This window comes from Rhopalosiphum maidis, chromosome 3 (assembly GCF_003676215.2).
Source record: "Rhopalosiphum maidis isolate BTI-1 chromosome 3, ASM367621v3, whole genome shotgun sequence".
Lineage (NCBI taxonomy): Eukaryota > Metazoa > Arthropoda > Insecta > Hemiptera > Aphididae > Rhopalosiphum > Rhopalosiphum maidis.
In genome coordinates this window covers 10,237,509-10,298,456 of record NC_040879.1, presented here as the reverse complement: position 1 = coordinate 10,298,456, position 60,948 = coordinate 10,237,509, and the positions used below count along the sequence as shown (strand labels likewise).

Genomic DNA, 60,948 nt, shown 5'->3' with positions numbered 1-60,948 from the left:
CAACACCCATCAGTTTCTGCTATATTATATCCGATTTTTTATTTGTTCATAATTAGACCAACATATAATGTAATTAACCTCGTATTCGGTTCCTACGAATGTTAGGCTAAAATTGAATATTTTATAAATAGAAATCGTGAAAAATTATCGTTCATAAAATCGCAAAAATAGTTCAAATTTTAATAGAATTTTAAACATAAAGTTTTAATACTCATAATACGTCTGTATATGTAGTGAGTTTTCTAGTGTCTATGGAGATAATAATATAGAGCATCTTCATAATATACCGCTGCGTACCTACTATATATGAGTAAACTGCAGGTGCGTCTTCGTATTTCGATAGAAATATGGATTTTTGTTAACGGATAAAGTCTTTTTTTTCATTTATCGAATATCGGTTTTTACCTATCTGCAGTCCTGCCTATATATATCGTATGGATAAAGAAATAGATGTATTTATATAATTACCACACGCGACAGCCGCGTGCAGCAGCAGCCATTAACGCGATATTATTAGCGGACAGAGAAATTTCCGGGAAAAAAAAAATACCGCGAGTGAGAGAAAGATCGCGACGACCGCCGCCGACTATAGGTGGTGGGAATTTCGACGGCGGTGGTCACAATATCATAAGATAATATATATAATAATAACATTATATTATTGTATCCGTTTTCGCGCGTACATCCGTTGTCGTGTGGCGCGGATAATGACGATGACGGCGATGATAATAATATTACTACACATTTCTCTCGTATAACATTGGGTAGGTATATACGCGCGATAACCACCACCGCCGCCGCCGCCGCCGCGGTCTTTCTCACCGATCCGCGGCCACCGTCGCCGCCGCCGCCGCCGCCACCACACCGCGGAGGAGGAATCTCGATCGCCGCCGCGGTCGCTTTCTTCGTCCCGACACCGCCGACATTCGGTAGTATACGACCGTAACGCGGAGTAACCGGCCGCACCAGCAGCACCGAAGACACACACTTGGTACATATTATCGCGCGATGACCGGCGCCGCCGCCTCTCGATTTTTCACGGTCCAATAACATACGCGCGTCACATCGGTCGGTCTTGTCACACGTCGCCCGTCGTCGCCATATTTTCGCAGTCGCTGCAGACCACCCGACGTCACTGCCAGTCGTATCCACATTATCATATTTTTCTGCGAGCCGACGTTTATCGTTTACCGTTCTCGTCGCCGCAACACGACGTACGGGTCGTCGCACATCAGCTCTAACCTGACGGGAACGAGATCAATAAACGCGCGCAGTCCCGCGATGGCCATCGCCGCAGCCGCAGGACAGCGGTGCCGGCGGCCGCGGATGACGAACAGGACGACGCGGACGATGGCGACCGTCGTCGCGCTGGCGGCCGTCGTCTGCGCCGCCGTTACAGGCGCGTCGGCCATAACGACGAAACCGTCTCCGACGGCCGTCATCAAGACCACTTTGCAGATATCGCCGATTGCGGACGACGAGACCGCCGCGAAGTCGGGAGACCGCCAACAACCGCACCAGCCGTCATTTGCCGCGCGCTATTGGGTAAGTGATAACGCGTCGGTCAAAATTTTGTAAATAGTACATATTATACGCGTATTTATATGAGTCTGCGGCGAATACGAGCAGGAATCGCATTCGTACATTCAAACGGAAATTTTTTGTGAATTTTTCGATTTGTCGGCTGCCCAGATTTCAGAAATCGTTAACAATAATTTAGTGTGCAAATCAGAAATAGATTGTAAAAAAAAAAAAAAAAACACTTTTTTTCAAGTCTGCGTCATATTAATTTTTTCGAGATTATAAACCATCCTGATCGTTGATATTGCAACTACAATATAAGTAGATAAACCTTTTAAACCGTATATGATATTGGTATAATATGACAATAAAAATTCGAATTCAATGATATTATTGTACCTGTTATTTTTGATAGATAAATCAAAGTCACACGTCTACTACCTAAACGACGTATTCCGTCTATTCGTAGTCGCATATTATAATAATATACAGATCATAAAATTAAAACACGTACGACGTACTTACGACTGCGTTCTATCAATTAATACTGTACATATAGCATTGGATCACTGCACTTCCTCTCTTCCCTCGTTTACTACTATATCTATGCGTATTTATAATAAGTATAATAAAATATGTAGGACAAACCGTGTTATTATTCGAATTTGTCGAATTTTCTTTGTTGCGATGTCGTTGCGGATCGTGTGATCCAACACAATTACATCGTCGACATTTGCAACGTCACGAAATATTTGCAATGGGTAACGCTCTTAAATGCTAACGCGACAGCACAGCACGCACACCGCGGCTGATGATGATGATGACAAGTATGAGAAAAATTGCGTATGACGACTACATTGGTGATGAATAGTATTTATTTGATGAGAACGTGAATATTCACGAACGTTGGGATTCTTATTTCCATTATCAACAATATACTTGTCATCGGAAAATCGTCAGCCGTCGTTGATCGTTGTGAAAACGTCAAATGCATTTAAGGAAGGGTAGATGGTATTAATAATAAATAATAACTATAACAATGATAATTGCACAACAATCATCAGAGAGACCTTGGCAGTGGCCTTTCGCAATTTCGTCAGCGAAAGAAGAGAAAGATCGCAGCTATAACTCGTTTCGGGTGAAAGATATAATATTATGTGTTGTCATGAAAACAAATATATTTTATTTATTAGCAATGTGTACAATATAATGTGTGCATTCGAGTAGTGAAAGATATTTTTCGTCAACTTTTTCCGATTTCCATAGGCCCCCGCGGTTAAAGATTCGCACGTTTCACAGATATTAATAAAAACCTACTTTGTAAAATATAATGCTATAAAACCATAAGTAGTAAAACTGACCACCATATGCCAACAGAGCAATGTTTAAATTTTAAACGTAGTGTAGATAGTTATTATGATAACGAAGTTTTGTATTCCATACATTATATGTTATTTATTGGTGTATATATAATATATAAAATAACACGTCTTTTTTTTAAAGAAATCCACGTTTTTGACGTTACTATATCGAATTTTCTACGGTTTTGTTCGCAAAGTTTCCAAATATATTCTTCCGAGCGTTTCAGCTATGTCATTGCCCCATTTTCGGACTTTGAATGGATTATTTCTATCTACCAATTTTTCACTGAAGTATTTTAATAATTTCACGTAATATATTGTGTTTATTTTTTTTTTTCTAAAGAAAAGGCCAGACGAACTAAGCGAATTAGTATAATATTCACATCTTATGTCATAAAACGCGTCGAATATTAATATAAAATCATATGGTGTGGTTTCGTGTGAATTACATATCTTAAAAATATATTTGTGTAAGTCAGCTATCTAGCTATCCAAACTTGCATATTATTTTCTTATCGGTAAGTAAAATAACTCGAATTATAATATATTATCAGTGAGAAAGCAAGTTTTCCATGTGAATTTCAAACAGTTCCATATTGATCATACATTTAGCGACGACGTACGGCTGATATAGTCGGACGGGATGGCGGTCCGCGGTAGCGCGGGGGCAGGCGAAACATCGCGGGTGAGAGTTATAATGACACCGTCATGTGTGTGCGTGCGAGCGTGCAGAGCGATGAATGCGATATCACGACGCGTATCGACTGACCACAGCCTCCGCCACCGCCGATATTATATGATTTTGGTAAATTTTCCGGACGATTTCCGGTCTCGAGCTCCGACCGCGACCACGATTCGTATCGTGTAATATAATGGTCGTCGATATATTATAATAATTTAGCTGCAGATATCGCGTGGTATACCATTATAATATTATGATATTATTGCCGCGTTGCGCATCGCTCTGCTCGCATGGTCGCTTGCGGCTGATGCGCTGATGTCAATAATCGCTCTCACTCGCCGCGTGTTATGATCATTGTTATTACACTTACACGTATACGCGCTCTACTCTCACTATACGCCTATATGTGAACGCTATAATGCGGAAACATAATGACGTACATAGCGACAGTGTCTTTCTCCCGCTCTTCACGCGGCGGCGGCGTCGTTTCGCGATTCCCGATGCACGCGGACACTGTAGTTTTATTTTTTTATTTTCAGTTCGGCCGATCCGCGTGAAATGTAAAAAGGAAAATTTTAATTTATGAATTATGATTTTTTTTCCGATGCACACTTACGGCGAAGTATCGCAGATAAAAAAAAAACCTATATGTTTATAATAATATATTTAGGTGTAAACAATATTTTCGTACGGTCGAGAAATCTATAATTAAACACTGTTCTTCGAAAAGTCGTCATACGATCGGCAATATAATTTCATTCCATCATTCCGCAGTCACACTAAGAAGTGCATTTTAATAGACATTTTACAATTTGTAATAACAGCGATTTGACAGGCAACAACTATAGGTACTGTGGCGTTTTCGTCGCCATCACGAATCAACCTATTTCCGATGACCGTCAGGTGGGTAGTATTGGTAGTAATGAAAAATTATCATCGTTTTGGGTCAGCAGATATATAAAATTGGCGAATAGTTTTAATATGGTGTTATTAAATGATTTCGATGTCGTTTGTCCAACTTCCAATTGCCGCGTATATTATATTTTTTCTCCGAAAATTTTTGACAGTCGAATCGTTACGAAAAACCATTAGAATTCGGTGTAGGGACGAATTCAACACACTTTATGGACTTCTCTGTTTTAAATAATCAAAATACAGATGGCTCGTAACTGCTTAAATATATAATAACAATATATTGTATTAGAATATAATATTATATTACATTTTAATTTATTATTACACAATCATTATTATAACCAGACGGCTCACTATAGTAATTATTTAGTATTCACTGGTTTATTTTTTAAATAGAATCATTAAATAAAGCGCGGTTAAAACTAATAATTAATTAAAAAGTTTCAACTTTATACAGTTAAAATAATAATACAATAATGTACATATATGAGGCTATGTGCATCAACACGACTTTAACTTAAGACTATATACACGATTGTGTTCCATAAAATATATATATATGGATGTTGTCCTTTTAAAAATTGTCTAATACACTACTTCAAAATATTAATAAATGATAAAATAAACATTTGTATTTTTCCAATATATATAATATAAAGACATTACATTTTTAAAACCTTTAACCTATAAGCTATAATATAATAACCGGGTAATTAATATAAAGTATGTGTAATGTTTATACAGTTTAAGCGGGGTCCGCTGTATATTCAACAAATCGAACAATTTACTTTTGTAGTCCTGAAACTTTAAAAATAAGAAGGAAAATTATAAAAAGGACCAACGCCTATATTTTGTGGGGTGCAATAGTGTCGCATCAGTTTTCCTAATTCGCACGTAGTTGATGCGCCCACATTTTTAGTCAACGTTGCGCTATGGTGTTCTGCGATCCTTATCTGACACACTAAATAATATCCTACTATTGTTATTAATATATTATTATAATACATAGGCGGTGGTCTCGGTCTAAACGTTGGCCCAGGTGATGTGATTTAAAACAATATGCGCTCGGACGAAACGCCCTCATCTCTTTGTAATGATGATTAGTCGTCATCGCATCGAATGGACCGGTAATTTACTTATAATAGCATATAGTGTGCACGACCGCGGTCGACGGTTTACGATGACGACGGCGATAACGATGACATCCGAGTAATTAGCGATCGCACGCCGCGTTAAAAATATGATGGCTGTCTTGTCTGTCGTCGTCGACGGCGGTGATAATTTGCCCGAAATGATTAATAATCATTGGCGCACGGCCGCGCCGTAATTAAAATCGGACGTGAGCACGGGCACGCGTCCGCCACGAGCCATAACTACAACAAACAATAATATTATGACAATATCATACTACGTTTACATTACGATGAAGTTGAGACGGTTTTTAATCCGCGGGATAATTATCTTTTTTTTTTTTTACTGCGACGAATAAAATAGGTACTCAAACTAGAGAGCATTGATATATATATATATGTGTGTGTGTAACATATATCAAGGCTTTCTAACTCAAACTACCTATTGGTATAAGAAAGCGAGTACATCCTTAAGATTTAAAACCGTTTAAACGTTACCGTAATTATATATCTTATATTAAACGGGCATTACACAAAGAAAATACTCACCAAACGATGTCTAATAGTTCTTACTGCAGACGTTATTATGAAGAGTTTAATTGAAGTTTTTTTTTTCTAATCGGAAGACGTTTTCGGTATAAGCGATATTGTTATTGTATAAATATGACGTACAAATGTACAATAATAATATGATATATTGTATCATAATATTATATTCGACTCTAACCATTATCCGGACGTCGCATCAGACGTTTTTGTCATTATACTTGGAGTTTGGACACGCCGTTTGTTAGAGTGACTAGGCTACAAATCTACAATGGATCTTTTACTTAAGTTTTTGGCAAGTCAGACTGATTTCGTAAAAAATCCCCCAATTTTCATTATGTTCAACGATTTTCATAACAAATATATAATCATTATCCCTACTTACTGAAGCAACACAAATATATAATTTGTTAATAACGATCGCACTTACAATTTATTATACTGTTTTAAAGCCGAATATTGTTAATTCGTAGGAATAATAATAAAATAAATGTCCGTGTATTTTTATTATTCATGTAAAAAAATACATACCAAACACACATTAATCGAAAATAGATAATGTCATTATATGGCGTTGGATGCTGCTGCAGGTATAACTTATTAATTGATGTATAATAATATACCTACAAATTGGTTATTACATATTATATATTGTACATAATAATATTATAGGTATGTATTTAGAGAGTACAGACCATCACAATGAGACATGTTCATTCTCATTTTGATATGTCTTGTATTATAATATTTCACAAAGGTTCTCTCCACCCCCTTACCCGTTTACTGAACTTGTATCATTATTGCACGTTTACGATGTAGATAGATAGTCTATATACGACGGACGATGTGGCACACGTATAACTGCGCAGTAATGGTACATTATATTTGTGTATATGTGTGTGTATATGTGTGTGTGTGTGTGTGTGTGTGTGTGTGTGTGTGTGTGTGTGTATGCGCGGAATGTCAATTGTATTTTAAACCATTGTTATTTTATAAATATATATAAACATAAATAGCATGCGTGTACAATTTATGTACATACAAAAAATTAATATATATATATATACGTATGCGACGGATCGAACTCATTATTAGGTACCCAGGTATGAAAAGTAAAATGCAGTGGCGTAATAATAAAACACACACATGTCAAAAATATTTTACAGATAATTTTTAGTTGACAGTCTTTAATATTGTCGATACGAAATCGGTCGTAACGGTGACGACGGGAATTTTTTTTCGTGAAGTGTACATACGATATTTACTTAGAACTGCTGCTTGCGAGTGTATATAGGTATTTACCGTATAAGATGTCAAGGAAACGATCGTTTAATGGGGTGGCGGTGGTGGTGGTGATCGCGAACGTGTCATAATAATGTACTGTGTCTATAGCAAATGATGATTAGTCGAAAAACCAAAAAAATTACGTTTAGGTATATCGGATACGTGATTGCATATAGGTATGTGCATTCGTTGTACCTATACGTAATACAGTCCGGCGTGAGATAAATTTGACGGAAACCAAAAAAAAAAAAAAGAAAGAAAAAGAAAAAAGAGGACCTCCGTCGGTGAGAAAAAGCTACTCTCTCTTCATTGTCGTGTCGTATTATCATCACGGTGTAGTAGGAGTGGTCGTGTTTACTACAGTAGTAGTATTATAGGAGCATAACAGTATTAGGAGTAGTAATAATTGTCATCCGGCGGCGGATAAAGATCGCACCGTTGTGTCGGTTCGTCGTCGTATATAACGCTGTGTTATTATTTATTAAGACGATGGTCCCACGGTCGTCGCACGAGAAATTTCCCTTTCACACACATTTTTAATTTAATATATAAATATATATATTTATATATGTACTTAGTTTTTTATAGGCAAATGAAAAAAATCTTAAAATAATACGTGCGTGTAATTCGCGTGGGTGTGTAAAAAAGAAAAAGTGATGATACTCTTTTCCAAAACGACTGCACGCACGTTCCCACTTTTGTAAGAATATAATTTATTCGAGGCGTATAATGTTTACGACGCACACGGCATAGCACAACAAAATTACTTCCACGTGTGTGATTATGTTTACGAGTATCTAATACCTATCTATGTACCTATATACTAACCTGCATAGAAGTTCAAAACTTCTAAACCATTAACTAAAAATACTAGAAAATCTATGAACTATTAAATTTAAAGATACGTTTAGAGTAGATGTTAAACAACAATTTTCAACGTAGGTGATGATGATTAAGTATTCATGTACAATAAGCACTTATAGTATATAATATTATAGTTATTGTTTGTTTAATAATTATACTTATAATTTGATCCTAACAATCAAACGAAAAATTAATAAATTATTGATAAGCATAGATATTAATAAGACGCGGCACGTCTATAATGGTGTTAGTAAAATATTGTGTATTGCAGGAGAAAACCATTCATCGGGTTTTAATACATATTTTATTGATATCACTATCAAATTTTCGGATAAATTAAAATTATATTTCACACAAAAAATTTTCTTTTTATGATGATGTTGATCGAGAGCTCTACTTACTACGTTTATATGCAGCAGTTAATGCGCATTGAGTTAGTCCGAGAGTTAGGTGTATATAAACGCATTTTTAATTTACGTTAAGCCGATGCGCATTTATTATATTTTTCGATTCGTCAAATCGAATTAACTTTTACTCCGGGATTAAGAAATGCATGTAAACACTTCAACGCGAATTAATATTTTAGCGGGAATTTAAAAATGTCAAATTATAATTATTTTGGTCATGGAATCCAAAGTATAAAGCATGGACTAAAGAACATTCGCATTAACTTATAATTGTATTCAACATCTAATCTTGATATTTTAGGTGCATATAAACCCGTTTTCTAATGCGAATTAATTTAATGCGCATTGAGTTAACTCGCATTAACTGCTGCATATAAACGTAGTAGTTGGTGATATTTTACGGAGAGCTTTCGGAGTATAAGATGTAAGGCATATGATAATAAAATAAAATGTCTGACCTGGAGGCTGGATGAACAATGCGCACTCCCAGAACGCGACGACGGCGGCTGGACGACAAGTCACAAGCAACTCGCGGATTCAACACATTTTAATGAGATAATGGAAATAATAACAATAATGTGCGTAAAAGTAATACACAACAAAATCGTTTTTTTTTTTTTTATGTCACTGGCACAATGGCGGCTGGACGACGGACATCACACACATTCGCGGATGCGACAAATTAAATGATACAATGAAATTATCAATTTCAAATTAATAATAACAAAATGCGTAAAAGCAATATGTGAAAAATAAGATTTTGGCACACGGCGGCTGGACTACGAAAACACGTACACTCGCGGACGCGACAATTTTCATAAAATATGAAATTAATAATTTTATTGTAAAATGCGTAAAAGCAATACGTAATGAAAAACTAAGTGTTTTGTTTTAATGTAACGACTAACTGGCACAACGGTGGCTGGACGATGACATTTTTTTTCAATGTTTTTTATTTACTAAGAAAGCTTTGAAAGAACTTTTTTGTTTACCGGTATGACGGCATCCGTTTGATACAGACACTGCAGCGCGCAGTGTTGCCAATGCTTGCGGTACAAACGGATACGCGGTGAAGAGAAATATAAGTAATAAGTTGGTTGGTTGAGCGATGTGTATCCAACAGATGACAATTTGATTTTTCGATAGCCTTATACTAAGTATATAGGTCTATGGATTTTTCAACCATGGCTATAGCCTTATTTTATATTTTCCGCTTGCAACTACTCTTCTTTACGATCCTATCGTAATTCATAATACATAATATTATTAAGAAACGGCCAATAATGTGGTATTTTAAGTGAGATACTGAGGTACCGTCTGTAATGAAAATGTAAGATAGGCCATATCATACAAACGAAGGCAATAACGAAATAGGACCTCTTGTAAGTTTTATTTTTTTTTTGTATTGAGTTGACCTATTATAGTCTATTCTAAGACCATTTCAGCATTATTTTATTAAAATGTGGAATTTAGTATGTTTTATTATTTTGTTAAACAATTTAAATTTTAAATTGGTTGTGATGTTATACTTATTCCGGATAAGATATTCATAAAAATAGGATTAGTTTATTCGTATTAAAATCTACTTTAAATCGACACTTTGATGAAATGTATTATTTTAATTCGATATTTTAGATTCTGCAGATAGTGCACTTAAAATGATGTGATTTATATTTCTGCCTGACATCACCTTTGAATTTTTAATAGAAAATAATAAATATGATATTTTTGGTATTTTAGTGAGTCAAAAGTAAAAATATCTGTGTGGTTTTTTTAATAAACGAGAAAAACAAAAACAAATTAAGGAAAAACGAGAATTTTTATGCTATACAATTAAAACAATAAAATATAAATTGTTTTTGTTGTTTTGCTATTATTTAAAAATAAAAATCCGTATACACCTAAAATTAATTAAAAATAATTATAATATTTTGGATCTTATTAAATTATTTATAAACGTTTGAAATTCTCAACTATTTATGTATTTTTCTGTAAACGTATATAATAATATTAATGCTCTGTTAAAAAGCTAGAAATCGAATGCATAATTCTTCAAAAATTTATTTTCCGTTATTAAAAAATATTTATAATAGGTACCTAAACAATTTTTGTTTACATTTTAATTCTGATTATTTACGAAATGGGGTATTTTTGAAAATAACGATTTAATTAATGTATTATTTGTATATTATAGGGACTTATAACTTTTTACCATTACGTATAGTTATTTTATAACCAATCATAAACAATTATATTTTCAAAATATTTAGATTGATTTTTAGTGATAACTTTTAAGTAAAATTTACCTAAACTCATCGCATATGACGAATAGTTTAATATAAAATATGTATTAAATATCCTTAAAATTATAGGTTGACAGACCACCTCAGAATCGTTTTTCATACACAACAATTAATCTTTGAGTTCAAATTTAACACGTCTTGTAATACATTGCAGTACCTACTTGAAAGAACACACGAAAGTCGTAATCTGCTATAAATATAACAGTGCAAGTTTTCAGATTTTTTGAAGAATTTAGAATTTTAACAATGTGTTAAAACTTAACGTTAAACAATGTAATCTTTAGTAATGATCTATACATTTTTCATGTTAACACAACTCACAAGACTAAATATATAAATGAATATTCATACGTATGTACATAGTATATAATACATATTTTTTATATACTTAGATATAACATGTCATAGAATGACATATAAAATTAAAACATTTATTTAAAAAAAATACACCGACGAAAAAACTGAATAAAGTAAATTGAGCTCAGAAATATTTCCTGAATGCGATGATCTATCAATTGATCAATACATATTATTATATAATGTATTTACGTTTATATAGCAATTTATACGCTTTCAAATAAGTAGATGGACTGGCATGAATGAATTTTACATTATGTAGAAGTCAACAGTGTGTAACAATAAACATTTTTAAGGGGCTTTATATAGGCATTACATTTTGATGCTTTATTATATAATACGAATAAAATAATGGTTCATTACAGTTATGCGATCTATTTCTATTTAATATTTGCTAGTTTTGATTGCTATATACTAGCATAATCAAACAATTTGTTCCAACATATTTTCACTCAACGCCGTACGGTAATATTCTATATATAGGCACTGGCGCAGTTAGTGTAATAATTAAAATTTCTGGGATATTATTAATCTATTTTTAATTATAAAAAGTACTTGATAAAAAAGTTTCGAACCAGCCTATTGTCATGCTTAAAATATCTATTTTATTTTCACGTACTAATCATACTGGTCGATCGATCAAATAACACGTATTGATTTAAAAAAAGTTTTAGATTATGTATTAGTCTTCTTTTCATTAGATCCTATTAATAACTTTTAAATCAATTTAGACATGAATTTATCAAAATTCGACATTCTAAATACATTTTTGTATAAATACTACAGTGAGTTACGTTATTTAGACTAAATAATTTAATATAATTCAAATTTTTATTTTGTATATAATACTCGGCATTTGTTTACTTTGGTAAACATAATATTGTAAGACATTTAAATATTTTAAAGTAAGCAACAAATCAATAAGATGAAAATAAAAAGTTTTAATTGAACATTCTAATTATTTTTGTTGTTTCGATATTTTTAAAATTATTTCTCTTTTGAAACTAGTTAAGTAATAAATTCATAATAACAATAAATATACAACATTTTTATAATAATCATCATAATTTGAGCTGTTGTTTTTAATAATGTAAATGATATAAAAAAATAATAATAATATGTTCGTCTTATTCTTATAGAAATTATATTTTACATTATTTTCTTTTATTTAATACAATCATAATATTGTGTGTATAAAGTATGAACTAACATTATCTAATGTCGAAGTTAACACTATTTATCGTAGGAGCTTACACTATTTGTATGTAGAAGATTGCCTTATTTTGTTGAAGCCTATTTATATAAAAATAAACATTAACTTCATAATAATAATGTATTATAAAAATATGAATTAATCTTATCGTAAACGTTGAGGAAATATTATACTTAAAACCTATAGTATATGTTTTTATTATGGTAGACACTAGAGACTAGACAGTACTTAGTGTTACGTGTGGTTGTACTCGTGTGTAATTTCGGTTAAATATTATCTGATTATCAATGCGATAAATGTAATTTGTGAGTAGTGATTTTATTCTTAATCTTTTAAGTACATGCATTAAGTATATATATATATATATATATAATAACAAAGAAATTCCCGCTAAATGTAATGTAATATAAATTATAAACCAATAGTTTATAAAATATTCAATTGTTTTTTTATAATAAATTAATCATGAAAAAAATTTTTCGATTTCATTATTCTTATTATAAGTATGTGGCGTATGTATTCTACAGTTCGCCATCTGAAACAAATCTCCGTATTCTCGTTATACACGGGAGTCAGTTATTTGTACCAAAATAAGTATATATTACTGATGAGCATTATTGAATATTAATCGATACCTAGTTGAATTTATAAACTATTTGAACTATTCGTATATAAACAATATCATCTTGTAAAGGAAATTGATATAGCTATATAAAGCTTAATAATTACTCGACCGACCTGAATGTTAATAATAGTTTCTCGGAATTTCGAACTACCCACCACTTATGTGGTAATCATATCGAAATTTGACATCCAATTCTCTGTCGTAATTTAGTCGCGTTATAATACAGTATTATTACATTTGCGCGTAAAATATATATTATATAAATATTATGTATATCAATTTATTATGTCGATCAAATACTAACCTAACCTTTAATCTTTCCGTTTTCTTTCTATAGTATACTTTTTAAGTTAATTGATGTACCGTATAATAGTGTAAATACCTAATATTATAGGTAAGTTAAATAACCACACAGAATCTATAAACGGAATATTCTGTGTCTTTATGTGTTTTGAGCTTATCATATCTCGATATATTATACTCAATTATCGAAACTTGTACAATTATTCTTTCTATGGTAGGTAGCTATCTTAAAATAATCGATTATAATTTTGGTGCAAATTACACATGTTGTAAATATTTAGGTCAAAATTGATGCAAATTGACTACACCTTTATTGTGATATTAATAAAATAATTACCGTCACTGTGGTGTTAAACGTTAATACAAATATTATTGTGTTTATTATTATTTTTAATTAATTTGTCTGTTTTGTTTTTGAAGCAGCAACGTGAAATCGCTAACGGACCGTCGTCTGTGCAAGTCGACGACGACGACTACTACGTACAGCAGCCGCCGCACAAGCTTTCGGCCGTCCAGCAGACGCACATACTCGACGACATCCGTCGACACAACCAACCACAGCAGTGGTGGACCGCGCCGGGTGCAGCATCTACGGCACCGTCGTCCACACCGACCATCATACCAGCGAATGGCAGCGATGACAGTAGCGAACAGCATCAGGACTCAACGATCGACCAACTGCAGCAACTGTTGCAGATCAACGGTGTGGCCGCGGATGACCACAACGCGGTCGCGGACAACCAGGACGACGACCGTCACAGCAAACAGAGGTCTATCGGCGGTGGGGGCAGCGCGAGTTGGCCACCGCAGCCGTACAACAACCACAACAGACAGCAGCAGCCGTCCTTATCGCCTCCGCCCGCACCAGTGACGACCGTTCCGCACAACCAGAACCACCAACAACACCAGCAATACTATTCTACGACGTCAGCCGGTCCCACAGTACAGCAACACCACCAACACCACCATCACCATCATCCACAGCAGCAGCAAATATTCGTCACGACGCCTCCGCCGGCAGCACAAGTTTCCACGAAGTCCAATATTCCGCAGCGGCACGTCAGTCAGCAGTACATACCGCTGAGCACGCAGCCGCAGCAACCACAACCGCAGTATTACCCGCAACCACAACAACCGGCACTGGTATCCGCAGCTGTCACTAACGGGAATGGCGAAAACGACGACCACAGAGGTGGCGGTGGGTTGGACGCGGACATCGAACAGCAGATCCGCCAACAGTTGACGGCCGTCGTGGGTGCCGGTAACGTTGGAAATTACACGATACTCACCTCTCCCGGCGGAGGCGCTGATCATCATCGGTTGACACAGCACGTCACCGGATCTGCGTCCAACGACCATTTGCAGTACGTGAAGATCGGCGGCGGTTCCGGATCGTCTCAGTCTCGAAATCGATTACAGCAACAGATAGAGACGAGTACGATTTTCACGGGCGCCGCGTCGCCAAACGTTGGCGGTGCCGTCAACGCGGCCGGCGGTGGCAGGAACACGATCGTCAAAACGGTCGTCGTCCGACAAAAACCGCAGCCCACGGCCGCTCCACAGGCCGTCGCACCGCCGGCCGTCTCCGCTATGGGCGCGGCTCCAATGCAGCCCTGGACGGTTAGCGAACAGCAGCAACTCGAACAGCTGGCCCGGCAAGTGTTGCCACCCGGCGTTGCACAGTACGAGATTATACGCGCCGGCGGCGTCGACGGTGGTGTGGCCACCAAGGGTGGCGGTGACGCGACGGCCGCGGCGACGGTTGACAACGGCGCGGCGTTCCCGGCCGGCGGCATAGTGCAACAGGCCCTGCCGACCGGTGGCAAAAAGAAACCGGTGACGTTCGTCATCCTGGAGGAGCGGCCGGACGGCACCGTACGCGTGCGCGGCATCGAAAAAAAGCAGCACGTAAGCGGCGCCCCACCCGACGGCAGCGACGCACCGGCCGACGTGGTCGGTACATCTGCGGCAGCCGACGATGAACAGCTCCAGCAGCTGGTGGACAGGCTGAACCGGGGCGAACTCCGGCTGCCGTCGGTCGGCCTGCCGTCTTCGTCGTCGTCCAAGACTAGCGCACCGGACAGCGCTGCGGTGGCCAGCACCACGGCCTCGACCCCGCTCCCAGCATACGTCCCCTCGTTCTCGTCCACCATACTGCCACAGTCGACGTTACAGCCGACCGGTGGTAACGGCATCAGTGCCAGTAATAAGCGCCGCGAACCGTCGCCGCCTTCGTATTTTCCCACAGTTGTTCCGCAAACAACTACTACCGCACTACATCAGCACCAATACCAAAACTTTTTCCTTCCCACCGCCGTACCGACCGAATCTGTAGCCGTCGAAACGACCGTCGGACAGCAACAGCAGAAACAACATAACAAGTACCACCAACACCACCATCAACAACAACAACAACAACAACAACAACAACAACAACAACAACAACGACAACAACAGCAACAGCAACAGTTTTACACACCGCCCACAATTACCACGTCGACGTCTTACACGTCACCACCGGTAAATTCGACTTTGCCATACTTCAATAAAAACAACAACAAGGTCGGGAAAGAAGGCATGTTCAGTGGTGCTCTCCGTCGCCGTGGATATTACGCTATGGCCAAATACATGCGACAAGCTGGTGTGGATGCTGTGCTCGAAGAGACAGGTTAATATAATATATTTAACCTACTCCATATAAATTCTCAAACTTACTTTGTACTCATGTACCTAAGAAAAAAAATACATTATTTACTACTTTACAATATTTCAGGTATTTGACACCTAAGTATTTTTAATTTTCATAGTTCGGTACATCTAAAAAAAGTTTTTTTACACCAAGCTCATTACTTACTTGAATGTAGTGATACGATTACCCTTCACCTGTTACTCTCACATCCTGATTTAATATGGTCTACTATAGTCGTAACAAACTATTATAATTTTTTTTTTACCAAATAGGTCCGTTTACTGTGTTTGTACCAACGGACAAGGCGTTCAGAGCACTATTAGTGCAGCTGGGTGGTCCAGATCGTGCCGAAGACAAGTTCCGCGAAAATCCACGTTTGTTGATCGGAGTAATTATATTTATTATACTTATTAATTATTATTATAGGTAACTTTGTTATTACTCATCCATCACACTGTATTAGTAATGTAACGATATGATTAGTAATATTAAATTAATAATTTAATTTTTGTTCTCAAAAGCTTTTATTGCACCACGTTGTGCCCGGAGCATTCAAAGTGTCTGACTTAATGGCAGGAGACGAAATGACCGGCGTTAGTTTGGCAGGCACACAGCTCCGTGCAAATTTGTACGCCCGACAACTATACGACAACCGATGGAATGATATCGAAGTAATTATACGTCATTATAAATGTATAAATAATATTAATACAGGGGGTTCCAAATTGTCAATTTCAAAGAAGCTCAATATAGATAATACGAAGGGTACACGTATACGAGCCATAACTTCTGCACGTAGGTACACGTATGGCATAAGGTGCCAAGATAAGTATGAGAACATATTGTTTTGGATAAAAGTACATAATTTTTTTTAAATAAAAAAAGAATAAAACTTATAAAATAACTTAAAATAGCTACTATTATTATTTATTTGTAAAATAACTTTACATTTAAATTTAAATCTATTTTTAAAATTGTTATCAGACAATATTGACATAATCAGATATAATCTCTTGTTACAGTAGATAAAAATAGGTAGGTATATTTCTGAATTTTTGATGTAGATTAATTGACACAAAGAGTGAAAGAGCTGCCTTAATTGAACAATTATATTAGTAACAATTTTATTATTCAATTATATTATAGATACTATTCATAAAATGGGACCCTAGAACTTTATTTTAATTCGATATAACTGCAATATATTTACTAGGTTAGTCTCCTAATCGTTATATTTTAACTATTATCTTTCAGGTGCTTACCATCAATGGTGCCCGAGTGTTAGATGACATTAATCCGACAGCGACTGCAGCGGCTAACGATGGTTCTACTTCCGATGATGGGAGCAGTGGGCCCACTCAACAGCGTAGGGACATGATATTGTCATCAAATGGTGGCGCAGGAGGAGACAATCAACAACAGATCATGGCTATAGGACATGCCGTTGACCGCGTATTGTTCCCATTGCCGGTTGGCGACGTACTCGCCACCATGAGAGCCGACCGGCAGCGGCGGTACAACGTTTTCTTGCGAGCCGTGGATGAGCACTGTTCGCCTAACGTCCGATCGCTTCTCACTGGTAATGTATTTTTAATATGACTGCTGTAAAATGTATTTTGGTACGTACAGATTATTGACGAGAGCACATTTTTAATGCAGTACCTACATCTTTGAAAAGTACATTTTAACAGTATTTCTACCAATATTATAATATACCAATCTAGTATATTTTTTTCTAAGTTTTGATTACAATATGCAATACAGGTTCAAGAACTGTGACGGTGTTTGCGCCTGTAGATGAAGCGTTCCGCATACGCCGTGGTTCTGGAAATTATAGTAGCAGCAGCAGTAGTGGTTCAATAATTGATTGGATGCTTAACGATGACACCAGCAGTAGGTTCAAAAAACGAAATCGTCGGCGGTTAGCTGATCGGTTCGTGCTCAGCCACGTGGTGTTGGCAGGACCAGGTGACCCTCCCATGTACACGGCCGGATTGAGATTTTACCAGGTCAGGGACACTGCCTATCGGCTTCCAGAAGGCGACGATTCTACAGCAGCAGCGGAGGACGACGACGAAGGTGCAGCGGAAGAATTCAACGGTGGCGGAGATGATGGAAATTTAACATTGTCACCTAATGATGGTGAAAAATCTCGTTTCTATCAGTTGACAGTGTACAAAGATTCAGGTGAGTTTAATTTTATTTTAAAAGTTAAAACACCTAATATTAGATACAATTTTGAATGTCACTTCGAATATTGTACCGAGTAAAGAATTTAATGTTTAATTCGATTACTTAAATAATTTATAACTTTATGAACAATAAAAACATAATAATATAGAATCTATAATTCTATAATTATCTGATAATTTTTATCGTTATTTCCAAAAAATGTACCATACATTTTCAAATCTAAAATAAACTTGATATATTTTGAAAAATAACATTTAATTAGCATTTAATTTATTATCCACCTAGTCGATCAAATTCATTATTATTATATAAATTTTAGGCAGGATACGGCTGAACGGTGGTGCCGCTCAGGTGTTGGTCCGCAATGTCCCGGCTACCAACGGTGTACTACACGGATTGGATGCACCACTAGTCTGATAAATGACCTCTCGAAAGATAGGATGGTGGACATGATGATTCATCGAAGACAACACCAGAACAGGACGCCTGTACACAATAACGGCATTGTCGAGTGACCGTTTTTATTTATTAATTATTATTATTTTTTATAATTTATGTTATACCTATTACTTATATTTATATTGTATACTCTTTTTTTTTACATTTTCATTTATTTTGTATACACTATTGTAGTAGGTTTCCTACACACTATTATTGTAATGTTTTCCCAGCGTATTTCGTATAATACACGTTTTAATAATATTTGATATTAACGTAATATACACGAATTCGCCACATGACTAGTGTCCGTAATATCATTATTTACTTCTGAGTGTAGAATTTTATATTTATCAATCGTCTGTACTACCGTCTTACTAGCTCCACGTGTGCTTAAACGAAACGTTTATGTACTATTATGTATCCATAATATTATTAATATTATATATTTTAACTAAAATAACAAAATTCTAGTATACTCAAAGATTGGAGAGGTATCAATTTGGGTTGTTAGATTTCAAAATTCAAAATATGGGACTAAAAAAATATCTATTCCGAATAATGTCATAACGATAACGCTAAACATCTCTTTATGTAAGTATCTTGAATTAAACTATAAGACAAACTTTATTGATATATAAGTACTTATTAAAGTATAAATATACCATTTTTAAACTATTTTAATAAAATAAAATAAACAAAAATTTTGTTTATAATTTTGTTTTTTTTTTTGGGGGGGGGATATATTTAGTCAATAAGAAAGAAACACTTAATAAAATAATAAATATCACATTCAAGTTAATAATATATGTATTCCTTACATAATTCTATTATTCTAAACAGGTGTCATAAATACTGTTACAATAGTTAATATATATGCTTTCAGTTAAAACTGTTCCATTTCTTCATACATTTATACTTATTGTTGTTTAGAAGTAAAAAAATTTTACATTTTCACGAGATTTATTTTTTTTAATGAGAGACAGTGGCGTAGCTAGAGATTTTAGTTGTAAGGCAAAATTTCAAAATCGTTCATAATAATAATGGATTATATAAAGTCAAATACACAAGTATATAGTTTGTAATTAGTAATTAATTTCAGTAAATGAAAATGATAAAATAAATGATACAATATAGAACTTAATAATATACAACTTCTTATACAACTTCAATTTACAGTTTTTTAAATTTCTAAATTTTGTTTAAAAGTTAATTTTCAGAGATGTTGGAGGGGCAAGTGCCTCCTTTTCTTCCACCCCGTAACTACGCCACTGGTGAGAGACTCACTATAATCACTCACCTGTCTCACTGATAATCAACTAATCCGAACACCCCGAAACCTGTAGTGTTGTGTAAAGATATTTAATATTACAATTTCTAAATAAAGATAGATAAACTATATTTTATCATTGTTATCCGGATAAAAAGCTATTTTTTTATATATAGTTATATAAATAATTAAAATTCAGAAAACTTCCTACAAGTTACGACTGTGTACAATGTTATTAAAAATAATAGGAAAATGTAAGACAAATAATATTTAGAAATAAATAATTGAATAACAATTAGAAAAAATAATTTTCCATTGTCATCGACATCGTAAATCGTAATACAAGTAAAGAAAATACTTAGCCATAAATGTTGACGGACTAAGTTCGTATGTTCCTACATGGGTACAGTAATATATCTATGTGGCTCAATGTCACATAATTAGCGGTTTTGTTATATTATAAGCCCGGACACAATCTCGTAAAAATGAAATTATTATTTTTATACTGATTACTTCACTGAAAATGTATATTTACTCGTATTTGTCTAAACTTATTCGTCACTAACTTTAATACATGGAAAATTTACATTTTATTCTTAATCTTAATTCTTCAAATATGTTCAAACATGTACTTATTTATACGTATTTAGGCCTAGTAATCATGAAATGTATAAAATAAATTTAGCTTATTAGTTCTTAATTTATGAAACATAGTAAATAGTGATAGATCACTAGCATTTTGTTCTACATCGTTTCTAGATAAACATGAAAAACTAGAAGTTCTTCATCTACGGTTGCCAACTTGGTTATTCAAAAGTACTAACCCCTGCAGTGTATTAAAAAAGCTCACCTTGTTTTAATAAATACAATTTTGTATTTAATATTATATTAAATTATTATATTAACTATAAATTATATTATTATATTTTATAATTTAAAATAAATACTTTGGATACAAATGAGCTATACGAATTATTATAGATTATAAATTGCGCGCTCTTATTTAGAAAACATGTTGCGCAAAATTGACTGCCGATAAGTAACGATACTAATAAAGTAATAACGTATACCTAACAATTTTACCATCGATAATTATTCGTAATAATATTTTGTTTTATTTTTGGTTACTACCGACTATGATTGTCGCGATCATACTACAAATTGCAGTGTTGTGATTATTTTTGTAATTACAATCAATGACATTATATACATTATTATAATAATTTTTTATGATTTAGTAAATAGTGATTAATTTTTTAAATTATATTTTAATCTTTTTTTTGTAATTGTTAATAAATTTTTAATATTTAATTTTATCAAAAAATTCGTCATCAGTTTTAATATAAAATAACAAAACTTAACGGTTGTTGATGCAGTTATTTTGACTATAGCATCGAGTATTGTTGCTTTGTAAATATTGTGTATAAAATCAATTTAGTTGTTTTTATTTAATAGCGTACAGTGTAAACTTTTTTTGAACGTATAAATATCATACAATAGATATACATTTTATTTAAATAAATACATTTGTACGATATGGCTACTTGCCATGTACCTAATATTATTATACACTTTTTACATAATAATTGGTACATGATTCCCAATTTCCAAAACATCGGTTTGTTTTAATAATATATATGTCACATCCACTTAGTGTAATCGTATTTTTCATGAAATGGACAAATCGAAATAATAACTTTTCGTGTTATGAAAAAATACAATCAGTTTAAATTAAGTTTAATTTTTAATCTATTACATTTATTCGTGATTATTATAAATAATAAATTATTACTTATTTTTACAAATATTAGAGTTATGGCAACGACTGTTACACTTTACAGAAGCTTTAAAACAAGCACATCGTTTTGATTAACATTGGCGTTTACAAATACAACTTAAAAAACCTTGTCCCCCAGAAATATGAAATATTTTAACAATTAATTACATTTTTATTTTGGCTGTTAAGATTTCATATAAAAATAAAAATATAAAACTTTTCCAGAAGGCCATGGTCGTATTACACTCATACAATTGATCCGATTATTTATCGTTAACAGGTATTGATAACATTTTAGTAGTACAGCATAGGCGTGCGCAGACCTGAATTTCTAAAATTAAGGCAATATAGGCAATTTGAGGTGCCTACAATTTTTTCGGGCCCTTCTCTTAATTTGGGCCCTCTTTTAAAAATACATGAACATATATTAATAAATTATAATGCACGTATAAATATTACTTACATTATATCACATATTAATCAGTGGTATTACTAATACCAAGAAATATAATATATTTCATTAGATAGTTGGATCTAAAATCTATTTTCAAGATAATTACAATATTTATTTATTATTTTTACTTTTGTAGTCAATAACATCTAGCTGTTATAATCATAATAAGTTTTACCACGCAAATTTAAAATATTTTACGTTTATTATTTTTTTTATCTCGAAACATAATTTTTTTCGACATATTTTAGAAAATATACCATTTTTATTCTAGTAACATTAGTTAAAATACGGACCCATATAATATATGCTATTGGATTTAAATTTTAGGGCCCCAGTTGCATGTCGGGGGGGAACCATACCCGGAACCCCCGTGCGCACACCTACGTAATATAGTAATACAGTAAGTTCTATAATACCTATTTAGTATCTTAATGCCTACAATTTAAAGGTACTAGAATCGTGTTATCGTATCAATGTTATTATTTCGATTTCACAAAAAGTTACCTATTGATGTAATTAATTTAAAATATTACACAAAGTGTAAAATAAGAGTTTCTATTTCATGAAATGGATATCCATACGATAACATTAAGTGGATGCGACATAAACACATAAAATATATTATGTTGGCATGCAAATTATTGATATTTGAAGGATAATAATTAATACATCTCCTTTACTACTCGAATAAAAGTTGGCCTTCGTGCATTTGGTCGCGTACTCTAGTGATAAACTCTAAACTACCAAACTGCCGTAATTTTTTGCGTCAATATCGTACGCATTGAAATATTCGGGAACAGTATCGCCTTATCTTCTCTACATCGTGTTTGACACACATGCAGTGTCGCAACTACCGGGGGTGCTAGGGGTGCACAAAACCCCTGGGCCCCAGGCGGCTGGGCCCTAAATTTTTAAAACCAATTTTTTTTTCTAACTATTTTTATGGTTACAATGTATTATATGTCTGATCAGAATGAAAAATGTTTAGACTATAGAAGCATTATTATTTAATATTATTCAATAATGTTGATAATAACAATTCTGTGTATTTAGAAATTAAATTATTTTTTATTATCTAAAAATAGAACGATTTTGTATAAAATTAATGTATGCCAAATAGTTTACCACACTACGCCACCCACCACAACACGTTTCATATAAGTATACTATATATTATAAGGTAACTTTTTAAGCATGCTCGCCCCATTTTTATGCATAAATTATGTACACATTCAAATTCTAAGTTTTGGAATTTTTAAATGTAAATAAAGACCTTAGTTTCGATGTATAGATTTTTCACAACATTTTAGAAATATTCTGTGGCGATGACAACATTGGTTTTTCAAATAAAAACATATTATATTATGTTTTAAAGCAAAATGTGAATCAAATAATTTTTTTGAAAATGTTGACGTATTATAATCGAAATTTGAATAAAAACTTCTGGAGTTATTCTACTTTAAATACTAAGAATTAAGGATAATAATCTATTATACAAAAATAATTTGTAAATGGATACGAGCTCGATAATTATAATTCGGTATGCAATATAAACTATTCTTTAATATTACTACTTATTACTAAATGCATATGGATTAATATTGCACCTGACAGTTTTTAAAACATGGACTATTGTCCTCATTCATTAGTATTTAAAGTATAATAAATAACTCCGAAAGTTTTCAGTCAAATTTCTTTTACAATAAGTCAACATTTTCAGAAAATACCTGATTTATATTTTGCTTTAAAACATGAAACATACGATATGTATGTATATGTATGTATCGTATATGTTCTCATTTAAAAAAATAAAGTTGATATCACCACAGAAATACAGTATACTCCTTATATGCTGTAAAAAATATAAGTACTCGAAAATATCGTCTATAATTACATTTAAAAATTTTAAAAAATATCAGGATTTGATTACATGCATAATTTAAGCATGAAAATGGGGTGAGCATGTTTGAAAAATCAACTTGTGTAGTGATATTTATAGCAACAATACAATAAGCACAAAAAGGTAATGGTACAACAAACGTATTTTAATATTAATAGTTTTATACAAAACATTATTGATGTTTCCCAATTTCCCAATTTTATCCTAATGTAATTGTAAAACCAATAGACTATTATAGAAGCTGCTGGTCATAACAGAAAGTTATAATTTTTAAGGATCTATTAGGTATTTAGGTCCTTGGCTAAATGGTCCCTATAATATTTGCTTGCACATCCACCAATATATACCAAGTTGCGGCACTGCACACATGACTCATAAAATAATACTGTGATAACTAATAATTCAGATATTCAGATAATACTTCTATCATTGGATAAAATGGCAGGACATCGCTTCAGTGTTAGTAATCTAAGTATTTTTATAATATCAATGTTGCTTATACAGTTATACGTATAACTTGTATACCAGTATAAGACCTGAGTACAGTTGAACAACGTGTACACTGTATACTACAATATGCAAATCATAATTTTTCTCGAACGATTAGATTCATAATAATAATCATTGATATTATGTTGAATATCGATGTATAATAATTGTATTGTACATATTTTTAGATTTGCGTGTTATTATAATATAATAGTAAAAATTAATATTGTACGAATCGACCACCGAGTTGAAACATCGTTGACTGTAAATGTAAATCATCACTGACTGGTTTTCGTCACAGTCATTTTCTTTGTTATCGTACAAATATTCATTATTATTATTATTATTATTATTATTATTATTATATGTATTATAAAGTTATTCGATGGTTCGATTCACCGTGTAGTCGCGCATTGCGCAGTAGCAATTAATTATTATTTTTTGTACATATTATATTGTAAGTTATTTTAACATGGCGTTACCCCTTAGATCACCTATATACACTGTATAGTACATTTAATTAATCCGAAGAAATTTAACACCGAATTACTGTAATACCTCTAACATAATCATGCAATTTAATCTAGCCCAAATTGGGTCCCAAGGATTATACCTATTCTTTGTTATAACAAACACACACCTAGGCAACCTGTTTCAAGTTTGATTTTATTCGTTCTACAAACGATATTTCCACTTTTTATTTACGGTAAGTACACCATATGGCTTATATTTTTGTATATTATGTAACATACTACATTCATATTCCATATTATTCTTTGTCCTGCTGAAATTAGTCCTCACATTCTCACTCACTAATTACGTTGACACGAAATGAAGAAAAATTAAATATTATTTACTTTTGATTTTGAACCGAAAAAATTAAAATCTGTTATTAATTTAATTGATATAAAGAAACATAGATATTTTAATCGATAGCATAGACATTTAATCAATCACATAAAGTGACTGGTGGACAAGTAAACCATGGTAGATAAATAAAAACTCCTTGAATTAAATTAAAGAACGTCACAGCGCTAATAACAAGTTTATTTAGATTTAGAGTATATTATTATCTGAGAAATATGATGTGGGTCTCACATTTAAACATTAATTATTATTCAATGAGAAAATATTTTGAAAATATGCGTGTGACGTCATAGAGTCGAAGTCGGAACAACGGTGTATGTTTTACGTGCAAAAGTATCTAGATTAACACAACGATTTTAATCGTTAAATATAATATTTTTTTGTATTTTAAATTCTGAACAGAGTGATAAATGTATTGATTTTACAATGATGTGTGTTTTTATTTTTATTTTTGTGTGTCATCACGTTTTGGAGTAGTAATAGTGCTTTGATTTTTGACTTCAGTCCCTCTTTGAAAAGGAAATTGAATCTAGTTGGTACTTTGTGGGGTCAAATGTAAAAAATGTTTAGCAGTTTTCAAAAGCGTCAGGAATAATTCTAAAAAAGTAACGGAAAAACAGGAATTTTTAAGCATAACCACTTTTTGACAAAATTGATTTTTTGATTTTGCTGTAACTCAAAAACGAATCATTGTAAATACTTGACATTTTTACCAAATGTTTGTATTAGTGTTAGTGACCTACTCATCTCCATCTCTACTATACAGCAGAGTGATATCCACTTGCCTACCTTTTTTTAATTTAATTTAATTTAAATTTATTTATTTAAGTTTAATTTTTTTTTTTTTTTTTTTTGTATAATTAGTCGAGAAATTTGAAAAGTACTAGAAATATTTTTTACTTCTAATTGCTCTAAAATATAATACCAACTTTAATCAAATTTGAATCAGGTTCCCTAGATGTGTATTTGTTATCACAAATAATATAATTCTTGGGCTAGATTAAACTTCACGATTATGTTAGAGGTGTTAAATTACTACAGGTTAATTAAATGTATTTTACAGTGTATGGGTGACTACACGGTGAATAGAACCATCGAATGACTATATATTGTATATTATGATGTATTATGAAAGGAAAAGCAGTGGTGATGTTTGTTGACTTTGACACTATTATTGGCTGTTTGATGCAGACGTGAAAACAGTCGCAACTAAAAATAAAATAAATTGGTACTCAAAAATAATTTTAACATAAAAAAAATATTATATAGAATATTAAAAAAAAATTAATTTTTTAGGAGTGTTTTACAATTACTTAGGGTAGTTTCCATATTCCGGACAAAAACACGGAATGCAGCAACTGATGACTTACTAATAATATTTTTAAAAAATTTTCATAAATACTTGTCTCTATAGTCTATAGTATATATAGTAAAGTAGATTACTAGTAACTATACTTCGTGCAACTAGTCGGCGAGAAAAATTCGTATTTTATCGAGCTCTTCTACCACTAGGTATATCAGCATTCAGATTTAGTCGATGTGTGAGTATCAGGTGGGAACAATTTTACTATGAGATGACGGATTGACGAAGTTGGTTCATTTGGGTACATGAGCGAGCGCCGAGTTGTAATCTCTCGGAGGATGGAGTATAATATTTTATATCTTATGTAATCGTAATAATGAAACCGACAATTGCCAAAAAGCCATATCAGATATTGCAACGAGTATATTATTGATAAAAAGTTTTTTATTTTACACCACGATGTATAGAAGTAAAAGATAAGGTGACACCGTGTCACCGCTTGTACACATTCCGGTCCAAATTTTCTCGACAGTTTGGTAGTACAAATGTCTTGTGAAGCTCGTAAAGGTAGCGCCAACCATTTGTTTGGAGGCCGGTTTTTATATTGTGAATACATTGTTATTAATGTAAAATATTAAAAATGTCTACACATTTTCGGCGTTTTTAATAATATTACTTAAAAATTAAAAAAAATGGCCAAGTAAGAATTATTTTTGAATAATTATTTTATTCAATTAGGTACAATTTAAAATAGTTTCAATTAAGGAAGTTTTATTATACTATATTTTAAACACTTTTGTTATAGTAAAATATTTTGGAAGACCTGGAAAAATTGTAGGGACTGCCTCTGTTTGAAAATTAGAGTAGTCGTTTCTAGCTTTTCTACAACTTGTTCAGTAATATTGAACTTAATATAATATGTAATAATACTATTGGCCTCGATGAAGTGTAATGTACAAACATAATCTTTTTTATGGTGCAGCACCATAGTTAAAATATTAAAATAAATAAATAGTAATCCCCCACTCGATTCGAGTGGGAGACTACTGTAATGGATGTGTAAAATTTAGTTTCAATGATATAATATACGAAAAACGATAATGAAGAAAGACGGTGTTTCAGCTTGAATAATGGTACTGTAAACAGTCTCTTTGATATTAGTACTTAATCATAGTGATAAAAAGACTACTTTAATCAAACATTTTTTTGTTAATCACTTATTTACTTGTAATAGTTATTCCTATCGACTATTTTCTATAATTTTAAAGTAATTAAAAATTAAGTACCCTGATTATTTTTATTTGATAAGTCACTCATTATTATAAAAGTTCTAACCAAATAGCCATTCAAGTTGCTTAATCGAACAAAATGAGATATCAATAATGTTCTTTTTCTGAAACTAGAAATGTGTACCGAAAGTTTATTTAAATTTGTTTTAAAAAGAAGTTCTAGTTATATTATAAATATAAAAAGTTATAGACAATAATATATACAAGGACACGTCATTACTATTTCAATGAAATATACTAAATACTGTAATACGGAAATACAATTGTAACAATGTAATATTATATTGACAATAAGTACACATTTTGTATGCTTGCAAAAATTGTAGTATCTATATAAATGCGAATTTTAGAATTAGTTAATTATTAGTAATAATAATCAGCTAATAATTGTATTACTGAATACTGAAATTATAGTTATTCAACGGTAATATAAAAAAATTATAAAAGTAAGTAGAAATACATATAATATATATATATTTTAAAACGATGTAGGTACTGCTCCTTTTCAATTCAAACACTGAACGTGAACTAATTTTGTTATAAAGGGTAGTTATAATAGGTAAATATCAAAGGAATAATGACGAGTAAGAAATAAAATTACAGCTAGACTTTTATGTATTATTTTATTATTTATTAATTCGAATAAAATTACAAGTGCAGAAATAATTAAAATAAAAAAAAAAAAATCAAGAACCACAAAGTATATGAAAAATACATTGAAATCATTTATGATGGATAATACACAAGACTCACGGATAATAATTCATTTGTTTTGAAAAAAAGATTATTTTATTTTTTTTTTACTGCAAGGTAAATATTATGGTTAATTAACTCATTGATTCAACTGATGCGTTACAAGTAATACATACAATAACAATTGTCTATGTTATGTTTTTAAACATTTAAACACATACACTGCACGCTTTTAAAAAACTTAAGCTATAATAATAATAAAAAAAAGTAAAAGTAAAATATTATGTTATAATAAAATATAGAAAAAAAATACCAGTACTTTTAATAAGTACATGGTTAAATAGATAGTTTGTTAATATACCATACATATCTCGGGTGTCTATTATATAATTTGTACTTTTATTTGTTACTTTTACAAGGTTATATACTTTCTTGACCTGGTTATTTACTTTAAAATAATTATTTTTAATGTTTAATTGTCAAATCTAAAATGAAAATTTTCACCAATGTAATTTTAGGAACTCATAAAATAAATTAGCCAGCATAGATAATATCAGTACCAATTGAAATAACTTAATAATATTTTGTGAATGAAATATAATTCAATGGAATGACTCTTGAATAAATAATTAAAAAAAATATTTTATTATTATTATATAACTGATATAAGTATTTTATTATTAATAAAATAAAAATGATAACTTCTATCTTCGAGCCTTTATAAAAACCAAGGACACGAAATAGTCGTTTTGTGACTAAAAAAAACAAAACAAAATTAATATGGCTATAAAACGAGATAAGGATCGATATCGAATTACCAGAACTTACAACGTATTCATGGAAGATTAAATTGGTCCATATAATAATATAATTACAAATACAACCAAATAATAAGAAAAATAGCTCTATCAATAATTTAACTATAGTTACTTATTAATAAATTTAATAGGAATAAAATTAAAATTAAAATCAATCTAAGTAAGGATTTATAGATTTAAATATATGCGTTGTACGGAGGAAATATAAAATAAATATATGAAAAAAATTGTATTCAGGTATATGTATTCTATCTACCCGGGATATTCAATTTAAGGCGTAACGAAAAACTTGGATTCATTTTTAAATTGTAGACAAAAAATATGATAAACATAGTAATTTAAAAATACATGTAACAATTATTTTTTTAAATGTATGACAAATAATATGATATTATTAATTCAACGGTGAATAATACAATATAATAATAGATTTAAATGCAATTTTACAAGAGAAATATAATAGGCTGATAGATTAATTGTAAAATTGGCGATACTGTTAAAATCGAATAATAATAGTATAGGCATTATTAACAATTTAATCATAGTAAATTATTATAAAGTATAATATAAATTAAATTAAAACTAAGATTAAACTAAAGGACTTAAATTTAAGAGTAAAAATATGATAAACATAATAACTTAAAAATACTTAGCGCACGACAGACAATTATTCATTATAATATTAATTATTCAAAGGTGAATGGTACAATAGCTTTTATTATTATTATTATTCTAATCCTACAATAGAGTTAAATTAAATTTTACAAGAGAAATAATGCATAAGCGGACTGATGTATAAATTGTAATATTGGTGACCACTATGAAAAAAATATTAGCAATAATATCAACAATTTAACTTTAGTTCATGTGTATTAAATTTAAATTAAAATAAAAACAGAATTAAAGAACCTGACACGAAACTTAACGGTTGAAGTAACCAACGACCAAGTACATGTACACTGAAAAATAAAAATGAAAAAACAAAACCTCAACTCGAGAACTAAATTAATTTAAATGGTTTTTCCATGGTTTTTCCAACAAACCATTGTATATTTTATACTATATAAAATTATAATTATACTTATACCTATCTTAAAACTATCGAGCGGGCGTATACACGCAAAGATTGAAGTAACCAACTACCAAATGCATGTACACTGAAAAATAAAAATGAAAAAACAAAAACCTCGACTCGAGTAAACTAAAGCCATTTATTTTGTCACGCATTTTACAACAACCCGTTGTATTTTATACTATTATATACTATATACTATTATTAATATAATTAAATTTATCTTTAAACTATCGAGTGGGCGTGTACAAATACAAATGTAGTAGTAAACAAGTAACTAACGACCAAATGCATGTACACTGAAAAATAAAAATGAAAAAACAAAACCTCAACTCGAGAACTAAATTAATTTAAATACTTTCCCCATGGTTTTTCCAACAAACCATTGTATATTTTATACTATATAAAATTATAATTATACTTATACCTATCTTAAAACTATCGAGCGGGCGTATACACGCAAAGATTGAAGTAACCAACTACCAAATGCATGTACACTGAAAAATAAAAATGAAAAAACAAAAACCTCGACTCGAGAAAACTAAAGCCATTTATTTTGTCACGCATTTTACAACAACCCGTTGTATTTTATACTATTATATACTATATACTATTATTAATATAATTAAATTTATCTTTAAACTATCGAGTGGGCGTGTACACACAAATGTAGTAGTAAACAAGTAACTAACGACCAAATGCATGTACACTGAAAAATAAAAATGAAAAAACAAAACCTCAACTCGAGAACTAAATTAATTTAAATACTTTCCCCATGGTTTTTCCAACAAACCATTGTATATTTTATACTATATAAAATTATAATTATACTTATACCTATCTTAAAACTATCGAGCGGGCGTATACACGCAAAGATTGAAGTAACCAACTACCAAATGCATGTACACTGAAAAATAAAAATGAAAAAAAAAAACCTCAACTCGAGCGTAAAATAATAATTCATTGTTTATTTTTTTTATTAACTTTTCCGAAGAACTGTTGTTTATTCAATTACTATAAAGTATATACAATTATAATAATACTTAAACATAAATTTAAACTATCGAGCGGGCGTGTACAAATACAAATGTAGTAGTAAACAAGTAACTAACAACCAATTGTATGTACACTGAAAAATATAAATGAAAAAACAAAAACCTCGACTCGAGAAAACTAAAGCCATTTATTTTGTCACGCATTTTACAACCCGTTGTATTTTATACTATTATATACTATATACTATTATAAATAAAATTAAATTTATCTTTAAACTATCGAGTGGGCGTATACACACAAATGTAGTAGTAAACAAGTAACTAACGACCAAATGCATGTACACTGAAAAATAAAAATGAAAAAACAAAACCTCAACTTGAGAACTAAATTAATTTAAATACTTTCCCCATGGTTTTTTCCAGCAAACCATTGTATATTTTATGCTATATAAATTATAATTATACTTATACCTATCTTTAAACTATCGAGCGGGCGTGTACAAATACAAATGTAGTAGTAAACAAGTAACTAACGACCAATTGTATGTACACTGAAAAATAAAAATGAAAAAACAAAAACCTCAACTCGAGTAAACTAAAGCCATTTATTTTGTCACGCATTTTACAACAACCCGTTGTATTTTATACTATTATATACTATATACTATTATTAATATAATTAAATTTATCTTTAAATTATCGAGTGGGCGTATACACACCGAAAAACCTGAAGCTATAAAGATAGTTCTCTATGCTTGGGATTTTTTTTATGTAGCTACTGTTGTCTTACTTGAATGTACATGTTTAATATACACATACATAATTATTAACCTCTCCAGTGATGCATAACATAATTTAAACATTTAATACAATTTTTTTGAAAATTCATGCCTAATCAATGTTTATCAAATTTTAATTTTTTTTCTAAATTAAAATATTATAATCAATGTTGCCTATGTAGTTAAATTGAAATTTAAACTTATATCTTAATTTAATTAAAGTAATATAAATTACTTATTTTTATGTGCATATGCAGTTAGAAGGCAAATATTTCTAAAATTGTGTAAGCTTGTAAGTATACATAGTTTAAATTATAATTTTAAAATAGCTACCAATTTAACCTGGTATAAAATGTACAAACAATTATTCTACAATGTATGATAGACAAACTAACAACTCTAAAGCCCTGAACAATTTATAATATTAAAAAAAAAAAAATTAAAATTACTTAGTAAAACGTGTGTGTTTGAAAATACATTTTCGGGTAAAAACTGCGGCTTATCTTTCTTTGTAGTTAAAGTATTAAATGGTAGTATATAACTTATCAATTAAAAAAGTATATGTAAATTTAAAAATGGGAAACTTGATAAATTTTAACCTACAGCGAACGAGCAAGCAAAACAATGAAGAATAATAATTATCTAAAAGTTCTATATCATTAAAATCTTAAATTATTTACAATAGCAGTCCGTTGCCTCTTATTAAAATAAAAAAAAATAAATAAATACTATGAAGGTATTTATAATAGATATTTATATTAAATCTTAGTTAACATAACTTATAATGGCTGTTAATGAATATCTGGTTTTTTAGTAGGTGTCGGAAAAACGATTTAATGATAATTGGAATATAAACATGTTTAATTTTAACTTAAATATACCTATTTAACCGCACTAAGTCCTGCACACGGTTAATTGAATATTTATTACGAATGACAATTTTTAGTGAATTATGTTATCAATCAATAATTTGAAACTTAAACTTGATTATTAATAAATATTGTGTATTAAAAATTAATGTATTTTTTCTGAGTCATTAAAATTTTAATTGATACTAATTACACAATGGTTGAAATTATTTAGTTTTATTAATAACATTCACAAGAAAATCAATCTTGTGCTCTGCATGAACTATATTGATTAGAAAAAAGTAAATAATTGAAACTTGTATGAAAAAAAAATTACTCTATATTATATACACTTGCATAACATTCGGAATATTAGGAGCGGTTTTTCAGAAAAAAAAATGAAAATGTATAAATTAATCATACTATGAACAACAAATGAAACAAAATATAATGTCAACTGCCTTATATAACCTAGCTACACGTGTCTCATACCTAGTAGCTGTGAACTTTTTAGCATGTAATCGCCACTACCAGGATGATATTTGACACGCGCAGGAGCTCATGTTGGTCGCCTCTTACGACCGGTCGTGCTCATCACCGTGACTGGAATTCTTACTACCCCCAGCCACTGGGCAGTTTAATTAGAATATTCCCCAATAATGAGTACACTCACGACTCACGTTATAACATTATACCTAATTATAAACTTAACTAACTAATCAAATCCATAAATATAATAGCAGGTACTTGCCAATGATACAATGCCATAAATTAAGTAGAAAATTGTACAACAAACTTACATTTCTATAAATCATACCTAGATTTTATATACATAAAAAATAATTTTGATATATCTTTTGCTACTCCAACAAAGTTCAGCACAACTTTACCTTTCCAATGTTAGATATTTGCTGGTCTACATATTCATTTAAGTACACTGTGATATCGGATAATGCTGTTTTCCCACCGTCGTTATTATCTTAGTAGGCTATTTTAGTGACAGACGTTGAATAGGCACACGCTCTATCTAAAAAATCATCCATGGCTTTGTACCTGAGACGCATGTCCTGGGAAGCTTGGTCCAGTTGTGCCGTTATTTCATGAGACATGTGGTTGGTAAATTTGTCTTTATCGTCGAAAGCAGCTGTTACGGTAGCCACGTAGGTTGTACCTAACGCATAGGCGGGTATTGCCAATTTATGATCAATGACATCTTCATTGTCATTAATGTCTTGAAGGAAAAGCGTGGGGGGCCAAAATAGACGAACATGAAGCTCGGTACAGAACACGATATTCAGCGGTGCAGGGCCTCGACCATAAACACTCGCATCCTCGATCCAGCGGTCATAAAGGTTGTCTTCTAGATCTTTTTTATGATTGAAACATTTCTCATTTTTTGTTGTTGTTTGTCGTTGATTTTCTGTTTTAGCTGCAATGAGTGTGTCTCCATAACTAGTATCAACTGCATCGTTTTTCATCACCGAAATAGAACTTCCATTATTGTAGCAGATAACTGTAGCATCATCGTCATCATCATCGTCATCGCCGCAGTCATCGTTATCATCACCACCTGTGCCATACTCTTCCACATTGTCTTCATATTGTCGTTCGTATGCAAATTCATCGTTTCGATTGTAATTGAATTCCTCGTGGTAGGAAGTATTTTCTTCTCTTTGGAGGTCTACATCTTTATAACCGGATACATAGTTAAACCTTATATCGCCGTCGTCATAATCACCAAAGCCACCTCCGCTATATTGGCGTAATAGTGCACGGAAATTACTGCGAAACCGGTCTAGTTGTAATACTGGTGATTTTATTAACGGTAATATAGAATCATCATCACCGCAACTTTGCTGCACCCAATCTGAGTATTGGATACATAAAAAATGAAGTGCACTTAGTCCGTAGTCAGACCCCATCGATGATCCTAGTCCCCCACTTATCCCACTTTTAAGAGATAGCCATGGTGACGGTGATAATAACAATGGTGAAGTAAAAAACGACGATAGTCTAGGGTCTTTTTCTTCCTTACTGCCAATATCATTTGAGCTGACGGCAGTAGAGTTTACACTACCAGCATCTGAAATATTGTCAGTATACAAATGTTCGTAAAGAACGGCCAATGATGTCGCATCAGGTATTGTTGCGTTTGGTGGAAGCTGTAGTAGCTCATTAACGTCATTGTCATCGATGTCGTTAATGCCTGGTTTGCCCAACATTGTCATTAAATTCTTTTCACCGCGGCCCAGAAACTCGGGTCGAAGCCGGGATTCAAATGCCACGGCTGTGGCAGTATGTACGCGACGAAGAGTTGCCCATGCATCTTGTAGTGCCTGGATCTAAAATATATACAAAAATAATTAGTGGAAATTTATAATATTGTATATATCTAATCAAAATATTTTATATTTAAATTTCATCGATTACCCTGTCAGAACATAGCGCAGACATCAGAGCTCGATAACCATACACATCACCCACTGCCTGTTTGGCATCAGCTGCCGTACGAATCCACTTATCCAGGGCAGCTGCTCTATGCCTAGTCAGTAGATCTAACCAATGACGCTTTTCAACAGCCCATTCTTCCCTTGGTGGTAATGAATAACCAGAATCAAAATCTGAATTTGCTGTTAATTTATAACTGTCGTCGTCATCGTCAGATGTTGAATCGTTATCGGAGACAAGCCAACTACTGAAACCAGCACATCGGTAATAGAACCGCCGACGCCGGTATTCGTATTCATCTTCCAAACTCCATTCAAGATTCACATCTGCTAGATTTTCTTTGTCATTGATATCACTGCCAATTAATAGCAGACATGGCGTCACTATTACTGTCATTGCAACCAGGTACTGTAGACAAGCAAACCTAAATGACGACGCCACATACAACATTAAGTTGGTAGGCAGCCGCCATATTATTTTCCTCAGTTAATACATAATACATTAAGTAATAGTGACTAATATTAACTACTGTACAAGTCAAGGAGTTAAATGATATTTGAATATTGTAATAAGTATTGATGGTGAACCACTTACACGTACATTACACTCCCTCCTCCCCCAATTTAACTAAAAAAACTTTCACTACTTAATTAGCATAAGTTTGTATGGCTACTTTTGGAATTTTCACGACCCTTATTTGCAAATTATTTATAAAAAATCACGATGGAGTTTTTTAACCAAATATTAGAAAATGATCAATGTAGTAGTGAATTTGCAAATTAATCTCCTATTAATGTATGTGACATGTCTCTAATTTTCATCTGTGTAACAATAGTCTTTGAAGTTCTTGGCGTTATACCATTTTGCCAGGTAAAATCATAACATAGACATAACCATCGGCATAACTAGGGGGATATAGGGGGGCTTAGCCCTCCTGTATTTGTATTTAGCCCACCTATAAGGTTTTACTTTTTAGCCTCAATTAGCCTTCAAATTATTTTGAACTTTGGCTTTCTAGGACTCTAGACCCCTGTCACTAATAAATCCTAGTTACACCCATGGACATTATATTGACCATTATTAAACTTAAGCAAAATATCACACAAACGACCATGAATTGTATGATGATCTCAATACAAACTCTGTACCAGTTAAGGATATAATGATGGTGTGTAGATTTTTATTATATTTTTAACTAAAGTGAAGTATTTATATCATGATGAAAGTAATACAACTAATATAAAGATTTAAATAATATGATACTAATATGATATTAATGTATCTATTATGTGTACATTTTAATCCATATGATTTTAATTAATATTGTACCTAATGTATAAGGCACGTGTTCCAATAATAATTTCAAACCTCATAGTTCACAAAACTTAAAAATTTAAACTATTCTTTCTATATTTTTAATTTTTTTTTTCTATATTATTTATATGTATATATTTATTTATTTATTTATTTGATATAATATAATTATTAGGAAACGGATTTTAATTCTCTAAAAAACAAGAAAAATTCTTTAACAAAACGATTTAATGCACTCATAACAGAATTTTTTTTAAAAAAATGTACTAAAAAAAATTCTTGACATTATTTTTAACATTGAAAAAATTTGTTTAAACTTCAATTATATAAATTTTCATTTTTAGGTATTAATTATTAGTATCATTGTATACCTAAATGTTCAAACATATCAATAATAATTTCATCTGGCATCAAATTTATCTGAACAGTAAAAACATAATAAATAATAAAAAAGTACGACATATTATACAATAAATAATATTTAATTATTACCCATACCAATTAAACATACCTAATTAAAATTTAAATTAACGTTTAATTTCTTTGTCTAACACCAATTCAATGTAACTTCTATAATAAAATATAATTTTTGTTTTGCAGGAGTAAATAAAAAGTTGAGTAATAATTATCAAGTAACATCAAATATTTATTGATATTACTCATGATTTTTTTTATAAATAATTCGAAAGTAATGGTTGTGCAAAATCCAAAAAGAGTCGTTCCAATTCATGCTAATAGTGTACGAATATTGGTGAAAAAAAAAATTTGTTAAAAACCAATTATTTCACTTTTATAGTGCTGAAGTAACTTCAGACCAGCCCCCTCTCATAGCAGCTTATAAATAAATTTTAAATAAGGAATTTTAATTCAGCAAAATCTTATCAACAATTTATCAAAGGGGGTTTTTAAAAAATAAATTTTTCACTTAAATATTATCAATGTAACGAGAAAATAGAAATTCATATTTCGAAAAATACCCAACACATCAATACTCCAGTGATCTGAATCAATCCTAAGGTTTTAAAGAATCAGGGCCACCCTACTTAAGAAGTGTCTAGTCTAAGTAGAACTATTTTATGTTCTGAAAAAATTAGATTTGCAGTCATATTGTCTTTATTTTAACATGTGCATACGTTTTTGAGTACTTTTACGGGTCGTAAAAAAAGTATGTGCAAATACTCATTACTCTAAATTTACTTTACACGTATTAAGCATGATTATTTGTTAATATGACCCCCTCTCCTTAAAAACTATAGAATAAAACTACCTTAAATACATATGATCTTAAAAATATCATACCTTTCTATGACATCCAGACGAGCTCGACGTCCGGCTGGTCCAGGTTGACCCAAAAGTTGGAGCGGACATGTACTCAAAAGTGGTCCAGTTTGTTCACTCTCAGTAAAATTCATTCGATATGGTAGTACAGTAGCCTGACCATCAGCGCGACACAAGGCGGCTGCTAGTTTGCCGCTACCTACTGTTGTTCTACTGGTGTCATCGGGATCACCAATTATCGCAAGGTGAACGGCCCGCAACGCATCGGCAACTGCAGTACTACCCTCATTAAAATCATTAATTAATTCTTGCTGATTTTCAACACCGCTTTGACCTATATTTTCGTAATTGAAATCAGTAGTATTTTCAGTGTTGTGAGAAATTATATTTTCATAATCGACGGCTGTGTCAATGTTATTATCAATAAGACTATTGTAGTTATTATTGCTCTGTTGTTTGATGACTTGGTGTCTTTTTCTGTGATAGATTTTTTCAAGAAAGTTGATGTTATGATGCTGGGTGTCATTTTTATTAACCAAGTTGTTATGGTCGTCGATGCAAGTATCGATGTTTACGTAATCACAAGGCAGCTTGCTTCCAATACTGCTGACACCAACAGAACAAGTACCTACTTCTAGACCTGATATGTCGGTGCTGCACTCGGCGGTAATGGGGGGGCAGTAAATGTTGTCGGATGTCGTAGTTGTGTTCAATTGGTCAGCTCTGGCTAAGGAAACGATGCCACTCACTTGGTTGACGATGTTGTGGCCAGCCATCTCCGTATTCATTTGAGGATAATTTATATTCTTCTGCGCTAGCAGTTGGGCTTTTCCAAATGGAGACACGTGTCCGCTGAGGAACTCTCTTACCGGTAAAAGGTGATCCTCCACCGGCAAGTGAAGGTCCCCCGACGCGACCACATTTCTATTGCTTTGTCGCCGTTCCCACCGTTGTCGCCGAATACGTGGCAAAATTGCGACCAAAGGTATTTGGCCTCCATTATAAGCTGCATCGGGGTTATTACTTTGGTTTGAAACTCTTTGTAAACCTACCCATTGCCTAATCATGTTTTCGGATAGATTATTATTTGATGATCTAATGGAGCTACGAATGGTACGAGTTTGAAGTAGAACAGATGGGCCTAAAGTAGTTGACCGATCTGTGTTCGTTGATAATCTGGAATCAATTCTTGTACCCACATTATCGATCTCTTGGTCTTCAGTTGGCGTCTGATGTATTTGCCGCGAACCTCGTTGTCGGGGATCACGATTCCGTGTCTCCGTAATTTGAGTCAGTTGTTGATTATGGTGATCTGAATGCGAATGTTTCTGCATATCAACTAACCCTTGACGCATTGTGTTAGTCCAACGAGTGCGGCATTTCTGAAAATTTTCATTTTCAGATGTTTCTGATGATGAGTTATTTATGTTGCAATCTGGATGTGGAGTTGTCTGTTCGTTGCTTGACATTTGATCTGCCTCTGTATCTCCCTCCACACAATCCGTCTGATTCTCAACCTCTCCACCCTCCTTATCAAAAGTTTCATTCTTTGTTATTTTTCCATCTACAAACTGCTTGTTTTTACCTCTACTTCGTTCAATCTCTTCATTCTTTAACGTAGATGTTGAAACAGAAGACGCACCAGATGACGACGAGGATTTCAGTTGCTCTTGTTCTTCATCGTCATCATCATTTTCTGAAGAACTCTGTATGCTTGAGTTATGACTAGGAGCTTGGCGTCTTCCAGGTCGATTCCGATGGCTTGCTGACCCACGTTGATGGCTATCTGGACTATTCGTATTCGGAGGTCTCCTGTGTTGACTTGAAGACGAAGGCCGTATTGCCCTATTTAACATACTGCGATACCCATTGCGTACTCGTATGCGTACAAATGAAGACATCACAGCTCTTTCGAAGGGTAGTGAAAACAAATCAACAGCATGCTCATTGAACCTATCTCTATCTGACGATGATGTTCCAGGTGCATCTATATTAACGGCCGGTGAAGGTACACCGTCATTCACGCCCATCGCAGTTATACTAAAAATGCTGAACGGTGGCCCCGTTAATCCACGGTTTAAGAAATCAGCAACTGACCTCCGCGAACGTCTTGACGAGTTAGTGGAAGATGATGGCGAAGATAATAAATCAGAGATAGTCAAATTTTGGGTATTTCTCGATGATATACCTGAAGATGACGGGGTGCGTCGTAATTGGTCTGATATTGATTTTGATTCGGGAGATGAAGGGCGTTCAGATGAAAGCGATGATGATCTGGAGGTTGATGGAAGTGGAAAAGATGATTTTGATTGACGTGGTAGAGTTTTAATTGATGTTGATGCGTTTTCAGATTTAAAACGACTCGGGAAAGTTTTTATAAGATCTTGCGGTGATTTTGACAGACGGGGTAGAGTTGATACTGAGGGACCCGATGTAACTGGTGGGGTTGACGATCGTGAGCAAGAAGGTAATGGTTGTGACTGAGATTGATTTACTGATCTTGCTACTGGAGTAGACTCCGATGACGTAACCATTGCGGAAGTTACGGTCGCTGAAGGAGTTTTTCGAACTGATGACCTAGACGAAGACTGTACTCGCATCCATTTTGAAGTATGAGGCGGTGGAGACGGTGAATGGCGTCGATGGTTTATATTTTGAGATGACGTTAATGCTTCTGTTGACCCACCAGGAGAAGAAGATAATACCCGTAATCCTTCAGTATGGGCAGAAGTCGTAGTTGAAGCACTGGATCGTTGTCGCATCACTAATCGAGAATTTTCCGTCGTTCCCGGTAGAATATTTCGAGTTGAAACTTCAACCATTAAGTTGTCCATCAGAGGACGACGCCGGTTGCATGGATACCTAATTCGTACTTCAGTTTGTGGTGTCCGAGCAAGCGTCATACTACCACTACCAGCTCCATCGTTTCCACTGCCGTATGATAATACGGCATTGTCATCAGCACCACCAACATAGTACCTGATTAGATCGGGTACACTATCAAATCCCGGCTGATATTGCTGTTGTTCGTTAAGCCCAACGTTACTGTTTACTCCTGCAGTAGAAATAGCGGAAGACAATGAAGGTAAAGTTTCCCCAAAAGTAAACTGCGATCGCTCATATACTGTTCCGGGTTGCAGGATTATCTATAATTTTAGAATAAACAACAAAACTATTTATATACAACAGTAAAATATGTATATTAATACTTATTAAGCTTGAAATATTTTACTTGGTATATTATATTATAATGTATTAATATGGTCAATACCACAAAGAAAAACATTTCAAATTGGATTAATTGAATTCAACATTGTCAATATTTCTGTTAGTTAAGAAAATGAATTACATAAAATATTATTTTTTAAATCAATTTTTAAGATCAAGCAAAATCTTTAACACCAAACTTTTAGAATGAAATCTTTTTTTTATAAAATTATATTATTTTCTTTTTTAAAAAACTTGCTTATTGAATCTCGTACATTTCGTACCTAATGATTAATTTGTCTTGTACCTATAGTTTTATTAACAATTTAATTTCAAGTATCAATAAAAAAGTTAGTAGTTTTTAAATTTTATTTTTGAGTAGAATGCGATTATTAAACTGCATAACAAAAGTTCCCAAGACAGATCTATTTTTATTATACTGAAAATGTATTATTTTAGTTTACTTTTAATTTTGTGTCATGTCTAATATTCTCAATAAAATCTAGTTATTCTATTTCTATTAACTAAATTTTTTTATTGGGTACACAGTTTATTTATTTAAATTCGATGACATAATTAGTCCAACAGTGTAAAAGAATTGAAAAATCTAGACAAGAATACATATCCTATTATACGATTGTTTTTATTTTATTACTTGAATTAAAAGATGTCAATATATTTTTTATTATAATTTCAATCAATTCAAAATAGGGAAATCAATTACCGTTGAATTATTTTTATGCAAAAAAATGTAGATATAATAAAACCATTGGCTCATTTTTAAAATGTGGTAATTTTCAAACCATTCTACGGTCTTGCGAATTTTAAATCAGATTCAAAACAATATTAAGAAAGAAATTACTAAATAATAAGTTAAATTTAACATGTGCTACTCACCTCATTTACAACAAAATGCAATACTGGATATCGATTCTGTCTTCGCTGCCGTCGTTGTTGTTGTCGGCAAAACTTACGACGTTGCTCATCGGTTTTGTATTTATCCCTTGTCTCGAAATCTTCAAACTTATCAACCCGCAAACACGACACAACGTATCGGCCCGGTGGCCGAACATTTAGGCTGTCTCGAACTAAGAAACAGTAGAAATGCCGCCGAGGTCGGTTCGGTCGCTTGGGTCTTAACTTCCGTAACGCACCATCAATGCGGCGACGCTGTTGCAATAGTAGTTCTGCAGCCATTGCGGTGGACGTATTAGATACCACGCCTTGTTCGTTTACCAGATCGTCAATGAAGTCATCGAAGACAAAATCCGTGTCGCTGCTCTCACTGCTGATATCTTCCATCCCATCCGAGTCACTGGTGTCTTTTTCAACATTATGTCGTAAATTTGAAGATATTTTAGAGGCAGTGGCAGTAGCATGGTTTGGAGTAATAATCGTATCATTATTATTAGTATTCTCAGTGATTGTAGTAGTAGCAAAACTGTATTCTTCAGCAACGCACTGGCGTAAGAGCCTCTCAGCCTCATTGCGATCTACCTGTTGGCCATGGTACCAGGCATGCGACCGCAAGTCGTCCGCTTCCAATGCCGATAGCTCCCATTCCAAAAGTTTTTTGTTTTTTTCAGCTTCTACATCAACGGTTCCTGAGTCAGCCATCGCGGCATTCAAAAATGAAGATTCACGCAATGACTGTGGTGATTGATGTTTCTGTTTGTGTGATAGTGGTGGAGTTTGATTTTTTGGTTTGCGTAACGGTGATGATTCTTGTGGTGGTGACGTTCCAGATTCTATAGTTGACATTCTTACAAGGCAATTTCTAGAAGACTGCCTAATTTTTCGACGTCGAAGAGATGCCAAGTTGTTGATGTGTTCGTCGTCGTCGTTTGCCTATTTTATTAAAAAAAAACCAATTTATTAAAAACAAATATCATTAAGATGTTAGTTATATTTCTGAATACAAAATAGAGAGTACGAGTGAACGAGAAGCCTACTTGCCTAGATAGTATTTATTGTTAAGATGCTTGCACAACCATTAGTAACAATAACCATCAGTAATTTATATATTTATCGGATTAGATCTATTAAAAATATCATTTAGAACGAATTCGCCAAGATTTTATTCATTTAATTAAACTCAATAAAATAAATGTTACTGGTCAAATATAAAACGGTTATAACATAAATTATTATCTATGTGTGTAATGTAATACAATACTTAATAGTAAATATCATTTTTATAATTTGTTGATATTTTACTAATATTAATAATACATATTATACACAATTGAATTTACTTTGCTATATTTTAAAATAAACTTAAAAATATCTAAATACAAAATGTTGTATACTAAAATATATTTTTTATAATATATTGGTTTTTAGTTGTTTTCTATAAATGTCGATAAAACAATTATTCGCTGGGTCAAAATTTTTAAAATTGAATACAAGATCCCAAAACACTTGATCATAATATTATATCTGTATAAAAATGATAAGTAATTCCTATAATATAATGTATTATAATTGTAATAATGCTTATGAGTTTATGACATGTCAACTTGTGTTGTAAATTACGATAAAACTTCATTACATTTATTATTTAATTTTTCTTTAAATAAACAGAACATTTCATATAAATAACTCTCGTAGAGTGGTGTTAATAAGTTTTTGTCATATTAACATATTAATTATTAACAGTATTAAATATTAGGGATAACTATATGAATACTATTAAGTTAAATAATTATACATAATATGTATATACGAACATGGAAAAAACTTTTAATAAAATTGATCACGACTTATTAATTGTATAACATTATGGATTTAATATTATCCCCTGTTGAGTTAATTTAATTCATTTTTATTAAACCGTAAACTAATCGTTTGATATAAAAATATATGAATTTCAGGAGTTCCACTAGAAGCTTCTTTTTCCATTTTAATAAATGATCTACCTAAGTCATCATTACTAATTCTAATATTTTATTTTTCGCTGACGATGCAAACATTTTTAAGAAAAAAATTCAAGAAGAATTTAAAAGACACAGACAATTTAAAAATCGATTTAAATAATAACCAAGATTGGTGTATTAAAGATAATTTATCCTTAAATCTAAATAAATATTTAAATATTTCATTTTTTGTAAAAAAAATCACATATAAATGTATTGCGATAAAAATGGTAGGGGGCAATATGCCTCCTCCCTCCCCCGTGGCTACGGGCCTGGGTGGATGATTTAAATATTTATTTTGACTGAAAATTATTATTTACTAACCATATTGACTTCACAAGAAAAATAACTTTTCAGAAACTATAGGTTTATTAAAACGGACATGTAGACTTTGTATGAGACTTCTTTTAAATTATTATATTACTCATTGGTTTGCTCACGGTTAGAATATAGATGTCTCATATGGGTCTCAAAATATTTATGTCAATTATAAACATTGTATAAAATTCAAAATAATTTCTTAGTTTTATATCATTAAAATGCCATGTCTAAAATATTCCATACTTAAGGTAATATATGTAGGATTTTTTTAATCTATCAAAACTTAAAGTTAGATAACATAATAGACTGCCCTGAATTATTAGAACGTATTAATTTCAAAATAAATATAATGGGATCATGCGGTAAAACTTTATTCTATGTGAAAAACATCATGAAAAAATACCTATTAAATTGTGCATACTATATTGTCTCAATGTCCCTAAGTAATAGCAAAAATGATAAAATGATCGGAATTTTTTCATTCATCTAACGAATTTTCATTACAATTATAACTGTATAAAATTATTATTATAGTATTGCATACTCATTATAAATTTATTTATTCATAGTTTCTTAAACTTATTGTTAGCCATTATCTATTATCATATGTTACATACATCTTATAGGTACTTATATTATGTTCTAATTTGAAATTATTTATTATAAATCTATGTATTAAATATTAAAGACTGTTTATATTACATTGTCCGTTTAAAAATAAAATTGGAATATTATTCCGTAAAATTAAGATTATTATTATGAAGTCATAATATCAATTCAGGTATGTAAAATTTATTTTTCTATGAAAATATAGCTGTAAAACCCCGGGCTTACAAGTGTACAACCGTTCGGTCTCGACAGCGAAAGTAATAGTAATTAAGCATGTAATAACGTGGCCGTTATTATCGTTATTTATTTTTAATGCTCTAAACAAAAAATGTAGTTGCTACAAAAGTTATTCCATTCTAAAATATTAATAAGTAATAACTATATTTATAATTATATAGAATACACATTATTTTTTTAGTACCTACTAATAATTATTGTCATTTGATAAATTTAAAATTTAAATAACTAACTAAGATCCAAGGTTCTAATTATATTATAACGTAATATTCCGTTTTGAAAACAAGACTAGCTGTATAACCCGATTTTTCACGGGAAAAAATTAACAAATATAAAGTTAAGTACTAGGTATATCGATGTATACCTATTTAGACGTATTTCCGTTTAATGGTAAATCGACGTATTACTTTGAGAACTTATATTCAATCAAAATAAACGGTCTTCCTGTTTCGGATTGGATTTAACACTTGGTATATTTTCGAACGTAATTCAAGCTATACTCTAACTTTTCTGACATCTTTATAAAAAAATCTTTAAAATTAGAATAAATTATTGAGTATAATTATTAACTGCAAACATAGCCACATAGGTACTGGCATTGCCTTATATAACGATAGAGATTTCTTATTCGATTTTCCTCCAAACGTTGTTTACTCTCTTCGTTAGTCTCATTAAATCGTTAATATGTAGTTTGATTACTTTGGCGCGTACGCCGGCCGATAGTTCGATACCTCATTAATAACATATTTTTTTTAAAGAAATAAACCACAAATTAACCAATAATAAGTATCGCTATAATGATTAAGCTGCCATTCACGTGTGATCTATACATATTATTTCGCAAAATATGCTCGGGTAATACAACAAATTTTTTTTTGTTGATTGTGTTAACTTTGGTTATACGGATTAAAAAAAGAACAGTTTTTAATTATTATATTTTGTGTAATAAAACTGTAACAAATTACCGACTTTTCCAGTGGATTTTTTAAGACTTTTCTATCATACAAATCTTAAAAATCTATCACAAGCACAAAAAAATAAGCCAAATTGGTGAGCTATTCTCAATAAGAATTTCCTTTTTATATATTATATAGATTATTGATTTTTATACATCGTATAAAGATTATTTTATATACCTACCTATATTGTCATTTAATAATGTTACAGTGGCGTCAGATAAATTGACAGGGCGACTACGCACGACGGCAACATGAATAAGAAAACTAAGGGTTTTCCATATTTCTATGTTATTAATATTATGAGTAGTGGCATTTTCAACCATTGTCGTTTACTTTGATAAATTTATAATAAACAACCTGGTGCGCAGCGAGACGTGACGAAACCAGAAACGCTTCTTGGGGCTAGTTTAAGCTACACTTACTGAAAATCGCAGTCGCCGCGCCAATCAATCTGACGACGACCGTTGTACTTATACGGATATACAATAGGTAATTAATAACTATATTGAAAAAATTTAATATTAAATAAGTATTTAAGAGTATTTTTGAATAGTTATAATAAAATATTAATAACTTAATTACATTATACTTTATTAAACAGTTTAAACATTTTTTCGTATTAAAGCGATGTCGTACCCTCATCTGATATGTACAACATAGCAAATTTTCGTTCACCAATATCAAATAGTGTGCCGTTTGTTTTGATATTAGAGTGATTTGACCTACTATCAAGATTTTAGGTGAGAACATTATCTTGTGTTTTCTCGTTGTTTTTTAAAATATTTTAATTTTTAAGTGAATTATAAGCATTTTAAATATGAATAGGTAAATTCACTCTAATATCTAAACTAAAAGCACACTATTGAAACTGATGAACGAAAATTTACAATGTCATACACGATACGCATATAAGATTAAGTTGGTATATGAGGGTACAACTTATAAGTATTTAAAGTTGAGGTGTTCAGTATTATTTATTTTTTAATAAAAATAATTAGGAGGCACCTACTATAGTAGTGGCCAAACTTATGTGCGGTTGTGGTTGGTGACCCCACCTACCTCGAGACAATATTACCCAGGATAGTAAATATACCATATATAACTGTTGGCGGGATATTAGAAAACAAATATCTTTATTTAACACATTTTTTTTATTCCACAAGGCAATATTCATTTACATGGAGTCAGATAAAAATCATTTTATTTAATCATATACATTTGAAATGCACGTGGCTTTTGGTATGTGAACGTTACCTAAAATATTAGGTTTTAATTTGTCAGCGGCGATAAGAGGCGAAGTCATACCTTATACGTTGCCCGCTATTATAGAACTAGTTAACCATATTCAAAAACATTGGATTATTTTTTTCAGTATGACTAAAATTAGGCCTGTTAAAGGCCAAATGAAAATGCTAGTGGAATTAGTGTCAAATGATCCACAGCTTGCTGCTTCAAAGTTTACAGCAAATTTTACACAGAAAATGTCCAAAAAATGTTGAAAATAAAATAACAACTGAATTAAATGCAATGTTAGGTACTGAAATGGAAAAAGATAATTTTGATTACATGTATTTATTGCATTAATATATGTACTAGGTCTTAATCTAGTTTTATTATAATATATTAGTGGTAGTATGTCTACAATATCCTTAAGTTTTCATTTGATGGTGTTGTTGCCAAGGAAAATAACATGATAATATGTAATGAAACTGGAGGTTACTTATTGTATTATTAATTTAATTAATTATCAGACATTATGCTCTTTTCACAAAATACTGAATTATAATAATACATTTTATGCTAATAAAATAACAGTACTAAACTAATATAGTTCGTATCAATTATAATTAACAGTTCTATTGTAAACATACATTAAAATAGTATTAAATAAAAATATAATTTTATTACCTAACTACTCAAAATAATTGTTTTCTAGATCGTTTACCCAAACACTTTAAATAATTTTACTTATTTTACTTTTGAAATTTGGATTTGCAGATAACAATGAACAATTACTTTTTGATTATGATGACAATGATGTAAGACGTAAGTAACTATTAGATAAAATATTCTGCACATATAAATAACCAAAATTAATTTGAAATAATATTTGTAATAACAGCAGTTGATACTATTGAACAACAATTTGATGTAGAACCTTATCGGCATGTGATTACTGTAGAAGTTGAACAAGAAAAATATAAATATCAAAAGTTAGATGTAACAGCTACAAAAATTGGCAATTATATAATTTATAGTTCACTATTTATTTATCTGATATTTCAGTAATTTCACATAAAATTATCATATCATATAGATATAATATGTAACTATGTAGATTAATAGTATATACATTTTTAAGGAAATAAGTCTATACCATAGAATAATAATAATAATAATAATAATGATGAAAAATAATACAACAGTTCAATGCCTAGCAGATGGAGCCAATAGAAAAATAGAACGTATAACTGATTATTATAATAAGAAATTAAAAATGATGGATCAAAAAAATCTTATATTAATTGATAAAAAAGATGTGGCTGTTACAAAAATGAAATAAATCTATAATATATAATTAACTTATATGTAACTAATAGACTGAGTGTTATATCAATCGATTTAAAGTTAAAAAGAAATAAAAAGTGTGATATTGAGTGAAAAAAGTGTTTTATTTACATGAAATTATATTACTGTGTTAAATTTTGAATTTAATTTTGAGTTTTCTTTTGTTTTATAATTACAAACTACTGTAAAATATTTACTTTAATCTTTTCAAATTGATTTAACAATCTATATTATATGCTATTATATTAATTTAATAATGATTTTGAAAAAGTCTAACAATTTTGTCTCTTTGGTGCTTTCCTAATTTTAGATCTCTATTTCGATGGTAAAAATCTGATACTACATGGTACATCACATGCCTATATTAAAATCACCGATTTCTTCATTAATTTCAGGAACTTTAAATGACACACATATATTATGAAGTACTACAGATGCATTTATTATTATAGTACATTTTACAATTCAAACATTAATGTAGTGGGGTAGCCTTTGCAATTGACATATATGTGTTCTGTATATTGATTTTCATTCAGGTTAAAATTTACAGAAAGTGGTACGATGACTACATGTGTACAATCAATGCAGCCTATATTTTTGGGGAACTTAGTTTTTCTATAAATACTGAAAATAGTTGTTTGTTTATATAATATTTTTTTATTTAAAATTAGTAAATAAAAAAAATATTATTATATAAAAAAACTCTTCAGTTAATTCTTGTATGCTAGATGGGAATTAAATCCACTTATTAAAAATTTCAGAATAATTAAGTGTAAACACAATTTTGATACAGTGGCCTGGGATACTGAAGTAAAAAGATCATTACCAAATGGAGATTGATATGATTCCGTACTAAAAAAATTAAGAGCTATTAAAACCTATATTATAAAAAAGAAAAAATAGAGACTTTTATAAATGTATAGACAAAGTTATGAGTGACATAATAACATAGAAATGCTTGTATCACATTATCATAGCTTATTATCCAAACTAACTACAGATGAACAACTTTGAATTTTTATATAAAAAATTAAATCTTTTTTATAATTTAATTAAAACCTAATTCATACATATAAATAATAGGAATATATTATATTATAAAAAAATAGTAAATATCTCTCTCTCTCTCTCTCGCTTTATATATATATTATTTAATAAAAAAAACTATATACAATATAAATACATAAAATATTATTCTAGTAACAATGTAAGATATATATATATAAAAAAAAAAGGTAGCCTGCAATATTATAATTTTTGGATGCATTAACTGATTAACTGGTTTTGGTTAAGTTTTAATAAAGTTAAATACAAATAGCAACTGAACATTCAGTTTTTTATTATTATAATTAAATAACTATTTTTATTCTAATTCACTTAGGTATAAAGTTTAAAATCTATGAATAGCGAGAAAAAAATTTTAACATTCAAGTTTTATGAGCCATAAATAATTGAAAACTATTTAACTATTCTTTTAATAATTTAAACTGATCTATTGATATATTCTATTAAGAACAATATTTTTTTAAAATTGTAAAGTATCATATTTTCCACAAGTTATATCATTTAAAATTAAGGCAGCTCTTATTAACTATTATTTTAAGAGGAATATTTAGGCAATTTTTAATCTTATCGCTGTTGCCTGTGATCATATAGGTTTTCAAGAGTCACTGCCGTGTACTAATATATCACATCGTTGCTTGTATGTATATTCACAGGGTGATTCTTTTATCATTAAACACTCATTGTTTCGTCAAGTATTGACTTTTTTCATTTTTTTTTTTTCAAAATATTTTGTTTCATGCTTTTATCAAACTTTATGAGATTTTTATTTTTTTTCACTTTTTTATTTAATAATGATACCAATATCAACCTTTAATATTCAAATGACAACTTATATTTAAAATATACTGAATTAATAGGGTTATTTTTTTTTTATGAATTTTAACGTACAAATTATAATTTTTCGTTAATTTTTTAGCAAGATAGCTTTTTAGGTGGATTCCGGGTTTTATAAGACTTCTTGTTTCTGAAGACTAGTAGTTACACGGGTAATAGATAATTATAAGAGATACATATTATTTTCATATGTAATTAACTCGTTATCAACTATCGACACAGTAATGAACTTTGTACTAGTAGTTATCAAAGCCTCACAACCGTAATAATCTAACTATAACTCACTAACGGTTAAATAAAAAATAATAATTTTAACATTAAAATTCATAAAAAAAAAAAAAATAATAACTATTTTATAACATTTTATAAATAGGTTGCTATTGGAAAATCATAAGTTGATAGTGATTTCACTATTAAATATAAGGGTGAAAAAAATAAAAATGTTGTATAGTTTTAGAAAAGCATGAAACTTAAAATTTTGAAAAAAAAAATTGAAAGTCAAAATTTTTTTAAATAATGAGTTTTAATGATAAAAGGATCACCCTGTACACAGATTATTGTCTATTGAGTTAATTAGTATTAATAGTTAAAACTTTGAAGTCAATAAGCGACGGTGGCAAATAATATAAATAAAAAGTAAACAATTCAGTGATTTATGTAATAAAAATTATTAATTTATTTATTATAAATTATGAATTATGTCAAGAAACTTGAATACTTAGGGATTAATGTTATATTAACGTGTAATAATATAATTATATATATATTTTTTAAGTATTATTTTATTTTGCTTTTTAAAATGTTATATTATTATTCTAATAAACTGTTATTATTATTATTTTTTATTACTTAAAAAGATTTATTTTAGAATATATTATATAATTTGTTTTTTTCTTTTAATAAATATATACATTGAAACCTCCCTTAACAAACACCTCCAAACATTGAATGTTTTTTTTTTTGAACAAACTTCAAACTTTCTACAAACTGAACCTTTTGAATAGCGGACAAAATATCAGGTACCAAGAATGTCCGGTATTTAAAGGATTCACTGTTTATATAATATACCTATACAATTATTAATATAAGTTAAACTTAAACTTAAAATAACTTCCATGAAAAATATCAGCTGTGAGTATTCAGATGTTTAAAAAATAAGTTTATTAATGCAAAGTAATGTTTGCTCATATCATGTTCCTATTAAAGATAGTACTGATGACCTATTGAAACTACATTATAACCTAGCAGTTGTAATATCGCACAACCAGGTGTTAGCATTGCATTGGACATCTAAAAAATGTAATGTAACAAACTTTTTTATAACTTTGCAGTTCAAAATATGATTTATTGGTGATATACCAGTAATGATAATGTATACAGTGAGTTAGTATTTCAAAAATAGATAAATTCTTTTAAAAATTTTAAATATGTTTAGGTATTAATTGTATAATTATAATTAAAAGAAACACTATTATGTAGGTAGTCAGTTAAAAGTTATAAGAAAAAAAATGGTAAATAAATATTTCTTTTATTCTTATCTATTAATTTCAAAATAATACATTAGATCAACATCAGAATACATAAAATATAGTAGAAAATAGTGTTACATAATGTTTAAAGAACTTATTATACAAAAATACCAAAGTGAACTTTGGTTAAACCTATCTACTTATTGAATAGATTATTAAGTATGATTTTTTAATTAAAAGTATAATCAAACTAAATTTCAATGATTGTTTAGTGTACCAAAGGTTATCATTGATAAACCTTAAATACTAATCGCCAAGGGAATTAAAAGCGGCAATTTTCTGTTTTACTCTAACACACATGCAACATAATATTATAGACGTGTCTTATTTCCAAAGTACCGATTGATATAATGTAGCAATAATAATTCTGAAATAGATTTGAATTTTTCGTCAAGTCTACTTGAAATCGATTTTACCCCATTTTTTATAATATCCCCTAAAATCGTAAAAACGCAATCATGTTTCACCGCTGCAAATGAATTGTAATGACAATAGACAACCGGACATTATTATTGACAAGGCCTATAATACAAAATATTAAAGTACTATATTGTGTACGGACGCTGTATGGTAAACTCAACCAGTTGGATGCGATCCGAAAATAATGATAAACTCAAGTAATAATCAGCAATATTATTTTATAACATTATGTGATAACTTTATTAGTACAGTATTTTTTGCTCACCGAACGTTTGGAAGGACGACGACGACGACGACGACGATTGCCGTCCGGGTCCTCGTCCTCGGACGACGCATCGGGCGTTGACATTTGGAGACCCGTGTTTGCGGATTTAGTCGCGTAGGGTGTATAATACTATGATGGTGTACGGCGGATAATGGCGGCTAGTGATCAACAGCTACAACGACTAGTCGTGAACGACAGTGCGCACGTGCGCCACCTGTACGTACAACAAGACGAATGCGACGAATGTGTGCCCGGGGCCCCGGGACGGGTTCGGTAAAAAATGGCACCGGCAACGCAAGCGCGTCGCTCGGCTCGTGTCGATCGATCGACAGTGTGGCATACAGTGTGGGCAACGGTTGGATTAAAATACGGATGAGAAACGCTGAGCCAACGTTGTCGCCAACGCCCCAGCAATACGCGTTTACACGGCCGCCCAGCCAACGGCGTTCCCTCTTGCCACCGACCCGCTAACCGTTCTCCAACACTATTTTTCTCAAACGCACAAACCACGCGCGCTTTTTACCATCACCTTCCGGCGCACTACTACCAACAGTACCAACAGTTAGCAACAGTCCCGGGTCGGGTACACCGCCGGTACACGCACACCACAAGTTACCTGTTGGAACGGCGATCGATGTAGCGATAGCTGCGCGGGACCATCCATTATTTTGATTCTCCCGTGCGCAGTACTATAGTTCAAAATCTATACGTTATTATTTGTATAAGTGCCCACACCGCCGCCCCGCCACACTCGCCCATTCCTCGTAAAAGTTCAAGTAGAATTTTCTAGAATTGCCGTTTAAACACCTTCCGCTAGTCAAAATACCGATTTCCTTATACCACGACATTATTTTCGTTATATATACAGAGTGATAAATTTAACATAAGTCACTCATAATTTCAAAAAACAACATTAACGCTTTTGAAAATATTTCTTTTATATAATTTTAATCCATTACAAAACGATAAGTATTAAAAAATTATAAATTTTTTTACCATGAGAGATTATATGAAAAATATATTTTCAAAAATGTTGAGTTTTTAAAACAACGAATGTTTTACGTTTATTGGATCGCCCTGTATATATAGTATATATTATATGCTATACGTGGCCTATCACTATACCAAACGAACAGAAAAAGATGGCGCCTCATCGTTGTAATATTATTGATGAGATCTGCGCTGAGAAGGCCGTAAAGCCCACCCACAAAATTGTCGTAAAATATTCTAAAGCAATCGAAAAAAGTATTGAATACAATTCATGAAACCATAATAAACGTTTATGTCGATATACCATACCCTCTACCATCAATATACATTTTCGAACAATATAATCGAAGATTATTCTAGAACGAACGGTTGGCTAACAAAACAAAATATTAGTTATTAATATTATGGGCGGTGGTAAACTCTCCCAGGTCAATATTATGTTTACCTGAAAGGAATGTGTAAACTCTCCCGAGTTATTTAAAATTATATTGTTATATCATAGCTAAAGGCTATATTTTATATAATTATATGATTGGCTTTATTAGAATTAAATTTAAATGTATATTTGATTTATTTTATTTGTATAGTTATAGCTCACGACGACGTTTTTTAAATGAAATTATTAGTATTTGAGTAGACCTGGGAGAGTTTATAATCGTACGGGAAACTATTTTTTTTTTTTAATTGTAATATTGTTTATACATATAATTCACTCCCTTTAAAACATAAATGTAATAAAATCCTAAAAACAATAATTTTATCTTTAAATTTAATAAAGGTGGGATCGCAGATTTACTATGGTTTAAGTGTGTATAACTATAACGAGGTAACACATACGAGTTAGCGTTCTCATAATAATATCGAATGACGCTGAATGGAACGAACGTTTTCCTGTACGTGTGACGTATCACTAAAAAAATGGATCTAGTCGATTACGCAACATTCTTACATCAAAAGATTACATATGTTGATTAATTAAATCATTACTGGTATTATATCAACAATTCTACACTACTGGTACCTATCATACTAACTATTCCAGTATAAAAATATAATTATAAATAAAATATCATGATAAAATTCAAAAATATTAACAAAAACTGAATTAAATCTTAACTTATAAAAATTTACTAAATCAAAATAAGATATCACGTAAACATAATTCACTGAAAATTTAAAAACCTTATCTATAGTCGTTTTCACAAAATACGACATCCCGCACTTTGGTTGATCTTGAATTAATTCCGTTCCCTATCGCGTATACAGTAATTTCATTTTTTGTAAACTGTTGCTACGGAGAAATCAATTATATTACTATTCTATTAGTAATTCAAGAAATAATGAAACTACTATTTACAGATATAATAAATACCAAAATTAATTCGAAGTCGCGATAAGCTACAACTGTAGCATTTATTACATTAAAAAATTGTTAAGATTTATTTCATCATTCATATAATTATGTCATATAAAAAATAATTTATAAACTCTATATAACCTTAATTTGAAAAATTAAGTTTTTTCTTTATCCTTAATCTTAAGATCAAAAAGTAAACATCATTTAATAGAATCTTTATATTCAAAAGATATCAATGAAGATAACTGCTAATAATTTTATAGCAAAAATAAGCTTACATACGTCGTACGATGTACAGTACATATATCTATTGACCTGTTAAAATCAAATGCTCGTATACGACGATGAAGATATTATACAGTTGTTAATAATATAATAAATTACCGATATATATAATATACATATTTTTCAATACGTATTATATTCAGTGCTTATACGTTTATATTTAACATTTTCATATAATTATTATGCGGACAAATGTAAAACAATGTTTTGTAATAAACAAGAAAATATCAGAATATTTAATTTAATTAGTAATCATTAATCACATATAAAATTATATTACAATACCATTACTATAATGATTCATTAGACACTACTCATTACATAGCATTATTAATTTTCTTTAAATAATTAATTGAACCAGTTAATAACTTGATAACGTATTAGGTTCTTCAAAGATGTATCTGATGTGTCGTTGCGATTATTATGTTTAATATTCGGTGGACAGTAAAGCCGTAGCCAATCACTCGTTGTACAACGTAAAGAATATTCTAGAACGAATATTGAACAGAAATACTGTGAACCGGGTGAACACCAAATTCCATTCGAAATATCGATGTATAATATATAATATCCCCTACTGCCTTCACACTCATTACAGTACAATGTTGGTAAAGAATTGTTCACAATAGACGGCCGCTCGATGAATATTTGTTCGTGAACTCACACCCTCGGATATAATTTAAAAGGTTATTCTACAGACCAAAAAACAGCTGAAATCCGTCAATTTATATATATAGCTATATACAAAGCATAACTATATACTTATATAGTTATATATATGTGTGTGTGTGTGTGTGTGTGTGTGCGTGTGTGTGTGTGTGTGTGTATGTGTGTGTGTGTGTGTGTGTATGTGTGTGTGTGTGTATGTGTATGTATATAGTAAGTCCTCTGCAGTCACACAAATCCACCGTACAATGCTTTTAAAGAATGTTCTAGAACGATAAACTAACCACCCGGGAACGAATACTTCATCTGCACAACGCAAAACAGATATTATTATTTATTTGGATTTCTTATATTTTTTTATCAACGTTTTTAATGGTGAACATGTATTTTGAAAAAAAGGATAAATAAAATATGTATTACTAACACAGTAGAACACAAGGCTCAACTCGTATAATATGATATTGCAATCAGTGGGCGTATTTAGGATTTTGTCTAAGGGGGGATATACATTGGCAAACATAATTTCCTCTACCGCAGGGGGAGGGGGTACACTTACCATTACTACCGTTTCTTAAAAATGTTGAAAATGTATATACTTGTTATCAATAAGTACCTACACATAAATATATAAGACTGTATTTTTTATTTTGAAGATTTATTATTCATTGTTATTTTTTTATAAAATGGAGAAAATCATAATAATACAATAGTATCTAGTGCTTATTAATAAATATACAAATATACATAATTATGTAGGACAAAAATCAAAACAATAAAAAATAATGCACCTGCCAGTGCTCCGAATTTAAGTACCCTTTTTATGGTACTTGGCCGGGGGCCTAGACCTTAGGAAGGTAAAGACTAAAGATTACTACGCAGCTACCTAGTTTGCCTAGGTGGAAGTTCGGCACTGGCACTAACGCGAGTGTTCGATTATAATAAATAAGCTTATATAAAAATAAGTAATAACTCATATTTAGTGTTTGAGTTTATTTATTATTTATATACTATTTAATTATTATAACTTATTGTTTAGAATGCCTATTTATATATATATATACCTTCGCCTTGCAATATGTTTTGAAATAGTAACCAAACGCTCATTATTCAAAGCATAATAATAGCCGTATCTAAGTATCTTTATTGACAATAATGACAATTGGACGGAATTTTACGATTTACAATACGAATCGTTTTCAATCATATACATATATTTAGCAGTAAGTGGTGTATTGACTACGGCAATCAACCATAATATTTCTAAATTCTTAAAATTTCAATATTAAAATATAATGTAGTGTTTTCAATAATTTTATTCTGTATTTCTGTAATATATGTACGATATTATTAAACCTATCAAGTAAAAATAAGACCAATGGGGGGATCTATCCCCCATATCCCCCCGTAAATACGCCACTGATTGCGATATATGTGTGTTATGTGATGTTATATTTATACTTCTCAAACACTGACAACCAATTAAATATACATAAATAATATGTGTATATATCAATATTAATTATAAAATTATAAATTAAATATTGTATTGATCTAACCAATAAATTATACAATTTATTAGTTACAGCTACAAGTGCACAATTTCGATAAACCATTATTAAACATCTATATATTATTTGTGAATACGTTTATAATGGCAATTTCAAATATGAAAGATAAATGAACCTTCCTTATAAAATATTTTGACTGCATCAGATTATTTAATTTTTTATTAATATATTTTTTTAATTATTCAAAATCTTAGATTGCTTTCAAAAATAATTAGTGTGTAAAAATGTTCAACGTTTAATAGAATATAGAAATTAATATACAAAGAAACCTGTTTTTTTTTTATTTGTAAGTGATGGCTTATTTTTCATGGAAAGTTACGGGTGATAGTGATCTAGTTTTTTATTACTCAACGTGGTTTATTTAATTTATTGTAAAAGTGAAGAAATAAATGCAAAAATTAAAAAAAATTGATTTCTTTTCAGAGGACGTATGAAGCTCCAGAAATAGCGTTGTGCCGGTGACGGATTGTTTCCGCAGTTCCGTACATTTTGTAATTTGTGAAAATTAATTTAGGAATCAACTGGGAACGTTTATTAATTATTGATTATTATTTAATGATCCATCAAACTTACCGTTACCACGCCTAAAATATAACAATTAATTTAATTTTAACTCCTAACTTAAATATATATGTACCAATATAATATTATAGAAAATAGAATATACAAATATTGAAATATCATAAAATGTAGTAGGTACCTACGACATGAATATAATAATTAAATATATTATATCAATATTATGATAGAATCCACAATATAATTTAGTACTCAACCAATATGATATCTACTGTATTATAAATTATAATTGAATTACATAGTAAATAAATACAGCACTATTCAATTTATATTAATTGTTCGTGTTGCGTCTTTTAATTAAAACTTTAAAGTGAAGATGTACAACTATTCTAAACATAGATTTTTAACAAGATAATTACATTATTTTTAATATACATATACATATATAGGTTAGGTATAATATTAACTGCTTTATTTTTAACAATGATAATGCTCTAAAATGATTATTTAGCATCATTGTTTGAAGAACAGATCTAATCAATACTAATATACTCTACAGTAACGTATTTATTGAATTAAAAACTAATTAGTGCAAGAAAATAATATTCAATAAAACATTTATACAAAACGTATACAAATTCAAAATATAATAAAAATTATAAAAATGTCACCATACGGCTACTTTTAGTTAATTCACAGTGCCGCGTCTAAAAGGTATGTGATTTAATAGAATTTGAATATTTCAAGAAAGTTACTTTATTATTTTCTAATAGATAAGAAATACACAATTATATTGGGATTGAGTTTATTGTGTTTAAAATAATTATTAGTCAAAGTTTAAGTACTTCGTAGTACGTACTTATATATTAACATGTTTGGTTGGATTTATTACTAAGTATAAAATGCCTGTGCTTCTGGATTGATTAAAATTTGTATAAAATACTATGTAATCACTATTCAGGTATATAAGTTCAATAATTGAATTATAGGAAAATATAAATATTCATCACCGATTGTTTTAATATTGTAAAGTAGCTGAATAATTAATACTTAATAACTAAACGCGGAAGCAATAGAAAAACTGGTCAAGCATAAACGCGTAGTACCTACTATATTATAATAGTGCCTACCTAGTAGGTACTACCAATTTCCTGAGCGAAGCGGTGGTATTAACACCGATTATTAAACTGCCGCTACAGTCCAGTCATTTAACAATTTTTTGAGAAATTAAATCGGAAAGTTTTGAAATTTTTCAAAAAGTTTGGTTATAGGTTCCTGATTAACCAAAAAAATGTCGCCATCCCTCCGAGGTCCGGAAGTGTCCGCCATCTTAGATTTTATGTACAATTTTTCAGTTTTTTTAAATTTATCTTTGAAAATATTGATTTTATCTCAAAAACACTTTTATAAAAAAATGTAGCTGACAAAATTCTGAACCAATATAGTCTCATTATTTTTTTTGTAGCTTGAATAGGTTAAGAGCAAAATTTATCCATGTGTTATAATATTAGACGTGGCGAGCTATAATAATACTATGTTGCCTGTTGCCGCCGGGTAAGTCCTAACGTGTCGTGAGAAGTACTAATATTAAATGACAAAAATGTACGAACCTTGTTGATACTATATTTACAAAAACTAATAGGTATTATTCTTATTATTTTTTTATTGTGTGTCACAAAGTATGTACAATTTTAAAAATAGTGTGTTGCCATAATAAAAAGGTTGAGAAACACTGCACTAGAAAACGCAATATTTACGTTTTTTTAATATATATATTAATATATTAGTATATTACAGATAAACATTATTATTGATAGACACTAGGTATATAATAAATGATTTAAATATTACAATCATATTATATGTGCACCGCATATTATTTAGTAAAATATAAATATTATTATAAAAGTGTAATTAAAACATTTAAAACCACGATAACGATAGATACTGTCCGGGCATCGACTATTCCTTGTACTATTGAATTTATATGTTGGATAATTATTGTAGTTTTTACTATTTATGATTTATACTACAACCGAAATTCGTAATAGGCTAAATAAAATCAAAAGCTAATATTAATATAATTAATAAAAAAATTCGAAAAATTGGGGATAGCAAACAACCAGGAATAGACTATAGACTGCAACCAATATTTTCATAGAATAAACCAGTGCCGAAATGTATTTTAGAAAAAATTACATGTACGTGT

The 60,948-nt window shown here is 30.9% G+C and overlaps 2 protein-coding genes across 3 annotated transcripts; one reads left to right on the top strand and one right to left on the bottom strand.

Annotated features, from left to right (window-relative positions):
• Positions 1 to 952: 952 nt before the first annotated feature.
• On the top strand, positions 953 to 19,482 carry LOC113559916. 2 transcript variants are annotated; one of them, XM_026965696.1, is made up of 7 exons: positions 953 to 1,545; positions 13,935 to 16,179; positions 16,473 to 16,588; positions 16,722 to 16,871; positions 17,455 to 17,779; positions 17,965 to 18,387; positions 18,713 to 19,482. In XM_026965696.1, exons 1-7 carry the CDS (start codon positions 1,282 to 1,284, stop codon positions 18,808 to 18,810), a joined length of 3,621 nt encoding a protein of 1,206 aa, XP_026821497.1. In that variant the 5' UTR covers positions 953 to 1,281; the 3' UTR covers positions 18,811 to 19,482. The 2 variants fall into 2 exon arrangements, with proteins under 2 accessions (XP_026821497.1, XP_026821496.1); XM_026965695.1 differs by having other exon boundaries at positions 13,932 to 16,179.
• Positions 19,483 to 33,667: 14,185 nt separating this feature from the next.
• LOC113559701 lies at positions 33,668 to 53,471 on the bottom strand. Its single transcript, XM_026965445.1, has 5 exons — positions 53,355 to 53,471; positions 42,530 to 43,480; positions 38,447 to 41,571; positions 35,816 to 36,257; positions 33,668 to 35,727 (listed from the first exon to the last, which is right to left on the bottom strand). The coding sequence occupies exons 1-5, from the start codon at positions 53,436 to 53,438 to the stop codon at positions 34,366 to 34,368; spliced, it is 5,964 nt and encodes a 1,987-aa protein (XP_026821246.1). The 5' UTR covers positions 53,439 to 53,471; the 3' UTR covers positions 33,668 to 34,365.
• Positions 53,472 to 60,948: the final 7,477 nt, after the last annotated feature.

Bases quoted from the DNA above. Each gene is read 5' to 3' on its own strand.
- LOC113559916 (XM_026965695.1), top strand. From the start codon at position 1,282: ATGGCCATCGCCGCAGCCGCAGGACAGCGGTGCCGGCGGCCGCGGATG. The intron at 16,589-16,721 runs GTAATTATATTT...TGTTCTCAAAAG, and splicing joins ATCCACGTTTGTTGATCGGA to CTTTTATTGCACCACGTTGT. The intron at 18,388-18,712 runs GTGAGTTTAATT...TATAAATTTTAG, and splicing joins GACAGTGTACAAAGATTCAG to GCAGGATACGGCTGAACGGT.
- LOC113559701 (XM_026965445.1), bottom strand. From the start codon at position 53,438: ATGTCAACGCCCGATGCGTCGTCCGAGGACGAGGACCCGGACGGCAAT. The intron at 43,481-53,354 runs GTGAGCAAAAAA...TTAATAAAATAG, and splicing joins GTCGTCCTTCCAAACGTTCG to GCAAACGACGACGACGAACA. The intron at 41,572-42,529 runs GTGAGTAGCACA...CTAAAATTATAG, and splicing joins TGCATTTTGTTGTAAATGAG to ATAATCCTGCAACCCGGAAC.